The sequence below is a fragment of the Peromyscus californicus genome, unplaced genomic scaffold, assembly GCF_007827085.1.
Source record: "Peromyscus californicus insignis strain IS unplaced genomic scaffold, ASM782708v3 Scaffold_5__1_contigs__length_169319896, whole genome shotgun sequence".
Taxonomy (NCBI): domain Eukaryota; kingdom Metazoa; phylum Chordata; class Mammalia; order Rodentia; family Cricetidae; genus Peromyscus; species Peromyscus californicus.
Window position 1 is genome coordinate 19,045,091 of NW_026294573.1, and position 58,479 is coordinate 19,103,569.

Here is a 58,479-nt window from a genome sequence, read left to right on the forward strand (position 1 = left end):
AGACGCGGAAGGCTGACTGCAGAAGCTTTCAGTGTGTGATGACTGAACACACACCTAACCTGGACACACACCTCCCACTGTTCAGGGTTTCTAGAAAGGTCACCTGCTTAGGTCCCTGCCCTTGTCTTGAGCCAAACGCCATCTGCTTCTTCTATCTGGGCATCTGAAAGCTGGTGGGGGGTGGGGGTGAGGAGTTGACGAAAACAGGCAAGGCCAACTCAAGCATGGCGCACAACCCCAACACTCAGGACGCAGAAGTGGGAGGATGGTAAGATCTAGGTCAGCCTGGACAACATGAGACCCTTAAAAAAAAAGGCAAACTCTCATGCACGCTGCATCCTACCCCCACCCCTGCCCGGCTTCAGAGTCTCCACAAAGAGGTCTACCGCCAAGCTTGCTCCTGTCTGGGAACTCACAGGTGTAGGCTGACAGTCGCACCTCACAGAGCATCACCCAGTCAGGGTGGCCAAGGACTCCTGTGTGGCTCTGCCCTGGGACAGCCTTGCCCCTCTCTTGCCTCTTGGTCCACTCCCTCAAGGCGATTACCAGGTAGTAGCTCACACATCCAAGAACTTGGGCCCACCTGCCCAAATACACACCAGGGTTAGTTACTTTTCCCGTGGCTGTGGCAGAGGCAACTTAAGAGACGAGAGGCTCATCTGGGCTCGCAGTTCAAAGGACTACAGTCCAACACGGTGGGGCTCCACGGGAGAAACCAAGGCTTCCCTTTGTGGGTGTTGAGTCTAGCTATTAAAAGAATTGAATTACACAGAGAAACCCTGTCTTGAAAATCCAAATAAATAAATTTAAAAATGAACTTGGAAGGAAGCTGGAGGTCAACTTTATTAGCGTTTGAGAAACCAATGGCAGAGCAGACAAACTCTTGACTCTCAGCAGCTACCACACGAAGCAAGGGGAGAGGGAGTCTTCAGAGAAAAAGTGAGGGAGCCCAGAGTGGTGGGGACAGAAAAAGAGAAATAAAAATGGGAAAGGAAAAGTTCCAACCAGGCTCTGCAAGTGTCTGTACAGAGGGAGGGGAGTTAATAATCCGTCTTACTAAGGCACAATTAGTCCTCCCATCTCCTTAGTCCATCTTCAGCTTTCCTGGGGGAGGGACTCCTAGTCAGATGATTGACAGGTCTGGCTAGATTAACTCTTTTTTTTTTAAGATTTATTATTCATTTTCTTTTATGTGCATTGGTGTTTTGCCTGCACATTTGTCCATGTGAGGGTGCCAGGTCCTTTGGAACTGGAGTTACAGACAGTTGTGAGCTGCCATGTGGGTGCTAGGAATTGAACCCCGGTCTTCTGGAAGAGCAGCCAGTGCCCTTCACCCTTGAGCCATCTCTCCAGCCCCTGGATTAACTCTTTTTTTTTTAAAGATTTATTATGTATACAGTGTTCTGCCTGCATGTATGCCTGCAGGCCAGAAGAGGGCGCCAGATCTCATTACAGATGGTTGTGAGCCACCATGTGGTTGCTGGGAATTGAACTCAGGACCTCTGGAAGAGCAGCCAGTGCTCTTAACCGCTGAGGCATCTCTCCAGCCCTGGATTAATTCTTAAATTAGATTTTTCCCCCCAGAGCTAAGGACCGAACCCAGGGCCTTGTGCTTGCTAAGTGGATTAACTCTTAAAAGAAGGCAATAGTGTGTAATGTTTCTTGGGTAGTTAGAATGTCAGAACCAGAGGTCAAATTTAGATTCTATTTCTTCATCCAGGAAGAATTAGCTTTTCTTCACCGGCTTCAATGAAGCCCCACCTTTGCCTGTGGTAACAAATCTTAAGGGGGGAATGGAAGGTAGGGAAGCTACTCAACAGCGGGGACAGTGTTGTGGCTCCACCTGTGGTGGCAGAGGCTTGAGGGGTGGGTCACTCAGGACCAGTTCAAGGGCCACCCTAGAGACTCACTGTCACCAGCTGGAACCCACACACACTCAAAGGTTCCACAACCTGCCAAAACAGTCCCAGAGCTGGGCACCAAGTGTTCAAACACATGAGCTTGTTGGGGACTGTTGGCTTGAATGAGAACGGCCCCCATAGACTTGAATGCTTGGTCCCCAGTTGGTAGAACTGTTTGGGAAGGATTAGGAGGTGTGGTCTTGTTGGAGTAGGTGTGTCATTGGGGGTGGGCTTTGGGGTTTCAAAATCCCATGCCAGGTACTCTCTCCCTCTCCCCTCTCCCCTCTCCCCTCTCCCTCTCTCTCTCTGTCCCTGCTGCCTCCATCAGGATGTAAGTTCCTGCTCCAGCACTGTGCTGCCCTGCATGCCACCATGTTCTCTACCATGATGGTCATGACTCAACCTCTGAAACTGTAAGCAAGCCCCCAATTAAATACATTAGTCTATAAGTTGCCTTGGTCATGGTGTCTGCTTATGTGATAGAACAGTAACTAAAGTGGGGACATTTTGGACCCAGATCATAACAGCAGCTGAGAAGTATGACTTCTGTGGAGGAAAGACAGACAATCGAGCCACACACAAGGCACAGTCACTGAAGGAGATGGACAGCATGTCCTCACACAGGGGAGTGGAGGTGCTGGGCATCGTGGTGCACATCTGTCATCCTGGTACTTGGGAGGTGGAGGCAGGATAATCAGAAGTCCAAGGTCAAGGTCACCTTCAGGTACATAGAGGTCAAGGCCAGCCTGGGCTAGGTTAGAACCTGTCCAAAAAAGAAGGGAAAAAAGAAAAGAAAGAAACCCAAAGAAAAAGTTAACAAGGAAATCACTGAGAAAATAATGGAGGTTTAATATTCCCAATGACAGGAGAGTACATGAGCGCAGACTGAAAGGTCTCAGAATGACAGACACAGACATCATGGTGAAGCTGAGATTGAAAACGGGACAGGCAGGCTGGAGAGACGGCTCAGCGGCTAAGAGCACGGGCTGCTCTTCCAGACGACCCACATGGCAGCTCACAACTGTCTGTAACTCCGGTTCCAGGGGATCCAATGTCCTCTTCTGGCCTCCATGGGCACCAGACGTGTAGGTGCTGCACAGACATGTGTGCAAACAAACACACATACACATAGCGTAGAAGTTTTATTTTTAAAAAGTGAAAGGCTAAGAACAAAACAGAGAGCAGCAGATCACTCGCCTGATAAGGGAAGTGGAGGTGGCGGTGTCCTCGGAATGGAAAGAAAAGAATCGTTCTATCCAGAGCCTTACAGCCAGACAAACAGCCCTCTAAACATGAACTCACCATAAAAACATCCCTAGGCAAATAAATAAAGCCTCAGAAGGTGGAACACACAAAGACCCATAGAGACTGTTCGGGAGGAAATAGCTAACTATGGAAAGAAACAAACCCCATGATCACACTGCAAAGTGTGGGGAGCCAGCGCAGAGGCAGCGTCCTGCACTTTAGGGTCGAGGGTGTTTAGTTGTGTTTGAGACAGTCTCTTCCTGCTTCTGCCTCCAGGGTGCTGGGGTTACAGGTGCGTGCCGCCATGCCTGACCTGAGCGGGGCTAGGCAGGCACTCTGCCAACTGGGCTACACACAGACCTTTGTTTAGTTTTGTTAGAGACCGGGTCTCGCAACACAGCCCACGGTGACCTTGAACTTGTGTTCCTCTGGCGTTCAGGAGTTCTTCTAAATATTGGAATGTCAAGATGCTCCATAATCGTTGAGAACGGGCCAACCTGGGAACCTGGCAGCCTAACCCATCAAGCGGGAATGACAGACAGGCTGCAGAACTGTTAAGCCGAGGGCATGCTATGGCTGCGTTCCATCGAGGGAAGCCTAAGCTGTTCTGTGCCAGTTCTGAGCCTGGTTGCTACCTCACCAACATCACCAAAGCACTTGTCTTTTTCTTTCCTTTTTTTTTTAAGACAAAATTTCATGTTGCCCAGGCTGGCCATGTAGCCAAGGATGACCTTGAACTTGTAATCCTCCTGTCTCTGCCTCCTGAGTGTAGCAGGCTTTCTTTTGGGCCACCAGCCAGCTCCCAAATCAAGACACAGAGACCTATTATTAGTCATGAATGCTTGGCCTTAGCTTATGCTTGTCCCACTAGCTGTTATAATTTAACCTGTTTGTTCGGGCGGTGGTAGCACACACCTTTGATCCCAGCACTCGGGAGGCAGAGGCAGGCGGGTCTCTGTGAGTTTGAGGCCAGCCTGGTCTACAGAGTGAGATCCAGGACAGGCACCAAAACTACATGGAGAAACCCTATCTCGAAAAAAACCAAAAAAAAAAAAATTATAATAATAATAATTTAACCTGTTTCTTTTCATCTATGTTCTGCGTTGGGGCTTCTTACGTTTCTTTCACTCTGTGTCTGTCTGCCTGTCTGGCCCTGGGCATCTTCCTCTTTTTCTCCCTCATTCTCCCCTCATTACTTTTCTAGCCTAGATTTCTCCTCCTACTTATTCTCTCTGCCCACCAACCCCGCCTGTCCCTCTACTGCCTAGCTACTGGCTGTTCAGATTTTTATTAGACCAATCAGGTGCCTTAGGCAGGCAAAGCAACACATCTTTACATCATTAAACAAATGCAGCATAAATAAATGTAACATGCTGGGTGGTGATGGCGCACGCCTTTATCCCAGCACTCAGGAGGCAGAGGCTGGTGGATCTTTGTGAGTTCGAGGCCAGTCTGGTCTACAGAGTGAGATCCAGGAAAGACACAAAACTACACAGAGAAACCCTGTCTTGGAAAAAAAAAAAGTAACACACCTTTACATAGTTAAATCAATATTCTGCAACATAAACAAGGTAACACATCTTTGCCTAGTTAAATATTCTACAACACCTGAGTGCTGAGATAACAGGTACACACCACCATGCATCCTTCATTGCCCTGGAACTCACCAATTAGGCTAGGCTAGGCTAGGCTAGGCTGGCCAAGTGAGGTCCAGGGATTCCCCTATCTCTTCCCCAGGGCTGGGACTAAGGCCAGCACCATGCATGGCTTGTTTTGTTTGTTTGTTGAGACAGTTTCTCTGTGTAGCTCTAGCTGTCCTGGAACTTGTTCTGTAGACCTGGCTGGCCTCAAACTCACAGAGATCCCCCTGCCTCTGCCTCCTGAGTGCTGGCATTAAAAGTGTATGCACCACCATTGCCCGTGCATGGCTTTTACATGGGTTCCAGGGTCTGAACTCAGGCAAGCCCTTCACTGACTGGGCTGGCTTCCCAGTGCAGAATGCTGGTTTCCTTTGCTGGACAATTTCATACTAATATATAATACATCCTGGCTGCTCTTCCTGGCGCGCCCCCCCCCATCTCTTTCCCATCCCTTCTTCTCTTTCTCTGTCTTCTCTCTCTCCCACCCCTTTCAACCTGCCCTCCTCCCTGCCTGTCCCTGCCCCAGATTCCTGACTTTGGGCTTTGTTGTGTGATCCTCTTAACTGGTGCCATCTGTGTGACTGGTGAGTTGGGACAATGCTTGGTCCCCCCTTTTGGTGTGGTTTTGTTCATATGTTTTATTACATTTATTTATTTTGGAGGGGTCTGTATGGCATGGCACACATGTGGGGAGTTGGTTCTCTCCTTCCGTCTTGTGGGTTCTGGGGGTTGGACTCAGGTCGTCAGGCAAGTGTCCTTACCCACTGGGCCATCTTTCCAGTTCCTGGAGCCTGACTTTTTGAGACAAGACCTCAAACTCACTATGTGGCTGAGGCTAGCTTTGAACTTCTGATCCTCCTGCCTCCAATCCGCAAGTGCTGGGATTAAGATCATGAACCACCACACCCAGGTCCAGTGTCCTGTTTTGTTTTTTTGTTTCTGAGACAGGGTCTCACTATGTAGCTCTGGCTGTACTGGAACTTGATATGTAGACCAGGCTGGCCTGGCACTCACAGAGATCCACATGCCTCTGCCTCCGGAGTGCTGGGATTAAAGACATGTGCGGCCATGGCCAGCATCGGGGTCTGAAGCTGTAAGGTTCCTCTTCTACACCGAGTGACAGAGGCACTGGTGGGTGTCGCCTGACCTCAGGGACTCACCTGAGTCAGAGCAAGTCCCTCAGTGTGCATCCACAAGGCTCAGCTCTCTAGACAGTTGGCCCACCTGCAGCCTTCCCCCCCTTTACGCCTTCCAGGGCCTCCAAAAGGCAGCTCCGGGCTGGGTGCTGCAAGGTGGTGATGACTGAGGCAGGTTTGTTCTCTGAGAACACTGAGGACACAGGGGAGCCAGACCTGGCATGCCCACATGCCAACTGCTGCAAGGGGGGACTTGGGAGAGGTGCAGACAAGTCCCTGGGGAGACTGGCTCCTACCCAGAGTGAGAGTCCAGGACTTCTTCAGTCCCTGGGCTGGGCCACTAGGGGTCAGTGCACCTGGCTAAGTGACTTAGGAGGTGAGACTCCTCCTGGGCCTGGGGTCCACGCTAAGGCTAAGCCATTGCCACTTGTCATTAAGAGTTATCTCTGATGACAAGGCACAAGCCAACTGGTGGGAATGGAGGGGTTTAGGGAGGTCGTAGCCCAGGGCACATAGCTAGACCAGAATTCAAACCCAGGACCAATTCCGAAGCTGTCCTTCTCACCACACACCAGGATATGGAGGACAGAAGACAGGACACTCAGGAGACACCCTGCTGGGAAAACCAAAGGTTCTGAAAGAGTCCACTTGTGGTGTGTGTGGGTGATGGGTGGCGGGGAGCAGGAGGGGGGGAGCAGGAGAGGGGGAGCGGAAGAGGGGGAGCAGGAGAGGGGGAGCAGGAGAGGGGGAGCAGGAGAGGGGGAGCAGGAGAGGGGGAGCGGAAGAGGGGGAGCAGGAGAGGGGGAGCAGGAGAGGGGGAGCAGGAGAGGGGGAGCAGGAGAGGGGGAGCAGGAGAGGGGGAGCGGAAGAGGGGGAGCAGGAGAGGGGGAGCGGAAGAGGGGGAGCAGGAGAGGGGAGCAGGAGAGGGAGAGCAGGAGAGGGGAGCAGGAGAGGGGAGCAGGAGAGGGAAGCAGGAGAGGGGAGCAGGAGAGGGAGAGCAGGAGAGGGGAGCAGGAGAGGGGAGCAGGAGAGGGGAGCAGGAGAGGGAGAGCAGGAGAGGGGAGCAGGAGAGGGAGAGCAGGAGAGGGGAGCAGGAGAGGGGGAGCAGGAGAGGTGTTGGGCCTCATGTGTCCTCGGGGCTGTGACTCACAGCCCAGCTGCAATCTCCTCCTGTTCATGCTGCTGTGGAACCTGTCAGCTACCTAAGCCCTACTAGGGACAGCTCTGTGTCCTTCCAAGCAGGTTGAACCACCCAGAGTTCGGTCCTCACCTGCTGCCTCCATGTCTGTCCTAGCTCTGGCTGCCGTGTTTGCTCAGAACCTGGGCCTCGGGGCAGGGAAAGGGGACCTGGAGGAGTTCAATTACGTAACTCCCAGTTGACAGCAGGAAGGAAGGGGGAAATTAAATTATTCTCTTTATGTATTTGGAACCTGGAGAGCTTGACATTCCTCCCCCTTCTTCTTCCCTTAGAGCCCAAGCTGGTTTATTTTCTTACTTTTGTGTGTATGTATGTGTATGTGTGTGTTGGGGGTGGCGGTGTGCACACGGTGCACACATATGGAGGTCAAAGGACAACCAACCATGGGAGTTGGTCCGCAGGCAGGCACCTTCTACCTTTTACTTGAGGCGAAATCTCTAATTGGCCTGAAACTTCACCACATAGGCAAACACCAAAGCCTAGCTGGCCTAGGTGTTTCCAGGGATCCACCTATCTCCACTACCCCGTCTCTGAAATGACATGCATGCCCCGCCTTTTTCCTGGGTCCTCAAGCTTTTGAGGCAAGCGCTTGACTGACTGAGCAACACCCCCAGTTATGATTTTGTCTTGATTGGAATGCAAGCTGGGAGTGTGTGGAGACATTCCAACAGATTGGGGTCGGGGGAGTCTATTCACTGAAGTTTCTGCCAGCTGGGGACTTTTTGTGTGTATTTCATTCTGTTCAGACAACAAGCCTACATTGTCTCAGCTACTGCCCTGTTGCTGTGATAAAAACACCCTGATAAAAAAGCAGCTTTATTTACGCTGGGTGGTGGTGGCACATGCCTTTAATCCCAGCTCTTGGGCAGCAGGGCAGGTGGATCTCTGTGAGTTCGAGGCCAGCCTGGTCTACAGAGCGAGTTCCAGGACAGCCAAGGATACACAGAGAAACCCTGTCTTGGGGGAAAGGGCTTATTTTGGCTCCCAGTTCAAGAGTGCAGTCCCTCACTGTGTGGAGGTCATGGTGACAGGACTCTGAGGAGGCTGGTCACATTACATCCACAGCCAGGAAGCACAAAGTGACAAATACTGGTGCTCAGTTACCTTTCCTAGTGCACTGTCCAGAATTAGCCCAGGCTACCTCCTTCCCCTTCCTGAGTGTCTAGCCCTCCCCAATCCAGTCTGCATTCCCACAGTTGAGCCCCGCCAGGCAGCTCTTCCTCTCTCTGCCTTACAAAATGATGTCTACTGGGTCAGTAGAAGAGCTGGGTGTGATCTAGAGGAGGAGGTAAGCCCCTCAGGTAAACTTTGGACCCAGGACCTCCTGCTTCCTGCCCCTTCATCCTCTGTGACTGAGCTTCTCCCTTGTCCACTCAAAGGTCCCCAATGGACAGAGCCCATCCCCCAGCTCTGCAGCTCTACGGTGTGCGGTAAACAGATGTGGCTCTGGGCCTCATGGTAAGGAATGAAGTCCCCATTAGCCTGTTTAGCAACAGCACCTCCTGGCCAAGGTTCCCCCACACTTGGGGCCAGCCAGGGACACACAGTTCCCAGAGACATGCTGTGACAGGGCACTTCTCCCGCTCAGCACCCTGGCACAGCCAGGGCATCTTCCCAGCCTCTCCTGTGCCCAATACACTTGCCCAGTGCTCTGCACACCTCAGACTACTTTCCACACTCCCTCGGCATGCTGAGGGAGACAGTGGGGTTGTTGGGAAGTACGGGGTGGGGACTGGATCCTGCTCTGATACCTGTGAACAGGACGAGTCACTAAGCCTTGTTGAACCTAAGTTTTCTTGGTGAAAAGTGGAAAGGGGTATGATGGGGCTTCAGACCGATGTGAGTGTGAGACCTCCAGACCGATGTGAGTGTGAGACCTCCAGACCGATGTGAGTGTGAGACCTCCAGACCGATGTGAGTGTGAGACCTCCAGACCGATGTGAGTGTGAGACCTCCAGACCGATGTGAGTGTGAGACCTCCAGACCGATGTGAGTGTGAGACCTCCAGACCGATGTGAGTGTGACGACACCTCCAGACCGATGTGAGTGTGACACCTCCAGGACGGGCATCAAGGAGCTGAGAGGAGCAGTTAAAGTTGTGAGTGCTCACCCCCGCCACCTGGGATGTCTCCTCCATGCCTGAGATTCCTGGGACCCCATCAGCCTCTAAAAACAGAATGTATGCAGCCTCGGGAACAAACAAAATGGGTACCACACAGAAGGGAGGACATTTGTCACCAACCAGGGCCCTGAGCTCAGCTCTGCAGAGAGCAAGGCCTCAAGTCCCAGGACCCTGAGCTCTGTGGAGGAGCCTCAGAGGTGAAGACATGGGGTCCAGCAGACCTGGGAGAGGATGCCCAGGCAGACTGGCACCTAGAGAATCCTGAACCTGGCTGAAGGCCACCTGGCACAGTAGGAAGGCCCACAATATTCTGAAGGCCCTCCAATGAGATCATAGCTTATTTTAAAGTCAGGGGTGGGGAGTGGTAAGTGTGCTGGCTCAGACCTGGAACCCCAACACTTAGGAGGCTAGGGGAGGGGCATTGTGAATTTCAGGCCCACCAGGGCTACAAAGTGAGACTTTGTCTCAAAAAGGAAAAAAATAAAATAAAATTGGGGGGGGATACCTTTTTAAAGTGGAAGAAAATGTGCCCTCCCCCCATATTAGTAAATAAAAAGTCCTTGGAGGTGTGATGGGCACTACAGAGAGTCATCTTGACAGGATACCGAGTCACTCAAGAAACAAGTCTCTTGGCCTGTCTGTGAGGACATTCCCAGACTGGGATAATTAAAGTGAGACCCCCATCCTAACAATGGGAAATGCCATCTGAGTACCAGCAGCCACCGTCCAGCCTCCCCCACCATCCTCTTCCTTAAGTTGGCTTTGTCAAGAATTGTGTCACAGCAACATGACAAGGAACTAGCACTCTGTTTGTTGAGATGGAGTCTCATGCAGCCGGGCTGACCGCAAGCCTGCTCTGTAGCTGAGACGGTCTTTAACTCCCGCCTGCTGCTGCTGGGTTTTGTTTTTTGTTTGGTTGGTTTTTTGTTTGTTTGTTTACTCTAGCCCCACGTTTGAACACCAAAATGTAGTTAGTTGGTTGTTTTTTACTCCTTTGGCTGTCTGTGGGGCCGCCCCCCAGCTCCCAAATAAATCACATGGAGGCTTTCTTATGAATACCCGGCCTTAGCTTGGCTTGTTTCTAGCTAGCTTTCCTTAACTTAAATTATCCCATCTACCTTTTGCCTCTGGGCTTTTACCTTTTCTTACTTCTGTATATTTTACTTTCACTCTTACTCTGTGGCTGGCTGTGTGGCTGGATGGCTGGATGGCTGGATGGCTGGATCCTAGCATCCTCCTCTTCTTGTTCTCTTGCTCTTTCTCCTCTCTTCCCAGATTTCTCCTCCTGTTTATCCTCTCTTCCTGCCAGCCCTGCCTATCCTTTCTCCTGCCTCACTATTGGTCGTTCAGCTCTTTATTAGACCAATCAGGTGTTTTAGACAGGCAAAGTAACACAGCTTCACAGAGTTAAACAAATGCAACATAAAAGAATGCAACACTAGCCGGGCAGTGGTGGCGCACGCCTTTAATCCCAGCACTCGGGAGGCAGAGGCAGGTGGATCTCTGTGAGTTCGAGGCCAGCCTGGTCTCCAAAATGAGTTCCGGGAAAGGTGCAAAGCTACACAGAGAAACCCTGTCTTGAAAAACCAAAAAAAAAAAAAAAAAAAAAAAGAATGCAACACATCTTTATATCATTAAGCAAATACTCCAGAGCATAAACAAATGTAACACATCTTAAAATAATATTCCACAACACCTGCCCCTGATACTTCTACCTCCTGGTGTTGGGGTTACAGGTGTGCACCATCATGCCCAGTTTGTGCTGCACTGGGGATCACATCCATACCCTTGTACATGCTAGACAAACACTCTACCAATGGAGTTGCACCCCCTACAGGCAGCATTTATATCTAATTCTGTCTGGGTCCAGACTTGGTCATCTTTACTATACCCCCCTGGGTGTTCACAAATCACTTTATTTAATGGGGTCTTCTCAGGCCAAGCTTAAGACAATCACCCCATTTTACAGCCAAGGAAACTGAGTCTGGAAGAGAAGGGGATTCTGTGCCCTTAGTCTCTTATCTAGCCAGTGGGGAAGTCTAGAACCAGTCCTTCGCCTTCTTGACCAACCCTGGCCATGTCCAGGGCATTTCCTGTCTTCCACTGTTCCCCGCTTCTCCCCTGCGGTGACCCTCACTGCTGCACCCTACACAAATGATGCCCCTCCTTTCTTCCCACCCCTTTCTTGCCTGGCTCCCGGCTGTACAGAGGGTTCTGCCCAGCATTCCTATCCCACCTCACAGCCAAGCAGGAGCTGCTGCCGCAGCCCAAGAGGGTGTGGAGAAAAGGAGGTGGCTTGCCAGAGCCAGAGCGCAGGTTTACATGAGGCTGTGTGTCCCCGGACAAATGCCCCTCTGTATCTTGAGGCCTATTGCGACTGGCAGCCATCCAGCGCTCACCGCGGGCAGCTTCAGAGGCTGGGATTGGCCTCTCTCTGGTCCTCTCTGCAGCCCAGACCTGCCAGGTCCTGACTCGGGCAGGAAACAGGGGGTGTGCTCTTTCTGGAATGGAGGGTGTGGGAGGCCAGCCAGCTTGAGGAGGGTGAGGGGCCACGTCCTGAACCACTCAGGAAGCCTGAAGTCTTAAGGTAGAAGACTGAGAGGAAGAAGGTCACTGGGTCCCGGCTGGCCGTTCCCCTGGAGAGAAAACTGCACTCTAGACAGAACAAGTGACTTTGGCACAGTCCCACAGCAAGTGAGCAACAAAGGTAAGGTTTTAATACAGGACTTCTCCCTCCCAGGCCAACCATCCAACTACCGGGGTCTCCACCATGGCCCCATGAACAGGCACAGCCATGAGACCACAGATCGGGACATGTGGGCTCCCAGAAAGAGTGGCCTACCTAGATAATAGAGCACTGGGTCCCTGGCTCTCCCTCCTTCCACACAGATGCTCCAAAGCAGTGGTTCTCAACCTTCCTAACGTTGCGACCCTTTAATACAGTTCCTTGTGCTGTGGTGACCCCCAACCATCAAATTATTTTAATTGCTACTTCATAACTGTAATTTTGCTGTTATGAATCATCAGGTAAATATCTGATAGACAGGATATCTGATATGTGACCCCTGTAAAAGTCACTCAACCACAAAGGAGTCACGACCCATAGGCTGAGAACCACTGGTCCAGAGATCTTTTCTCGACATAAGCCACCCACAGCAAGCACTTAGAACCTGCCATGTCCTCAGGAAAGACAGGGGAGGCAGAACCCCAAATCCAGATCATACCGTACACAGTGCACAGGTCCGAAACCCCTGCGCTGGAGAAGCCGACGTAGCGGGTGGAATTTAGAGCCACCCTGGGTTACACATTAAGACCAGGGTGGACCCAAACTTGTAGCAACCCTGCTTCAGCCTCTAGAGTAACTGGGGGTATTATAGTACTCTACCCCTCCCAGCAAGCCATGCTTCTTAAACCAAACAAAAACAGGCTGGAGAGATGGCTCAGTGGTTAAGAGCACTGGCTGCTCTTTCAGAGGACCCGGGTTTGGTTACAGCATCCACGTGGTGGCTCACAACCATCCACAACTCCAATTCCAGGAGATCTGATGCCCGCTTCTGACCTCTGTGGGCACCAGGTAGCATGTGGTGCATCAGCATACAGCCAAAAGTCTCACACACATAAAATAAAATAAATAAACCTAAAAACAATCAAGGGGGGCTAGAGAGACGGCTCAGTCAGTACAGTGCTCGCCACACGAGCATGAGGACCTGAGTTTGACCCCGCACCCACGTAAAAAGCGGGGAGCATGATAGGGCATGATTATAACCCCATAGCCATGCAGGCAGAGACAAGAGGGCCCCTAGGGCTCATTGGCCAGCCACTCTAGCCTACATGTGAACTTCAGGCCAACAAGTGACCCTGTCTCGTAAAATAGGTGGATGTCACTTGAGGAATGAGACCCAAGGTTAAGCTGTCTTCCATGCACACCAACACATAAGTGCCTGTGGGCGGGGCATTATTATTATGTGTATGTATAATGTATGTGTGTGCACATGTGGGCACATGTGTGCCACCATATGTGCATGTGTGTGTGCATGTGAGAGAGAAGAGTGAGACAGAGAGAGAGAGAGACCAACCAACTGACTGGCAGACAGAGAGGAAGGCTTCTGGGAGTCAGTTCTCTTTCCGCTATGAGTCCCTGGGATTCGAACTTGGGCTCTCAGGCTCTTGCCTGCGGAGCCATCCCGCCTGCATCTTGCTTTCAGTGAGTGACTGGAAGTGACTCCGAACCCTGGGTGCTTTATGAACAGGGAACAGTACCATCGTGGCAGCGGGGCACTAAAGAGAAACTGAGGTGGTGGGGGGGCATGCAGGCTGGGGTGTCACCTGTGGGTCCCCAGCTGCCTACTTTGTGCCATGTTGTTCTCTGCCCTGCACTATCAGAAAGACACAGCCATGAGCTTCTCCTCAGAGAGCGCCCTGAGGCTCTCTCGGTCCTCAGTTTCCCTGTTTGTAAAGGAGCCGGCAGTGGGCTCCACAGTATTCAGACTAGCAGCTGCCTCCTGGAGTTCTCACAGAGGGTGTGGGGATGAGGAGGCATTGGGGGGGCTGTTGATGTAGGAGGGGATTCTGCTCCGTTGGCTTTTGAGGGGAGCTTGGTTTCCAGTGTAGCACACCCACCAAAGTCCAGCAGGTCAGTCAACTTCCAGTCCAGAGAGAGTGGAATCCTCTTCCTTCCTCTCAGGCAGACATCTCACCCTGGGCATGTGACCTGTCTCCTGATGATTCCCCTGCCTCTACTTCTGCCTCCCAGAGCGCTGGGGTTACAGGTGTGCCTGTAACCAGCTTTGCAGTGTGGGGTGTCCGACCCAGGGCTTTGGGCATGCCAGGGAAGCACTCTGCCAATTGAGCTACACCCCAGCCCCCACTTCTGCACGCTAGGCTGGCCTCAAACTCCTGGTCCTCCCGAGTGCTGGGTTTCTGGGGTGTGTGTGCCACCACACCCCGCTACATTTTCCCATCTACAACGAGGCTACAGAAAAGCTCTATTGTAACAGTCCAAAAAGCAACAGGTGAAAGACACTGGGTGAGGAGGTCCAGGGAATAAAGACAGAATTCAGGTACCCATCTGAGACTAAAAAATGCTGTTCTGAGTGAGTGTGAGGGAACATACCTTCAGTACCAGCATATTATGAACATTGCCCACTCCCTCTATCCCACCTTAAGGATTGTTGAAATGGAAGATATTTAACCCAGAGAAGAAAATTGTCGAAGACCACAGAATTGCTATTTTCCAGGGCAGAAAATCCTTAGACAGATAATCCTTAGTTCTACAGTCTAACCTACAGCTCACTGCTATTGCCACCTGCTGGACAGAGGTAGAATTACCACGCTGATATCCGCTGACCTCGTAGTTCAATCTTTCACACAAAGCAGAGCCCTCGTAGTTCAATCTTTCACACAAAGCAGAGCTCTTAAACCTACCAGGGTTGTCACGTGGGAAAGACAGAAGGAAACAGTGCCCGTGGGTGAAAACCACACTGTGCTGACATGAGGGCCAGTTGTCTGCGGCTTGCATCAGCCCCAATGTTTCGGAACGTCGGGGCTTTCTTTAATCTTATTTAATTTTTTAATGACTCATTTACTTTGTGTGTGTGCGTGATGGTGTATGTGTAGAGGTTAGGGGACAACTTCTAGAAGCTGCCTCTCTCCACCTATCATGGGGGTCCCAGGGATTGAACTCAGATCATCAGGCTTGGCAGCAAGTGCCTTTACCTGCTGAGCCATCTTGCCAACCCCTATTTCATTTTTTAATTTTTAAAATTTTTTTCTTTTGAGAGGGTTCTCATGCAGTCAAGGCCGTACTCAAACCTGATGTGTAGCCAACGGTGATCTTTAATTTCGGATCCTCTTGCTCCATCTTCCAGGTGTGCACACAGTTTATGCAGTGTTGGGGATTGAACCCGACGCTGCTCCATACATGTTAGGCAAGAACATTCCCTGCGGGGCTCCGTCCCAACCCCATGATAGATGAATGGCTTTCATGGGTTACGGTAACTCTGGGCTGCAGTTGCTTATTTGTGGCTTTTTCTGCTGGGAATTTGTTTTTCTTGTCTTATCCAGGGAGGGGCTTGGAAGCACAGAGAAAGAGGGGAGATGTTGTCTTGAGGAGTTGGTGGGGGGCAGCATTCTTCCTGATAACAGCTCTTCCACCCCAGGGAGAGGGATGAGTAAACAGTCCTGACCCTCCACACTTCCCAGCACAGCTCCCACACAGGACTGTTTGTTAACGAAGGGAGGGGGCAATAGTCCCTTGTGGAGTCTGTGAGTGTGCCTAAAGCTGGGCTGAGGTAGAGGTCCCCAGTGTGGCCCGGGCAGTGTCGCACAGTGGGAGGCGGGGTCAAAGCTCAGGGCAAGTTCTCTGCTCTGTGGGCGGAACCTTCCTTAGCCCAACACTGCTGCAGGCCATCTCTTCTGTGTGCTCTCTGGGAAGCAGTGTCAGGCGAGTTCATGGAGATGGGGCTGTGTAGTCCCAGACCCCCACCCACAGCCTAGTGTAGCTTTGGTTAGCACCTACATTAGGTGGGGCTCCTGTCTGCTCTGGGCTTCTGGTGCCTTATCGGTTCAGCGGGCACAGTGGCCACATATTCCTTTCCAAAAGGAAGATGAGGATGGAATGGGATCTTGCCTGTGAAGCACGAGGGCCATGCTCACACTGCAGTTGTGAATTGGTCTCACTCTCTGAGAAACAGCCTTGCCTTCCCTAGAGTGTCCCGACATCCCACGGCCACAGGCACGCACAGGGCTCAGTCCCCCGTCTTGGGCCTGACTTGGTTAACTGCAGTTGCTGGGGCCCCCACACATGAAAACATCCACATCCTTGGCCATCAGTGTTCACCGCCCCCCTCCCACCTTCTGTAATGTGGCAGGAACAGAGATGTCATTGAGAGCCCTCGCTGCCGGGATGAGGCGAGATCGGCTCTGGGATTGCACACTGTTCTTGAAAGAGAAGTAACTGGCCCGCTGGCACCTGGAACCCAGCACCCAGGAGGTGAACCCAGACGGACCTGAGGAGGAGCCTGTGTCCTGTGTCCTTGGGAGGCTGCTCACTGGTCAGTGTGTGTGTGTGTGTGTGTGTGTGTGTGTGTGTGTGTGTGTGTGTACATGTGTGTGTGCATGTGCACATGTGTATGTGTGTGTATATATGTGTTTATGTGTGTATGTATGTTTGAATTTGTGACTGGCTGTGAATGGGCATGAGGGTATGTGTATATGTGTGTGTATGTGTTTATGTGTGCATAGTGCATATGTATGAGTGTGTATATGGGAATACGCGGGAGTGGGTGTGAGCCGGTATAAGGGTGTGCGTGGGTTTGTGTGTGTATGTATGTGTGTGTGTGTGCATCTGTGTATTATTGCGGTGACTGGTTGCAGCCCCTACCAGGTGCATCTGAGGGCAGGTGGGAAGGTGGGAAGAATCCAGGCTTTGCAGTTGGCAAGGTCAGGTTCATGCGCTGCTGCTCTACAACTTTGGGGCTAAATGAACAGGAGAGTGGACTCCACAGCCCTGAGCCTCAGGGTCCTGGTTGGAAGCCGTGGAAAGGGAAACCCTGTTTCCTGTGGCATCCTGAGTTGGAAGCGGTGGGGCTAGAAACAGGCTTAGGCAAATGCATCTGAGTACCTCTGCCTTGCTGTGATGGGAAAGGCGAGGGTCTTTCCTCAAGAACAAAGAGGGAGACAGGGAGTCCTCCATCCCAAGTTCTCATCCTTGGCTTTTTTTGTTTTTTAATAACATAGTATCTCACTTATCCTGGGCTAGCTTCAACTCCCTTTGTAGCCGAGGCTGCCCTCGAAATCGTGGTCCTCCTGCAGGCATCTCTCTGGCACTATGATTACAGTCACTGAACTCTGAATAGCCCTTTCTAGACTTGAAATGTCACTCAGTCGGCAGAGTGCTTCCCTAGCAAGCATGAAGCCCTGTGTTCAGTCCTCAGCACCACATAAACCAGGTGTGAGGGAACACACCTATAATCCAGCACTGGAGACATGCGGGCAGGAGAGTTAGATCATGCTCATCCTTAGCTACATTGTGAGTTGGAGGTCAACCTGGAATACATGAGACACCATCTCAAAAAACAAAAAGTACTATTCACACCCCCAGCCCTCAGCTCCCTTAGGACGAGGGAAAGCTGAGAGGAATTCTGTCCCTTACCACAGCCCTCCCGCTGGCAAGGGGGAGATAATGGTTTGTCTGGGGGAGGTGGACAGATCTGAAAGAGAACCAGACATGGCTGTATCTTCAAGGGCTGCCAGGGAGCGTGCAAAGCCAAGCCACAGACACTAGCTGTGCTTTCTGGCTAATGGTGGCAGTGAGGAGGAAGAAAACAACCTCCTTAACTCTGTCTGGATGGGAGTCATCTGGCAAGGGTGTCTGGCTTGAGGCTGGGGAGCATGTGGCTCACCTCAGCCTGTCTAAGGGAATCAGGTGACCAGAAGCCCAGAGCAGAAGACTGATTATACAAGCGAGGTCAGGCAGAGCCCTGTAGGTTTCACGGAGTGGGCACCGAGCCATGGGAGGCCCTGAAGATCACAAGAACCAGGGCGACAGGCAGGACCCTGAACCTGGAGTGGGGCAGAGGATGTGAAGGCAGAGCCTGTCCTGTAGATGAACATGGCCTTCTTATGGCTGTAGCTGACAGAGCCTCCAGCTGAGGACAGATGGCCTCCCTCTTGTCTCAGGCAGACACCCACCCATGTTTCCATTAGAGCTGGGAGAGTGGAGCCGGGAGTTCTTGGGGAGGCTTACAGTAGAGAGTGGGAGGCTGACGCCTGAGACAGCCAGCACGAGACAGCCAGCACAGGGCTGGCTATGTGAGAAGATGTCGGGCTCATGTCTCAGCAGCCCAGCAGAGTTTGCACTGGTATCAGTACAGAACTGCTTCGGGAAAACAAGATCTGGGTCTGGAGAGATGGCCCAGTGGTTAAGAGCACCGGCTGTTCTTCAAGAAAACCTGGTTCTGTTCCCAGCACCCACATGGTGGCTCACAGCCATCTGTAATGCCAGTTCCAGGAGGTCTGTCACCCTCTTCTGACGGCCATCTGCACCAGGCATGCGTGTGATGTACATACATGAGGCAAAGGTACTCATATCCATAAAAGAAAATAAATCTAAATAAATAAAAATAATTTAGCTGGACCGTGGTGGTGCACGCCTTTGATCCCAGCACTTGGGAGGCAGAGCTAGGTGGATCTCTGTGAGTTCGGGGCCAGCCTGGTCTACAGAGCAAGATCCAGGACAGGCACCAAAACTACACAGAGAAACCCTGTCTTGAAAAACTAAATAAATAAATAAATAAATAAATAAAAAATAATTTAAGGAGAAAAACCACATTCTAAGTTCTTTGCTGAGCATGGTAGAGCATACCTATGATCCTGGCACTAGGGAGATGGAGTTCAAGGTCATCCTCAGCTATATATGGAGTTAGGGGTCTGCCTGGGCTATATGAGACCCTGTCAGAAGGAAGGGAAGAAGGGAGGGAGGGAGGGAGGGAGGGAGGGAGGAAGAGGGAAGTAAGTTAATTCCTTACAATTCTGGGGTACTATTTTTACATACACACAGTTTCTAGGAATGAGCCTTATTTTTACTTGCTGCCAAAAGAAACTGCATGCTTGAGGATTCTAGAATCATCCAGGCAAAGAGCAAAAGAGGCATCATATAGACGTGGTGAGACTAACCCTGGTTTTAAGCAAAATTTCTTCTTTGTTCTCAGCAGGATCAAGATGACCACAGCCACCACTTTGGGGGACGCTGTCTTCTCGCTGAACATGACCAGAGGAGAAGACTTCCTGTATAAGAGTAAGGTGGACTTGGGGGAAGGTTGCCAGGGCCAGCCTCAGGGTCAGCTTCCTGGTCCCATCACTTGCCAACCTCAGGCATGATTTCTTTGCCCTGGGCCTCAGTTTCCTCGCCTGTAAGATGGGGACTATCAATGGGGATCCCACAGGAGGCTGTTGTGAAGACTCAAACGAGTCCTGGAAGTCCTGGCTCCAGTAGATGTGCGTTGTGTACCCGACAAACACTGTGACAAGCATTGTGACCTCGGACCTCTGCTCCTTCTCCCGACTCCTCTCCAGCAAATCCTGGAGTCTAGGGCGTGATGGAAGTGTGAATCTCTTTCAAGATATTGAAATAGGTCCCTTTGAAAAGTAACTACTTACTCCGTGTGGTAGAGCACACCTTTAATTCCAGCACCAGGGAGAAGCAGGAGAATCTCTGTGAACTCAAAGGCCAGCCAGAACTACAGAGTGAGACCCTGCTTTGGCTACCATAACAAAAGCATTAAAGAGCATCTATCACATACTACTTTTTGTTTGTTTGTTTGTTTTCTGAGACAGGGTTTCTCTATATAACAGTCCTGGCTGTTTTGGAACTCACTCTGTAGACCAGTCTGGCCTCAAACTCACAGAATCAATGAATGAAGGTGGGAACAGGTCAGTCCTGGGAAGTGTTTACCAAGAACCAGGGGTTCTCAGGGTAAGAAAAGTGGATGACAGCTCTTCAGAAAATCAGGCCCAGTATGTAGCTCAGTTGGTAGAGGGCTTACCTAGCAGGCATGAAGCCCTGGGTTTGATTCCCAGCACTGGATAAACTGGGTGTGGTGTCGCACAGACATGATCCCATCACCGGGGCTGTGGAAGCAGGAAGATCGGGAGTTCGAGGTTATCCTCAGCGAATAACAATGTTTGAGGCCAGCTTGGGCTGTCTGAGACTGTACACTAGATTGCTTTTCCACGGCTGTATGTCCGTGACTAAAGCAACTTGGTGAGGAAAGGGTTTGTTTTAGCTTACAGCTTACAGCCCATCATCAGGGAAACCCAAGGCGGGAACCTGGAGGCAGGAACTGAAGCAGAAACTGTGGAGGAGTACTGCGTACTGACTTTCTCCCATGGCTTTCTCAGCCTGGTTTCTGATACAACCCAGGACCTCCCGCATCAGTCATGAACTGAGAAAATGCCCTGCAGATCCAGGTCCACAGGCCAATCTGTTTGTGTCAGGTTGACACAAACTAACCAGCATATCCTGTAAAATATGAAAAGCAAGCCGGGCGGTGGTGGCCCATGCCTTTAATCCCAGCACTCGGGAGGCAGAGGCAGGCGGATCTCTGTGAGTTCGAGGCCAGTCTGGTTTCCAAAGCGAGTTCCAGGAAAGGCGCAAAGCTACACAGAGAAACCCTGTCTCGAAAAACCAAAATATATATATATATATATATATATATATATATATATATATATATATATATGAAAAGCAGACACAATAGTTGTGTAATGAGTGTGGGTCCCTTACAGTGGTTTCAGCCGATGTCTTGTCCACTCTGCATATGGTTCAGGTGTCCCCAGGAGTAGGTACAGTTTCTACACTGGTACGGGGGGCAACTCCAGGCTTTGGAGTCTGCAGATGACTAGATGGAAGGTAGGATGTATCCCTTCCATAGAGACCCAGAGGCGGTGGTTTCAGGACAGGGTCACCAGTTCCCCTTGCCCACACACGCCCCTTTGTTCTGATCCTTGCTAGGATAGGTGTTCATTTAGAAACAGCTCAATATGTCTCAAATGGTCCTGAAGGGAGCCACAGGAGGGGAATGACCTAAAGCCAGATGGGAATGATTCTGTGTTTGAGACAAGGTCTCCATAGGTAGCCCGGGCTAGGCTGGAACTTGCAATCCTCCTGATGCATCCTCCCGAGTAGCTGGGGATACAGGCCTGTGCCATTTATTCTTTATATTATCAAATCTTTGTAAAGGCATTAAAAAGTGCACAAATCGTAAGTGTAACATTGGGTAACTTTTCACAAAATGTACACGTGTGTCACCAGCACTCAGGAAACAGAGAATATCAATGACTCCATGGTCCTGTACCCTAAGAGCCCACCCAATACTGACATACTGATTAGTTCTATATAGTTTTGAATTTTGTGTGAATGGAAAGAGAGCCAGCCAAATGTATTCTTTTTTGTCTGGCTTTTTTATCTGATTTTTTTTTTTTTACATGTATCAGTGTTTGCCTGCATGTGGGTAAGTGCACTGTGTGTGTAGTTCCCGTGGAGGCCAGAAGAGGGTGTTAGAAACCCAAGGACTGGAATTACAGATGCTATGAATTCTGGGAATGGAACCTGGGTCCTCTGCCAGAGCAGCCCGTGCTTTTAACGACTGAGCCATCTCCCTGGTCCCCGTCTGGCTTCTTTAGCTGAACCTTGGGTTTCCACGCACGTAAGCTAGTGTTGCACAGTGTCTTATTCTAGTCTCCAGACCTGAGATGGTCTTAAGTCTTCCTATGTCGTCCACAGTTTCAAAAAGCATCACTGAAAGCATTTCATAGTATTTTATAGACTAGTCTACCTTACCTTATTAAATCACTGAGTGTGTCAATAATCCTGTAAACAGACATTCTCATTCAAACAGCCTTCCAACATTGGGAATTGATTATTCCCTAAATATGAAATTCCCTCTGAAGTGATAAATTGGCATCAAGCACGGACATATTTATGGTTCGTGAGGTTTTCAAAACTCTGACAGGATCTTGTTCTCAGTCCTGAAGTTAGAATTTGCCATTGACAGTGTACTGAAATTAGACTCTGACATAGTGAGCTGCAGGACTTGTGTACTAGCTTTGTTTATAAGAGCAAAAGATTGAGCCGGGCGGTGGTGGCGCACGCCTTTAATCCCAGCACTCGGGAGGCAGAGCCAGGCAGATCTCTGTGAGTTCAAGGCCAGCCTGGACTACCAAGTGAGTCCCAGGAAAGGCGCAAAGCTACACAGAGAAACCCTGTCTCGAAAAACCAAAAAAAAAAAGAGCAAAAGATTGAAAGCATAAACAATCTCACCAGGGACTTGGTGAACAAATCATGGTGTAGCCAAACACGAGTAGTGTTCAACCATCAAAACCATGAGAATAGGTAAAAGCATGGAGAGATAATCTTGATAATACCGTAAGATAACGTATGCAATCTGGCTGGTTTTTTTTTTTTAAAGATTGGTGTGTGTAGAGGGTATGCATGTTTGTGTACCAGAGCCTCTGGAACTGGAGTTGCAGGTGGTTGTGGGCCATGTGATGTGGGCACTGAGAACCAAAAACCAAAACTGGGTCCTTTGCAGGAAGAGTGTGCACTCTTAGCTGGCTGAGCCATCTCTCCAGCACTCTTGTTTTGTTCAATCCGTTTTTGAGACAGGGGAGATGTAGTTTAGACTGGCCTTCAACTTTCTATGTAGTTGAAGATGACCTTGAACTCCTGATCCTTCTGCCTCTACCTTGAGTGATGCAATTCTATGTAGGTGTCTTTTTAACAATTGCCTGTATTTCCATATGTAGGAATATTTCCTTAGGATATCTGTTTCAGACATAGAACTGATGTTTTTAAAGATTTATTTGTTCTTATTTTATGTGTATGAGTATTTTGCCTGCACGCACGTGTGTGTGTGTGTGTGTGTGTGTGTGTGTGTGTGTGTGTGTGTATGTGTGTGTGTCTGTGCACCATGAGTGTGCAGTGCCCAAGAATGCCAGAAGAGGGCATCAGGTCCTCCAGGTACTGGAGTTTGTAAGCCATTGTGTGGGGAACTGACCTTGGGTTATGTGCAAGAGCAGCCAGTGCTGTTAACTGTTGGGCCTTCTCTCTCTCCAGCCCCTATTCCTAAAATCTGAACAGGCTTTTTTTTTTTTTTTTTTTTTTTTTTTTTTGGTTTTTTGAGACGGAGTTTAGCTTTTGGAGCCTTTCCTGGAACTTGCTCTGTAGACCAGGATGGCCTCGAACTCACAGAGATTCTCCTGCCTCTGCCTCCCGAGTGCTGGGATTAAAGGCATGCGCCACCACTTCCTGGCCTGAACAGGCTTTAATATGCACATCTGTGGCTGCACAGATGAATGCATAGGTGCAGATGACCAGTGACTCGTCCTTTCTCACGTTTTGCTTATTTTTATATTTTAAAAATTATCCCAAAATCACATCAATTGCATGTTATCAAAAGCAGGGAAGGAGTCTTGCTGATCTCTTGCACAGAAGTTGAGAGCTGTGCCTGGACTGATAAGAGGACTCAGGCAGGCGTCGTGTGCCATACCCCTGCAGTTCCAACCCTTGAGAGACAGAGGAGGAGACTCGGGAGTTCAAGGCCATCCTGGGCTACGTGGGACTCGGTTCCTTGTTGCTGTTCCAGAGCATCTGAAAACAAAGCAGCTTAAAGGGGGAAAAGGTTTGCGTGGGCTCAGGTCTCAGTCCTGGCAGTTTGGCCCCACCGCAGTGGGCCCGAGCCGAGAGAGTGTCAGGCAGAGAGGACAGGGTGAGCTGCCCACTCTTGACGGCTGGGAGGCAGAGAAAGAGAACGGGAGCATGGCAAGATGACCGTCAAAGACCCGTAGTGACCTACTTCCTTCCGCCAGGCCCCTCCCTCATATAGTTTCTGTCTCAATAATGCCATCAAAGTACAAATCCAGTGGTTTAATCTACTGATTAGTTTGAGGTCCTCGTGTTACAGTCAATGATCAGTAATTCAGCCCATCAGCTGGGGACCAAACCATTAGTATGTGAGATTTGGGGGGACACTTTATATCCAAATCGTTAATGACAAGTGCCCACTGGGGGCCCTCCCAGTCTGCATGTCCGCTCAAGGCTTCACCATCTCTGCTGGCTCTTACTTTGTATTTAAATTCATTCACTTTAGTGTGTGTGTGTGTGTGTGTGTGTGTGTGTGTGTGTGTGTGTGTGTGTGTTTGTGTTTGTTTGCTCTTGTGTGTTCATGTTGGCATGAGAGTGCCATGACACATACATGGGGGTCAGAAGAAACCCTCAGCATCCGTCCTGCCTTTCTACCTGGCCTGCAACAGAGTCTCTTTGTTGTTTTCTCCCATCATGCATCAGTACACACCAGGCTAGGGGCCTGCAAGCTTCTGGGGATCCTCCTGTCTCTGCCCCTGAGGCCGTAGAAGCCCTGGGATCATCATGCACACAGACTCATGTGGTTTCTGGGAACTCATCTTTGTTTGCCAAGTGCTGCTACCCACTCTCAGCTCCCGCTTCTCTGCAGGTTCTGGAGCCATCGTGGCTGCCATCGTGGTGGTGGTCATCATCATCGTCACCTTGGTTCTGATCCTGTTGAAGATGTACAACAGGTACAGGATGCCCCAAACTGCCTGCTTCCTTCCTGCACGCTCCTCGCCCATTCCTGGTGCAGAGTGTTAGCTAACCTGTCCAGGGTGGCTCTGCCCTCTTTGTCAGAGCTGAGGTTCAAACCCAACCCATCTGGTTTCAAAGGAAAAATTTCCCACCATAACATGTAATAATAACAGGGGATGTGGTCCAGTGGGTAGAGCACTTGCCTAGCGTACATGAAGGCCTGGGTTTGATCCCCAGCACTGCATAAATAAGTATGGTGGCACTCAAGAGGTAACGGCAGAAGGATCAGAAGTACAAAGTTACCCTCAGCTACATGATGAGTTCAAGGCCAGCCTGGACTATATAAAACCCCGTTTCAAAGCAACAGCAACAATAGTAGCATCCAGTGCTATTTTTAAAGTCTCTGGAGTATTACCATGTGAGCCTCTTGGAAACAAGGAGGTGGCATTGAATTCCAGGTCTCCTGTCATTCCGTCCATCATTGCTGAAGCTTTGATTGACATGTGGGTGGGTACCCCTTCACCTCACACTGCTTACACTGATGCCTGAGCTGGAAATGAGGAAAAATTAAGGAACTAGGATCTATCGATGGATGAGATATCACAGACATCGGAAGTCATTATTGTGAGCTCTTGAATCTAATGGTATATAAAATGAAGATAGGATGTACATTTTACTAGATTGTTTGAGACAGGGTCTTCCTATGTAGCCCAGGCTAGCCTTAAACTCTTGGTGTTCCTGCTTCAGTCTCAAAAGTTCTGGGGTTGTAGACACCTTAAGTCTGTTCTCTTCTCAATTACATAAGATGTTCTTAAATATTCTTAGCAAAATTCTTAGCATGCATAATCATGCTACAACCCTTGAGGCTCCACTCAGTCTTGAACTCGGCCACTGCTCTGACTCTGTTCATTGTCAGGGGCAGAATGAACTTTAGCAGTTCAAAGTTAAACAGAACATTCTGAAGTGAGCCAGGCTGGTATCAAAGGTCCTTCCCTATTGGAACAGTGGTAACAATGTGCCTTTCTGATGGGCCATCATCATGGAGCCCATTCCTCACTGTCTCTTACAGGAGAATGAGGACCAGGCGGGAGCTGGAGCCCAAGAGCCCGAAGCCACCTGTCCCTCCTGCCCTGGACCCAAACAGCAATGGTGGCCAGCAGCCTGTGACTGTGACCTTCAACCCTGCAGACAACCAAGTGGAGACTCGGTGACCCTGCTCCGCGCCATCCCTGCCTCTGCAAAGAGCTTTTATGACCCAGAAACACACTCTTCTGGCAGCTTCACTGAGTTCTTTCTGGTTGGGTAAACTGAGGCACCTTTCATATAGCCCCTGCAGCTTGAAGCCATCCTTAACTATGTTCTGCTCTGGCCTCCCCAGCTGTGTCCGTATCCCTGCTGCCACTACACCAAAGAGCTAAGGACATTCTTTTGTCACCTGATGAGAAGCATTCTGCCGGGGATACTGGTGTGAGTGTGGTTCTTGCTCCATGAATGCTACAGCTAGACAGACAGACAGACAGACAGACAGACAGACATCCGAGTGTTCTGGTCAGGGGTCAGGGAGTGCTAATGATAACGTCACCCAGGGTCTACCTTAAGCGTCATGTCCACAACTTTGCAGAACAGATCCTCAATCCCATATCAGATGCAAGGAAACTAACTTGGACTAACTAAGCACAAAACCAACTTGGTAATGACTAACCTATTCCAGGACTAGATGACCACTAGCCAGCTCATGATGGCTGGTTAGATCGCTTTTCCCCCTTAAGGGACAAAGGGTACAAGAGTCTGGACTTGGTGGCACATGCCTGTCATCTCAGCACTCAGTAGAGGCAGGAACATTGTGATTACAAGGCCAGCTTTGGTTGCACATGGAGATATTTAACTAAAAAAAAAATACAGAATAAACAGTGTTCTCCAAAAAATTCTACTTCATTAGTAGTCAGGAGAAGATGTCCCAAGGAGCAGAGGCTATCTCTAGGGTGAGGAGCAGAGGCTAGCTCTAGGGTGAGGAGCAGAGGCTATCTCTAGGGTGAGGAGCAGAGGCTAGCTCTAGGGTGAGGAGCAGAGGCTAGCTCTAGGGTGAAGAGCAGAGGCTAGCTCTAGGGTGAGGAGCAGAGGCTATCTCTAGGGTGAGGAGCAGAGGCTAGCTCGAGGGTGAGGAGCAGAGGCTATCTCTAGGGCGAGGAGCAGAGGCTAGCTCTAGGGTGAGGAGCAGAGGCTAGCTCTAGGGTGAGACATTGTTATGGTGCCCATGCTTGGGTTGTGTGGTAGCTGCTCAAGAGACCCTTCCTTCTGCCCCAGGTGGACTACCCCCACTCCTCATTTTCTGACTCCCTTTTATTTGGATGCTAAGCTCCCTTGAGAGTCCCCTTGCCTCTGGGACAAGTCTTTTGAGGCCCATTAAACTCTGCATTTCCTGTGTCCTTCCTGGTCACCTTGCAGAGACAGTGAACGCACCCAGAGACAACCGATCCTCTGTGCCAGCTGACCTCTGAGCCCTGGGCCGGAAGACGGTCCACTAGCAGGGACAGACATTTGGAATTAAGATTTACATCCAAGCTGTACTATCTTACTGACCTTGAAAAGGTGATTCCGGGGCTCATGCAATGACTCAGTGGGTACATGTAACCAAGTCTGACAACCTAAGTTCGATCCTCAGGACCCACACGGCGGAGAAGAGAGCAGGTTCCTGTAACCTACCCTCTCGTGTCTACATGTGTGTTGTGGTGCACCACAAACACAATAAACAAATTAAATATAAGTCAAACAAATTTGAAAAGAAAAGGTTCCTGGGGGATCTAGGAAGACGGCTGAGTGGCTAAGAGGGCTTGCTGTACAACCTGAGTTCAAAGCCCCAGAACTCACCTAAAAAGCTACCTGTGGTGAGACACACCTCTAACCCCAGCCCTGGGAAGAGGTAGAGATGGAGGAATCATTGTGGCTTGCTCACTGCCAGCCTGGCTTCAGGATCAGTGAAAAAGTCTGTGGCAAAGGAGTAAGACAGAGGACAATAGAGCGGGCCACTCGATGTCCTTCTCTGGTCCAGGTATGCTCACAGGGGAGCGTATGTCACACACGTAACACACACAAAAGTTTTTTTGAGACAGGGTCTCTCTACATAGCTCTGACTGGCCTGGAACTCATTATGTAGAGCAGGCTGGACTTGAATCCACAGAGATCCTCCTGTCTCTGCCTCCTAAGTGCTGGGATTAAAGGTATGCACCAACCATACCTGGTTAAAAATATTTAAGTGATTCAGGCCTGGCATGGTGACTCCCAATTATAATCCCAGCATTTGAAGTGAGATAGAGACATAGGAGCTCCGATCAAGAGTTTAAGGTCAGCCGGGCGGTGGTGGCGCACGCCTTTAATCCCAGCACTCGGGAGGCAGAGGCAGGCGGATCTCCATGAGTTCGAGGCCAGCCTGGGCTACAGAGTGAGCTCCAGGAAAGGCGCAAAGCTTACACAGAGAAACCTTGTCTCGAAAAACCAAAAAAAAAAAAAAAAAAAAGAGTTTAAGGTCATCCTTGGCTACACAGAAAAATGTGGCTCGCCCAGGGCTGCAAGAAATCATCTCTCAAACAAACAAACAAACAAACAAACAAGCTTCCTTGGAGTATAGCTGTAGAAAAATACTAAGAAATTCCCATCACTCCTCAGCCAGCCATCTTTCTATCCTTCTGCATCTAAATACCCATCAAGCCCCAGGCACTGTGAGGGCATCCACTGAGTTATCTCACAGAATTCCATTCCCTCCATGAGCATAGGAGATCATCGTTTTTTCCACTCTCAGATGAGAATTTCCAATTCACAAAGCATAAGAACCTGCCAGAGTCACATGGCTGGTGCGGTAGAGACGGGGCTCAAGGTAAGCTAGGTTTAACCTTGACAGGAGCCTTCTCCCCATTCTGTCTTCTTCCCACCCGCCCCCAAAGATGTCAGCTCCTCCGGGAACGGATGGAGAGAGCAGAGCAGTCTTGTCCATGTCCTGTGTGGAGGACAGGGATCTGGCTTCCAAGCTGAAAGTGTGGACAAAGCCACTCTGGTGGGCTCTTGTGGGCTCTCATGAACCCTCTCTAACTTACCCGGGCTCTGAGGGTCCCGCTTCACCTGCTTCCTGCTTAGGCCTGGTGCAAGCACTAGCATATAATGCTTCTCTGTCCATTTTCTGCTTTAAAAAACAAAACAAAACCTTTATGCTGTTGGAGACACAGCTCCTCCAGGCCCTTCCCTCCATCCCCGGTACTTGGGGGGGAAAAAATCAACCTGAATGTCCAGCCTGAAAACTAACCACTCCCGCCCACAGGAAGCTCTTTGCTAAGTTATGCTTGGGAAGGAAGGAGGAAAGAGGTGGACAGAATGTGGAGGGTGGGAGCAAGTGAGGCAATTTATGGTTTTGCTTTTTAATAATGAAGATAACCCAGTAAGGCTCCCATAGTGGCTCCTCAGCTCAGGAAGACAGGGCCCCTGATTTCAGCTGGGGATGGTACCGTCCCATTTGTTTCCTGTTCTGAGAGGTACCTCTCTCACCTAGGTGGGTTCTCCTTCAAGTGGCCATGGAATCGATGAAAGATAGTAAATTGTGGTGGTATTTTACTTGTACTGAAATGTGCTGTGGGATGTTCTGTATGGCAAATGTGTTGCTGATTAGTCAATAAATAAAACACTGATTGGCCATTGGCTAGGCAGGAAGTGTAGGTGGGACAAGGAGGAGAATAAAGCTGGGAAGTGGAAGGCTGAGTTGGAGAGACACTGCCAGCTACCACGATGAGAAACAGCATGTGAAGATGCCGGTAAGCCACGAGCCATGTGGCAAGGTATAGATTAATGGAAATGGATTAATTTAAACTGTAAGAACAGTTAGCAAGAAGCCTGCCACGGCCATACAGTTTGTAACCAATATAAGTCTCTGTGTTTACTTGGTCGGGTTTGAGCGGCTGTGGGACTGGCAGGTGAGAGAGATTTGTCCTGGCTGTGGGCCAGGCAGGAAAACTCTAGCTACAGTAAATGCCTAAGTTTTCAAATAAAGAGGTTTAAACCAAGCATGTGTTGTTCATTTCTATTATGTGCAGTGTTAACAAACGCCTTTTCTAAAAACTCCCTTTCAAACTAGGTGTGGTGTCTCATGCGTATAGTTCCAGAACTAGGAGTCTGATACAGTAGGTTCATCACAAGTTTGAGGCTAGCCTGGGCTACATAGTGAGCTCTGGGAAAGAATAAGTGGCCACCACCAGACCTTTCAAGAGTTAGGAAACTTGCTGAGTTGTTCAAGTGTGAGAATATGAATTTTTGTCACCTGAAGCTAAACACCAAAGGCTCTGAGTAGTCAAGGACCTGGAACCACTGGGGTTGTAGGACATATCAGTATGAACTTCTAGTCACCAGCGGTGATGTTTACTGTAAACTATGTCCGCATCATGTACCAGACACACCACTGACCATGTGGACACAACAGTGCCTTTGACCTTCTCCGGTTCCCATGTGAACTTGACATGTAGTACATACCTGTAATTCCAGCACTTGGGAAGCCGAGGCAGGAGGATCTCAAGTTGTTGGCTGGGGATGTAGCTTACTAGGCAGAGTGCTTGCCAAGTATATGTGAAGTCTAGGGTTTTATCCCCCAGCATGGTACGAAACCTGGTGTAGTGGTGCAACCTGTAATCCCAGCATTTTGGAGGTAGTGGCAGGTGCTTGAGAAGTTCATCTTCAATAGCAAGTTTGGGGCCAGCCTAAGATACACAAGATTCTGTGTCAACAATACTAAATAATAACAAAATTAAGTTAAATAATTCTGGTTCCTCTGAAGCCTTCCCAGCAGGCTGTTTTGAGACTCTGGAGTTTTCAGTCATCTGCTGTGTGTGCAGTGAGCTCTCACTGGGGCTTTAATTTGTATCCCTGATAACTAATGGGGCATTCCCTGATTTGTTTAAGGCTACTTTGCTGTGGGATGTTCTGTATGGCAAATGTGTTGCTGATTAGTCAATAAATAAAACACTGATTGGCCATTGGCTAGGCAGGAAGTGTAGGCGGGACAAGGAGGAGAATAAAGCTGGGAAGTGGAAGGCTGAGTCAGAGAGACGCTGCCAGCCGCCACAATGACAAACAGCATGTGAAGATGCCGGTAAGCCACGAGCCATGTGGCAAGGTATAGATTAATGGAAATGGATTAATTTAAACTGTAAGAACAGTTAGCAAGAAGCCTGCCACGGCCATACAGTTTGTAACCAATATAAGTCTCTGTGTTTACTTGGTCGAGTCTGAGCGGCTGTGGGACTGGCAGGTGAGAGAGATTTGCCCTGACCCTGGGCCAGGCAGGAAAACTTTAGCTACACCACTTGACTATGATTGTAAATTCAAACCTTCTTTTATTCAGTTCTTCCTCTTCAATGTTGATTTGAAAGAGTTTTACAGAAAAAAAAAAAGTCATCTGCCATCCTGTGGTTTGCCTTTAAAAACAAAGTGTCTTGGGCTGGAGAGATGGCTCAGAGGTTAAGAGCACCGACTGCTCTTCCAGAGGTCCTGGGTTCAATTCCCAGCATCCACATGGTGACTCACAACCATCTGTAATGAGATCTGGTGCCCTCTTCTGGCCTGCAGTCATACATGCTGTATACATAATAAATAAATCTTAAAAAAAAAAAAAAACGAGCGGGAGGGGGGAGAACAAGGGAATCCGTGGCTGATATGTAGAACTGAATTGTATTGTAAAATAAAATTAAATTAAATTAAAAAAACTCTAAATGCAATCAAGTTAAATGCAATCAAGTTGACATTAAGACTTAGTGGTGAGCCTGTTGAGGGCAAAGGACAACTTGCAGAGGAAAACCTTCTGAGGCATTTCGCTGATGACCGACTTCATATGCTAAACCAACCTTACATTAGATAAACGAAATCTACCTGGGCATGATGGGAAGCACCTGTCATCCCAGCATTCAGGAGTCAATGGGAGAAGGACTGCCACAAGCTGAGGCCAAGCTGGGGTGCAGAGGAAGACCGTGCTTCAGATAAAATCATCATTGTCGTCATCCCACTTAGTTACGGCCAAAATTTTCTTTTATATGTTGATTCTGGAAACAAAAGTCTGACGTCTTCGTGGATTATTATAAAAGTTGAGACTGACCCCCGATACAGTGAAGACTTCTTTCTCATTTCTCTCTGTTTCCGTGTACATACACACCTGTGCACAAGCTGCTCACTCACGAAGGTATCATGGAGGCCAGAGGCTGGTGATGCTCTCTGTCCTCTTCCTTTGAGGCAGGAGCTCACTGAGTCTAGAGCTCATCATTCTTTTGGCTGTGCTGGTGGCCCATAAGCCCAGGAGACCCTGTTGTCTCCGTCTTCCTCCAGTGCTGACATTACAAGGGTGAGCAGCCATGCCCAGCTTTTTATACTGGCACTTCGGATCTGAACTCAGGACCACATGCTTGCATCACAAATACATTTTATCCACTGAGCCATCTTCCCGGTATGGTGATATTTTAATTGTACTGAAATGTGATTTTATTTATATGTTAATAAATAAAGTTGCCTGGGGGTCAGAGCTAATAGCAAGCCATAGCAGAAACTGGGTGGTGGTGGTGGTGGTGGTGGTGGTGGTGGTGGTGGTGGTGGTGGTAGTGGCAGCCGCCTTTAATCCCAGCACTTGGTAGGCAGAGCTAGGTAGATCTCTGTGTGTTCAAGGATACAGCCAGCATGGAGACATACGCCTTTAATCTCAATACCAACCATAGAAGACCTGGAGGTCTGTACAGACAGGCAGTGATGAGGAGGTCATGTGGTTGGGTTTACAACCAATGAGAAGGCAGAATAGAAAGTCTATAAAAAAGACAAACTGACAGGAAGTAGGTCTCTTGCTGAAGAGGACAACAGCAACAGTGAAGGGTAAGGTGTTTAGCTCTGACCTCTTGGGCTTTCATCTCTGTACTGGCTCTGTGTTTCTTATTTAACAAGACCATTTATCTACACCCCAGACCTTTTTTTTTTTTAAGTTTAAAACAATGTAGCTGAGGATAACTGAATTTCAGATCCTCCTGTCTCTACCTCCAAGTGCTTGGATTACAGGCGCACACACCTGCAGCACCACACTGAGTTTCTATGCAGTGAACCCAGGGCCCTACCCTCCTGAGCCACATCCCCAGCCTGTCCTGTATTTTATTCCAAAGGTCGTATTATCGACTCTGGGGTGCGTTCGTGCATGTGTGGGTGTGGGGGTGTGTTCTCGTTCTCCATACAGGAAATATCTAGTTAGCCCAGCACCACGTGCTCTTCCCTGCTTTACTGTGGCATCACCCTCTCAGGAATAGACAGACGGCGTTTGTAACTTAGAGAGACGTTGAGTTGATCACAATTATAGTAAAGACAGCACAAAGGAAAGCTGAGCCAGGCCTGGGAGCTGAAGGACGCCGGGTCACGTGCTGCTTCTCACTTTCTTGTCCAGTTTCCTGCATGCAAATCAACATCAGGTAAAACAGACATGGCCTGGAGCCTGCCAGAACTCACCTCTCACGGTGGAGCCAGACAACTTACCACTGCACAGAAGAAATCTTTGTACAGTGGAAGGTCCTTTGAGGTACTGTCTGAAGATCTTGCTGGAGCATCCAGCACAGCCTGGAAGCACGTGGACAAGTCGGGGATCTTAGGAAAGGCACCCCGGGGGAAATAACAACAAAATGAAGATTGAAAGACAGTCAAAGAGTGGGGCCTGGGAAGAACGGAAGAGAGAAAGAAGGAAGCCACGCAGGTTAGAGACACTTCCATTGAGCAAAAATCCAGAGGAGATAGAGGAGGGAGGCTCCCGTGGGGAGGACCATCGGTGGTTCGTTATTTTAAAGGCAACAGAAAATCCTTGAGCACAGGGCTGGTGGGGTTGCTCGGGGGGTAAAGACACTTGCTATCAGACCTAAGGACCTGGGTTCAATCCCCAGGACCCATATGTGGAAGACAAGAACTGACCCCTGAAGATATCCACTGATCTTGACCCGCAGGCCATGGCATACATGCACACTCAAAAGGTAACGAAAAAGTTTTAAGGAAAGACAATGCTGGGCCGCAGAGAGGCCTCAGTGGTTCAGAGCTCTTCCTGAAGACCTGAACTGGAGTCCCAGCGCCCATGTCAGGTGGCTCGAAACTGCCAGTAACCACAGTTTCAGGGGACCTGGTGTCTCTGGCATTGAGGACATGGGGACACACACGGGGAGGTTAATTAGCAGTAAAGTAAAATCTTAAATAAACAAAAGTGCTTGACCAGGGACAACAGACACAGCTGTCTAGATCAGAGCTGTAAGTCCTGCCGCAATGTACAGAATGGGCGAGCGTGGGCGAGCCTGGGGCGAGGCGAACAAGAGAGAGTCTATTGCAAGGCATGGCAGGCGCGTCTGTGTATGTTTTCGTTTTTAAAAGCCTGTTCTAAGTAGCCCTCAAATTGTCCTGGCTTTCTTTTCTTTCTTTCTTTTTTAAGTAGTTATTTGTGGGTGTATAGCAACCCAACAAAAATGTCTCCAGGAGTCGTCTGAAGCCCACTGGGTAGGAGCACACAGCAGGGGCATTGTCTGGCTCTATGGCCCTTTGTCCTGGAACGCCCGTTCCCTCCACAGCAGTGTTGTGGTAAAGAAGCAAACTGCTGCCGCTTGCAGATGCTGCCATCCCAGAGGCCAGTGGTCCAGCACATCTGTGAGACACAGGTGGAGACAGGCTGACCTTCAGGTGTCTGCTAGGACACCCTCTTTGTATCAGCCCAGGTATCAGCGTCAATCTTCTGATGAATAAAAAAAATTCACCTGGACCCCTTGGTCCTTTGTGTCACTTGGCATGGGGGTCTCTCTCTATAACCCAAGGGGGCTTGCACTCACTGTGTTGCCTGGATTGGCCTCAAACTGTCCATCATCTTGCCTCAAATCAGTGGGATGACAGGTATGTTTCACTAGAATTAGATTCATCCTGATGCTCTTCCACAATGCTGCCCTCCACCTTAAGTGACCTCAGAGAAGCAGACTAGCATTTAACCAGCTTCTCTGTAGCTGCCCAGTTCTTCCCTTGGAAGCACATTGTGAGTAAAGGGGATTTTTAAAAATTCCACAGAGGTAGGAGTATCTACAACCTAGAGATGAAGGATGTGGAATCAGTGTTGTGGTTTGAGTGTGAAATGTCTTCCATGGGTCTCTGGGTTTGAACACTTGGTTATGGAACCTTCCCAAGGTAAAGAACCTCGCTGGTAGGCCGGGCGGTGGTGGCGCACGCCTTTAATCCCAGCACTCGGGAGGCAGAGCCAGGCGGATCTCTGTGAGTTCGAGGCCAGCCTGGGCTACCAAGTGAGTTCCAGGACAGGCGCAAAGCTACACAGAGAAACCCTGTCTCGAAAAACCAAAAAAAAAAAAAAAAAAAAAAAGAACCTCACTGGAGGAAATAAATCGCTGGGCCTGGTCTCACTTCCTATTCTCTGCTTCCTGCTTCCACCACCATGTTTTCTGAATCATGATGGATTGCATCCATCCAATTCCCCAGAACTGTGAGCCAAAATAAGTCCTTTTTCCCTCAAGTTGTCTTTCTGGACAACTTTGTTCTCAATACCAAACGTCAAAAAGGTCATGCCTGTTTCGTGTGCTGTACCTTTATGCCTGTCCCTAGCCCAGAGGGCGCCAGCGTGCTCTTCAGCTCACAACACACCGTCCTCTTGGACCCAGAGAGCACCACTCACCACTCTTGCCTCGTAATCTTTCCACTTCATCCTGAACCATCAGTCCTATTCTCCTTCCCTGCTTTAGAGTGCTCCTCTAACTTATTTAACGTGACTCTTGGCCAACACGCTCACAGCCACGTGTGACAGTGCACCCGTCAGCTTTGAACTTGGAACACAGTGGCACCAGAGGACACGGAGCTTAAGGTCAGCCTAGGCTGCATATGGAGCTTGAGGCCAGCTTGGGCCACATGAGACCTGGTCTTAAAAACCAAAAAAGAAGCCACTCTCCTTTCAGAAGCCCATGCCCACAGTCTCAGGGGTGTCACTTCCTTCCTAGGTGTCTGTCTTTCTTTTTGTTTTTTTCTTTCATTTTTCAAGACAGGGTTTCTGTGAAACTGTCCTGGATGTCCTGGAACTCACTCTGTAGACCAGGCTGACCTCAAACTCACAGAGATCCACCTGCCTCTGCCTCCCAAGAACTGGGATTAAAGGCATTCATCATTTCCTGGCTCCAACTCTGCTTTTTAAATCAGCAAGCAAACAAGCTAGGCACAGTAATGCACAGCCATAGTCCCAGCAGCAAATCCTTCTTACCAGGTCCACACCATCCTCCATCCCTATCTCACTGGTCATAGCCCACCACAACCTCCTACTGAAACACCCCACTTGTCCTACAAGGTGGTGCCTTGTCTTGGAAGGGATGTAGTTCTAGATGGGTGATGGTGGCTCAGGCCTTTAATCCCAGTACTTGGGAGGCACAGGCAGGCGGATCTTTGTGAGTTCCAGGACAGCCAGGACTGTTACACAGAGAAACCCTGTCTCTGAAGAGGCCTAACTTAACATTAGTGCTGCCATGACAGGCTGCAGACCAACAAAGTGGAACTAGGCCTCACCATTACAATAACCAGGAAAAGCCACAAACTGTACCCCATGGGGGACCAATCAGAATTGAGCAAATACTAGACACTCGAGAACATTAGCTTACATCACTTGTATATAGGTTGCCAATTTCCTTGCAGCAACGCCAGTACCAATCCCTGTTTGACAAGACTTCTGCTGCCCCACTCCTGCCCAATGAGGAGTTCAACCCCCATCTGAATCCGGTGCCCTCCTCCCCCCAATCCTTACTCCTTAAAAACCCTGCTTCAACTGAGCTTGATGCTCTCCCTGATCCAACTGCTGTGTCGGAGCAGACGGAGAGCCCAAACTCGAGCTTGCAATAAAAGCTCTTTGCTTTTGCATATGAACTTCGACTTCTGGTGGTCTCTGGGGGGCTCATGATTCAGGCATAACAGTCTCAAAAAAACAACAAAAAACAAAAAACAAAGATGTAGTTCTTTTGCTTTCCAGCTTCCAATCAGATGTCATTCTTATCATTAGTCCTTGTTGAAGTGCACCTATTTTTTATGGCTGCTTTTCACATTTTATCTTTAAAAAAAACAATTTTATGTGTGTATGTGTTTGCTTGCATGTATGTTTGTGCACCATGTGCATTCCTGGTGCACATAGAAGCCAGAAGATCCCCTGGAAATGGAGTTACAGATGGTTGTGAGCAGCCATGTGGATGTTGAGAACTGAACTTGGGTTCTCTGTAAGAGTAGTAAGTGTTCTTCACTACTGAGCCGTCTCACCAGCCCCTCATACATTCTTTTTATCTCTGGTTTTCCACAGTGTGTCAAAGATATACCTCAGGGTGGTTTTCTTTTTATTTACCTTCCCAAAAGTTTGTTACATGGCATAGATTTTTTAAAATATTTGTTTATTTTATTTGTATGAGTGTTTGTCTTATATGAAAGTGCTCCAGGGCTGGAGAGATGGCTCAGTGAGTAGGAGCACTGGCTGGTCTTGCAGAGGACCCGGGTTCAGTTCTCAGCACCCATACAGGGGCTCACAGCTGCCTGTAACTCCTGTTCCAAGAGATCTGATGGCCTCTTCTGACCACCGTGACCAGGCACACATATGGCAAACAGACTTACATGCAGGCGAAACATTCATAAGACAAAAATAAACATATATGTAAATTTCCAAATAAATAAATAAAACAAAAACCTTCCAAAAAGAAAGAAAGTGTACCACGTGTGTGCAGTGTCCAAGGAAGCCAGAAAAGGGTGACATATTCCCTGACACTGGAGTTGCAGATGGTTGTGAACCACAATGTGGGTGCTGGGAACCGAACACAGGTCCTCGGCAAGAGCAATCAATAAGAGCTTTTACCTTCTGAACCATCTCTCCAGACTCCTTCATAGATCATAAAAATTTAGAAATATTCTGGATAGTGCTTCTTTAAAAACATTTTTCTTTTTATCTCTAGGGCTCTAAATCAACACTAACACCACCCAAGACCAAGCCTTCATGAAAGTAAGATGATCTGACAGTAATTTAACTGTCGTCTAAAATAAAAATCAAAATTTTTCCAAGGAAAATAGGACGCTTTAGCCTTTACTACCTGCCTTTTCTACTATGTTCAGTACAGAATACAGATGAAAGATGTTCAGCAAAACAGTAAACTTTGCTGGCAGTGATAGTTCTAGGACAGCCAGAGCTATACAGAGAAACCCTATCTCGAAAAAACAAAAAATAAAAATAAAAAAATAACAAGAACAGTTAATTATAACCTGTAATGAAGAGAAAGACCAGCCAGCAGAAAGAGATCCACAGATGCTGCAGGCATTGGAGTCAGCAGACAAAGAATCTAAATAGCAATAATAATGATATTGAAGAGTCTACAGGAAGACTGGGCTTGCAGCAACATGCCTGAAATTCTAGCACTTGTAGGTAGGAGACAGGACGATAGGGAATATGAGGTCAGCCTGAACCACAGACTGAGACCCTCTCAAGGGGAAAAAATGAGGAGGGCCTGGAGAGATGGTTCAGTGGTTAAGAGTGCTTGCTGCTCTTTTAGAGGCATGGAGTTTAATTCCCAGTACCGATGTAAGGCAGCTCACAACCACCTTTGACAACAGCTCCTGAGAACTGATTCCCTTTCCTGGCCTCTGCAGGCCAGCTATATGTTCATTCACTATGTAAGGCTGACTAAAAATGAATATTTTTTTAAGAAGGGGGGCTGGAGAGATAGTTCAACAGTTAAGAACATTGACTGCTCTTCCAGACAACCCGGGTTTGATTCCCAGTATCCACATGGCAGTTCACACCCATTTGTAGCTCCAGTTCCAGAGAATCTAACACTCTCTTGCCAGGCATAGTGGTGTACACCTTTAGTCCCATTTAATCCCAGCACTGGAGACAGAGGCAGGCAGATCTCTGACTTTGAGGGTAGCCTGGTCTACCAAGTGAATTTCAGGACAGCCAGGGCTACACAGAATCCTGTCTTGAAAAACCAAAACTATATATAATGTGTATGTCTGTTTTGTCTACACGTGTACCTGGTACCTGTAGAGTCCAGAGGAGGGCATAGGATCTTCTGGAATTGGGGTTACAGACAGCTTTGATCCATTCTATGGGTGGGAATCAAACCTGGGTCCTCTGGAAGAGCAGCCACTGCTCCTTTTTTTGGGGGGAGGGACGTTATTCGAGATAGGGTTTCACTGTGTAACAGCATTGACTGTCCTGGAACTCTCTTTGTAGACCAGGCTGGCCTCGAACTCACAGAGATCTGCCTGCCTCTGCCTCCTGAGTACTGGGATTAAAGGCGTGCGCCACCACTGCCCGGCTGCAGCCGATGCTTTTAACTGCTGAACCAGCTCTCCAGCTCCCCTTTTGTGACTCCTAACCAAACCTGCATTTGTAAGGCAGTGTGAGAGAGTCAGTTCTCACCACCCACCATGTGGGTTCTGGGATTCAAACTCGGGTCATGAGGCTTGGTGGCGAGCTCCTTGACCTGTTGAGTCATCTCGCTAGTCACATAAAATAGTGTGGACAAGTGTTATTCATTTGCTGGTGTTACTTACAGGGCACAAGGTACAAGGGAACCCACTATAAGAGTTCTTATTAGGGAAGGGAAAGGGTGGAGGTGGGTAGGCCTACTGAAAAGAAAGGTGGGGAGAGGAGGGAGTGGAGGAGGGAGTGGAGGAAGGAGAGAGAGAGAGAGATGCATGCTACCTCTGGTGAGAGGGAGAGAGAGCAGGGGCGGGTGGAGCCTGCTTTTACAGGTCACCTCACGCATGCGTGCACGGGCTTACGTAGTGATGCCATGCATGCGCATAGATTACGTGATTATACTGCGGTCAGGTTATGTGACCACACTGCGCACAGGTTATAGGACAGAAGGCCCTGGAGTGACTAAGCATTTTGCCTGACCGCTGACAGCCATGCACAGTCATGTGACTCCAGAAGTGGCTAGGAATAATAACAACCAGGATCTTAACGAACCAAAGCTCTGGGTGTGAGAGAGAAAAAGAGAGAGCAGAGTGCCAAGCACAGCAGCTCATTTTGAAATGAGCGCAGAGAGGATGTGAGTCGCTGCCAGTTTACAGCCCTCACTGCAGGCAACATGAGAGCCACAGCTGGAGAAAACTTCCTCAGGCCTTCTTTTCTTCTTGTCAGTGGTGAGGGGACAAAGACAAGGCTCCAAACAGTCACTCCCAGCAGCTTGAGGAGGTTCCCTAATCTTTTAGGGTCTACCGCAGCCAAACCAGGATTTGTGGCTTGGAGGCATAAAAGGATTTTAGGCCTAGCCAGTTTGGAGCAGAGTTGGAGAATGTGTTAAAGACATTTTAATACAGACTCTAAAAGTAGAGGCTTAGGAGAGAGAAAGGAGCTTAGAAAACATGACATACCCAAGTGTGGGTGTGGGCTCTTCCAGGGAGAGTCGCAATTAAGCATATTTTGCATTGGCCATTATATCTATCCTGGTTAGTTATTTTGTCAACTTGACACAAGCTAGAGTCATCTATGAAGAAGAACCTCAACTGAGAGAATGTCTCCATCACATCGGCCAGTAGGCAAGTCCATGGGGCAGTTTCTTTATTAACGATGGATGTGGGAGGGTCCAGCCCATCCTGGGTGCACCTGGGGCTGGTCGTCCTGTGTTGAATAAGAAAGTAGTCAGGAGGAGCAAACAAGTAGGCAGTATTCCTTCCGCACAGCCTTGCTGCAGTTCCTGCCTCCAGGTTCCTGCCTTCAGTTCCTGCTCTGACGTCCCTTCTTGATGGATTGCAACTGTAAGCTGAAATAAACTCTTTCCCTCCCAAGCAGCTTTTGGTCATGGTGTTTTATCTCAGCAGCAGAAAGCTAAGATGATACCATCTTTTGTGGGTCTCGATGCTATGTATCAAAAGGTTACAAAGAAACTTTTTCTCCTTTTCACTTTCTTTTGGTAAGTGAGATTAAAGTAGCTCTGAAGATGCCTTGGATGAAACTAAAGTCTGAGAAGGTGAAACGAGGGCCACCATGTTCACACACAAGGTTTGTCCGTGTCCTTCCCTGTGAAGGGTGTGTGTCTGGTGAGATTCCCAGGACACAGCAGGGTCATCACTGGGAGGGAAGAGCCTGGAACCCTCTCAGTCAGTTGGGCTGTGCTTCTTGCTGGCAGCCAGTGAGTGGCTTCAACCAGTATCCCTTCCTGTGTCCCGTCACTTCCTCTGCCTTCCTGTTCTGCCTACTCTCACAGAGGTTTGTCCCAGCTAGAAGGCTGGTATGCTCCCTAGGGTAAGGGTAAGTCTGTCTGTCCTAAGTAGAAGGCTGGTGTGCTCCATAGGGTAAAATCTGTCTGTCATTCCTCCTCCAATTGTTTGTCTAAAACTTAGATGAATGTTAGGTCTTGTATAATATTAGAGGGACCAGCCTTAATATTATACATCCCAGGCCTCAGGAGAGAGAACTACTAACGGCGAGGACTATTTTCAGGAAATAGAATCTCAGCACTCCGAGCTCTATCGTCCACTTGCTTTAATTCCTCTGGCATAACATCCTTTATACACAGCTTCAATTCTGTTCTCATGTCTAGCTCCTTTCTTGCCTGATTTCTCTCTATATTTATCTACTACTCCCTCTAAGTTCTATCTTAATTCTCTCATCTCAATTCTGCCTGATCTAGGTCTTTTTCAGCTTGTTCTTACCCAGCTAGTACTTCCCCATCTGGCTCTTCCTCATTTTCCATCTCGTTCCTCTGGTATTCTCTTCTAGCCCTTCAATCTAGTTCTTCCCCATCTCAATTTGTTCCTCTCAAGTTCTTACCCATCTAGTTCTTCCGTTCTCTTTTCTCTTCTCTGTCCCATGCCCTGAAAGTCCCGGTATACAAAGGGAGGGTCCGAGCTAAATTATGTTATTACTTAACGTCCACCTCTCCTAGGCGGTGTCTCCTTATGGAATTTACCTTAGATCAGGAGACTTGCCTGTGGGCTACTATCATTGTTAGTCCTCGGAAGTTGGACGCCCCCCTGGGTGGTGTCTCCTTGTGGAATTTAAGTCAGGAGACTTGTATGTGGGCTGTTATCATTGCTATCCTCGGAAGTTGGGCGCCCACCTGGGTGGTGTTTCCTGTAGTCCTTGAAAGTGGCTAAGGGAGATATCTGATTCCAGAGAAAGCCTTTCCTGAGGCAGTTCTCCAAATACCTGGAATGTGTATGTCCAGAGAGTGATCAGTCCACACTGTCAGCCCTTCTTAGGGAAAAGTCAATTGGGAAAATTATGAAGGCACACATGATTTTCATAACAGAAGACAGCTGATATATAACAAGCCAAGTAACACCAAAAACTCCTTGGGATTTGGCTTCCTCTGGAGGAATTCCCTGATCCCTCCAGGTAGTGACTTTGCCATAACCAGCTGAGTTCTTATGATATATATTCCTGTGGCCCGCAGCAGTTAGGCCTTTGGAAGCCCATGGACCAGATCCTGAAATTGACTTCTGCTTCTATGCTGGCTGCGGGACAGCTCACTTCTGCTGGGTCCCCACCTCATTCATCTGTGAAGTGGGTATAGAGCCCAAAGCCTGCTAGGGCTGCCGCAACAGTACCAGAGCCCACGAGGCTCAAACAACAGACCAGCAGTCATCCCAGAGTAGGGCCACCTAACGACCTCACTGTAACTTAATTACCTCTTGAAAGCCCCGTCTCCAAATAGGGCAAGGTCCTGCTAGTTAGGAGGTTTTACACATGAAGGGGAGGGGCATCAATTCAGCATAACCCTGTTATTACTGTGACAAAATTAGTTACTTATTCATGTATTTGCCTACTTTTTTTTTTTTTGTTTTGGTTTTTCAAGACAAGGTTTCTCTGTGTAGCTTTGTACCTTTCCTGGAACTCACTTGGTAGCCCAGGTTGGCCTCGAACTCACAGAGATCCACCTGGCTCTGCCTCCCAAGTGCTGGGATTAAAGGTGTGCTCCGCCGCCGCCGCCGCCGCCGCCCGGTATTGCCTACTTATTTTTGGGTATGTCTGTGTATGGGTATGTACACATGAGTGTCCACAGAGGCCAGAGGCATGGGATACCCCTGAGTTGGAGTTACAAGCAGTTGTGAACTGCCCAAAATGGGTTCTAAGAACCAAGCTTGGTTGGATCCTCTGGAAGAGCACTTCATGCTCTTAATCACTGAGGCATCGCTCTAGGCCCTCTATTTATTTTTGACCTAGAGTCTCAAGTGCAGGCTGGCCTCAAACTTGATATGTATTGAGTACGATCTTGGACTCCTGATCCTCTCGTCTCAACCTCCCAAGTGCTGGGCTTATCATGTCTGGCTCTAACTAGTGTATAAAAGACCAGTATAAAGCTGTAGATCTCACGCTAGCTAAACTGTAGTTGCTGTTGTTGAGAGACACTACAGAAAAGATGCTTCTGGCTGGGTGAAGTGGCACTGAGGAGACAGAGTCAGGTAGATCTCTGTGATCTCCTGGTTAGCCAGGGCTACACAGTGAGAGCCTATCTCAAAAAGTGGGGGGTAGGAAGGGGGTCAGAGGGAGGGGAGGGGGAGAAGAGTGGAAGGAGAGAGGGAAAGAGAAAGGAAGAAGGGGAAGGATATGGGAGTAGAGAGGAGAAAATGCACAGACTGGAGGAGAGAATTCTTGACACATCTCCAGATTGCCTCATCCACTGACATTCCTCTTACTTTTCCAGCCCTTATTTAATTGATTTATTATTGGAAAAAGGTCTCACTATATAGTCCTAGCTGGCCTGGGACTTGATATGTCGACCAGGCGGACCTCAAACTCATAGAGATCCGCCTCCCTCTGCCTCCCGAGTGCTGGGATTAAAGGTGTGTGTCCTATGCCCAGCTCAGCCCTTATTTTAAAACATACATGACACAGCTCGGTACATGCCTGTAATCTTAACATTACAGTGAGGTGTAATCTCACCAATGTGAGGTGGAGAACAGAAGAATCAGGGGTTAAGGTCATTCTAAGTTTCACAGAGAATTAGAGGCTAGCCTGGGCTACATGTGACCTTGTCTCATGTAAATAAAATAAAAACCGATCAACAAAGAAAAAAAAAGTGCAAATAATGTCTAATTGTAATATCTGCGGAGATCTTTAAAGGGAGGGATAAGCAAGTTCATGCTCTTAACCACTGAGGCATCTCTCACCTAAGGGAAGTGGTTGTACTTCCCTTGGGTGCCTGTTGCTCCGTCCTCCCACCGCCCTGTAAACTCCCAGGCCTTACACTTCCTTTAGGTCCCTTTAAGAACACAAAGCAAGGACCCAGCATAAAACAACAATCAAGTCACTCATATCTAACAAGCCCCGCCTGCACAGAGGCCCACTAGCCTGAGAGGGGAGAGCGCCATCTAGTGGCTCTTGGTGTTTACTTGCAGGTTGCATTTCACACGTATTTTTAAATATTTCGTTATATTTACTTACTGTTATTTGTACGCCGTGTGTGTGTGTGTGTGTGTGTGTGTGTGTGTGTGTGTGTGTGTGTGTGTGTGTGTGTGTGAGAGAGAGAGAGAGAGAGAGAGGATTTCATCCTCTCTTTCCACCACATGGGGTCCTGAGCCATTTTGCCTGCAAGTTAGGTTGTGTGGTTTTTTTGTTTTGTTTTGTTTTGAATTTTTTTTCCCATTTTGCTGTACTGAGGATTGAAACAATGGCCTCAGATATGCTAGGCAAGCACTCTGCCACTGATCTGCATCTCTAGCCTTTTGTTGCTGTTTTTGTTTTCTTGAGAGAGGGTTTCCCTGTGTACCCCTGGTTGTCCCGGAACTTAGTCTGTAGACCAGGCTAGCTTCAAACTCAGGGATCCACCAATCTCTGCCTCCCAAGTGCTAGGATTAAAGGTGTGTGCCACCATGCCTGGCTAAAATATTTATTCTTTTTTTTTTTTTTTTTTTTTTTTTTTTTTTGGTTTTTCAAGACAGGGTTTCTCTGTGTAGCTTTGCGCCTTTCCTGGAACTCACTTGGTAGCCCAGGCTGGCCTCGAACTCACAGAGATCCGCCTGGCTCTGCCTCCCAAGTGCTGGGATTAAAGGCGTGCGCCACCACCGCCCGGCAAAATATTTATTCTTATTTATATGTATGTATGTGTGCCTGCATGAGTTTATGAGCACCGTGTGCATGTAGGTGCCCACAGAGGCCAGAGGGGACCAGATCCCTTGGAGCTAAAGTTACAGGTGGTTGTGTGACGTGAGTGTTGGGTCCTCTGGAAGAACAGCGCATGCTCCTAAGTGCTAGCCACGCCCCGGCCCATCTTTTACTTTCAGATAGTGACGTCTCACCACATAGCCCTAGCTAGCCTGAAACTTGCCATGTAGTCCAGGTACCTTCCTTTGCCTCTGGAGTGCCAGGGTTAAAGGTGAGCCCCACCACATCCAGTTGCAGTTTTACTTGAAATTGAGGGAAACCCTAGACAAGCTCTCCAGTTACCTTTCCGCACACTGTCATAAAGCCTGCCTCACTGTCTCACAAATGTCCCTGAATCCTACCCAGGGGAGAATGACTTGTAACAGCTTTCTCTCTCCATGTGCCTGGCTGCCTCGTGAATAGGACTTTTACAAAAGCTTTGTTTAGTAACATGATATCTGCTGTTAAGATTTCAGACTTTAAGCCACTTAGGAGGCAGAGGCAGGTGGATCTCTGTGAGTTTAAGGCCAGCCTGGTCTACAGAGTGAGTCCCAGGACAGGCTCCAAAGCTACACAGGAAAACCCTGTCTCGAAAAAATAAAACAAACAAACAAACAAACAAATTCAGACTTTAGCCAGGCGGTGGTGGTGCACACCTTTAATCCCAGTACTTGGGAGGCAGAGGCAGGTGGATCTCTGTGAGTTCCAGGCCAGCCTGGTCTACAGCACTAGTTCCAGGATAGCCACATAGCCACAGCTATACAGAGAAACACTATCTGGGGGCAGGGAGGTTAAATACAAAAAGATAAGGTGGGACTGGATATAGTTCAGTGATGGAGAATGTGCTTAGCATGTGTAAGGCCATACACTCAATCTGTGGTGATATTGTGTTCCCCAAAATATTGTGCACCCTAATAAACTTATCTGGGGTCAGAGACAGAACAGCCACTAGATACAAAGGCTAGAAAATGGTGGCACTCACACCTTTAATCCTAGCATTTCAAAGGTAGAAATCCCTCCGGATCTCTGTGAGTTCAAGGCCACATTGGAAACAGCCAGGCATGGTGACACACGCCTTTAATCCCAGGGAGTGATGGCAGAAAGGAAAGATATATAAGGCGTGAAGCATTTGGCTGGGTTAAGCTTTTAGCTGGTTAAACATTCAGGTTTTTGAGCAGCAGGACTCAGAGGCCTCCAGTCTGAGGAAACAAGACCAGCTGAGGATCCGGCGAGGTGAGGTTAGCTGTGGCTTGTTCTGGTTCTCTGATCTTCCAGTATTCACCCCAATACCCGGCTTCAGGTTTGTTTTTATTAATAAGACTCTTTAGATTCATGCTACACTCAATCCACAATCAATCAGCTAATCAGTCAGGACCGTCTGCCAGGCACAGTGATGCAGGCCTGTAATCCCAAAGCTGGCAGGTAGAGACAGGATAGTCAGGAGTTCAAAGTTATCACCAACTGTGGCCAGTCTGGGTTACCCGAGACCCTGTTATAATAAATAAGACAAAACCAAGAACACAGTAAACAAGAAATAACAACAACAAAAAGAAACAAGATGGCTGTGAGAGAACAGTGGATTCAAACTAAGGGAACAGAGTGTGGTTAAAAGTCCTGAGGGGAGAGTCGGTCTCAGAACCGAAGACACAAACTGTTCTCAAGACAATGGAATCGTGTCCTTTTTTTTTTAAATGACAATCTCTCTCTAGGTTGTCCAGGCCAGCCTGTAACTTGTAATCTTCTTACCTATGTCTCCCAAGGGGCTGTGATTACAGGCATGTGCCCCATGCCTGGCTCTTCTCTGCCAGGGTTCAGAACCTTGTGTAAACCTCTCCCTGCCAAAGGATTAATCCTTGTAATTAACAGGCCATTGTAAAAGCTCTGTTATGTGTCTTTTAAGGTCCTTAAAGAACACTCGTGTTCTCGCTTGGAGCACCTGCTCTGGAAGAAAGCCATGTTGCCACGTCATGAAATAACCTAGGGACAGCACACTGTGGCAAAGAACTGAGGCTGCTTGCCTACAGCCATGTGGATCATAGCCAACATCCTGAGAGACTAAGCCAGAGCCATTCACCTAAGCAACTCCAGAGTCCTGACCTACGGAAACTTCGAGGTGACAATTTATTGTTCAAAGTTTGGGGATAATCGGTTATGTGTGATCCTCGCTGATGTTCATGGAGCTTTGTCACCTGTATTTTACTTGTGGCACTATGGATGGGACCTGGGGCAAGCACTCTACCATTGAGCTATATCCCAAGACCCACAGACAGGAAGGAAGGAATGTAGATAAATCGGTGGGTCAGTCCAGGTGTGGGGTACCAGCCTAGAACCACATTTACTCAAGACGCTGAGGTGTCGCCCTGTTTGTTCAACGGGCTAAAAAGCAAGTTTGGTCGGTTGGGAAAACTCTCTGACGCCGCATCTCAAAAGCCAACTTCGATAATTAATGTTCGACAGGCTCTCTCTACAGTCGCCTGCGCTCCCGGAGATCTGCCTGCCTCCGCCTGCCTCTGCCTCCAAGTGCTGTGATCGAAGGTGTGCACCACCACACTGGCTCAAAAGCAAGCATCTTTTAAAAGTAGCTGGAGATGTAGTTTGGATAGCAGAGTGCTGGCCTGACTACACAAAGGCCTGAGTTCAAGCCTCAATATGGAAGAGCAGAGCAAAGAAAATTAAAAGAAAAATGGACAAGGCAGTAAACATATAAACAAAATAAGTAACACTGTCAAGTAAATGCAACATTCATAGAAGAGGCCATCTACCATTTTAGGAAGGCTGGCCAGAAAAGGGTTATCTGAAGAAATGACATTTGGGGGCTGGAGAGATGGTTCAGTGGTTAAGATCAATGGCTGCTCTTCCAGAGGTTCTGAGTTCAATTCCTAGCACCCACATGGTGGCTCACAACCATCTGTAATGAGAACTGGTGCCCTCTTCTGGAGAGTAGGCATACATGCAGACAGAACACTGTACACATAATAAATACATTTTTTTTAAAAAAGAAAAGAAACGACATTTGAGTCGCTTTTTCTTTGGTTGAGACAGGGTTTCACTGAGTAGCCTGGCTGGCCTGGCGCTCCCTATGTTCAGTTACTTCTTAGTCACTGTAGGCTTACAGATTCACAGGCTGAAAAACCGCCATTTCAAGCCTAACCTGTTCACAACCAGACACATGTCTGTATTTAAAACAGCTTCAACTTAAAAGTCAGGGACCGAGTGGGTGGGGGTGGGGTGGGGCTATGGCTCAAGTGTTCACAGCCTAAGGATATGATTAGGAAGAACCTGCCCATGGAGTGAAGGTGGAGAAGGGAGCATACTCCAAATCATAAAGGGCTTTGTCTCCTAGGAAGCAGCGTGGGCTTTATCTGGAGGACAATAGAAAGCCACCGCAGGGTTTTTAATTGAACGTGACAGATAATCATCTTAGAAAATCACTTTGGCTATAGATGGGGTGAGACATCAACCCTGGAGACGAGAAAAATTGCTAATGTGTTCCTACACAGATCCAGACAGTAATTCAAAGGGCCAGTATTAAAAACACAAGGGGTTGGGGGTAGTGGTGTATGCCTTAATATCAGCATTCTGGAGGCAGAGGCAGGTGGACCTCTGTTGAGTTGGAGGACAGCCTGGTCTACATCATGAGTTCCAGGACAGCCAGGGCAGCACAATGAGATCCTGTCTCAAAGAAAGAAAGGTTGGAGAGATGGGTCAGTGGTTAAGAGCACTTTTTGCTCTTGCAGGACCCAGGTTCAGTTCCCAGCACCTACATGGTAGATCTGAAACTCCAGTTCCAAGCCATCCAATGCTCTCTTCTGGCCTCCATGGACACTGCATGCATGTGATGCACAGTCACACATGCAGACAACAGAGCTGTACACATGCAAATAAATAATCTTAAAGAATATATCTATATGTTTTTGTTGTTTTTGAAAGAAGGTACTACTGTGGTGATATTGTGTTCCCCAATATATTGTAAACACTAATAAACTTATCTGGGGTCAGAGAACAGAACAGCCACTAGATATAGAGGCCAGAAAATAGTGGCTCACACACCTTTAGTCCTAGCATTCTGGAGGCAGAGATCCATCCGGATCTCTGTGAGTTCAAAGCCACACTGGAAACAGCCAGGCATGGTGGCACACACCTTTAATCTCAGGAAGTGATGGCAAGAAGTAGAAAGGTATATAAGGCATGAGGACCAGGAACTAGAGCTGGTTAAGCTTTTAGGCTTTTGAACAGCAGTTCAGCTGAGATTCATTCGGATGAGGACTCAGAGGCTTCCAGTCTGAGGAATCAGGATCAGCTGAGGAACTGGCAAGGTGAGGTAGCTGTGGCTTGTTCTGTTTCTCTGATCTTCCAGCATTCACCCCAATACCTGGCTTCAGGTTTGTTTTTATTAATAAGACCATTTAAGATTCATGTTGCATACTACTATGTAGCTCTAGACTTCCTGGAACTCACAGATCTCCCCTGTTTCCTGAGTACCAGGATTAAAGGCCTGCATCATCATGCCCAGCATTTTAGACAGGGTTTTTCTTTATACCCAGGGTGGCCTCCTACTCAGAATCCTTGGACTCCCTCTGCCTTCACCTCCCTGGTGCTGGGATTTCAGACTTGTCCCACCACAGTCCACTATTAAGTATTAAGAGAAGCAGAAGTCAAAATTTGACAGCTGTGGAGGGTAAAGAGAATGACCAGTGGAAGACGGCATCATTATAAGAAACAAAAGGTCGAGGGCAGGTGAAAAAAAAAAAAAACAAAAAACAAGAACCTTAAACAAGTACCAGAAGGTGAGAAGGGCTGCGGATAGAGGGGTGACTAAAGGGTACTGGGATGTGGGCGGTGCGTGGGCCTTCTTCCTAAGGGGCAGTTGAGTGAAATTTGAAGATTGCCAAGTTCCTTTGTTGTTGCCTATTCTAGTTGGAGGTTCCATGTAGATCAGAGGCCTTGGACAGCAGGAGCAAACCTAGTTAGTTCAAGCAGTGAGTGGGGTTGGAGCACAAGAGATCAAAGAGAGGGCGGTTTTGGCTTTTGGAGGGAAAAAAATATGAGGAATCACTGGAGACTTTTCAGCAGAAGTGCTTTGTTTTTTAACAGTGCCACTCTTCAGAATGGATGCTGGGTAGAAAGGTCAGGAATAGGGATATATCTGTTACAGGGCTAATGCAAGGGTTGGAGTCAGATAAAGGGATCTTGGGCCTCCATCATAGTGGCACGTGGGTTTCCTGATGGCCTGGAAGCCCGATGTGCAGGAAAGAGGACTCTACCAAGGTCAGTCCTAAACAAAAGGGAAGTTACTGCCATCTACAGAGAGGGGAGGCTCGGTGGAGCACGCCTGACCTCCCCCTCTTTTTGATTGATTTGCTCCTTTTGATAGCCAGGATAAGCCCAGTCATGGCTGGTCTGCGATGTCTATGGACGTCCAGGTGGGAAGGTCAGTCATGTGAAGTTTGAAGCCCAGGAAAAAGTACCTAGGGACGTGCGGGTGTTTACACAGGAATGCCACCCGACGCTCCGAGGGCAGACATGCCCACTTCCAGACTTTTTTTTTCCCCAAAAAACAGGAGAAGAGATGAGCGTGTCTGAAAGAGGGAGTGATACAAGGTAGCCCGAGAAGAAGGCTTTACTGAGAGAGGGAAAGCGCTTGGTGGACATCCTGGAGGCCCTGCCCCTCTTCCACTTCCTGCCCTTTAGCGTGTTTTTGCAGCTGAAGCACAGAAACGTATCCAATGGACACCTCAAGCACACGCCAGAGGCGACGCACATCCGGCTAGCACGCGGATTTCATTCGCACTGACACTCCAGGGTCGATCCCGCCGGCAATCTAAAGCCTACACAAATCTCAACTTTCACAATGACAACACTGGAGGCAGCGGGCTCCTAACTGGCGTACCGGGCCGCCTCACCAGCATCAGCCCGGGGCCACCTTTCTCTTCCATGACGTCCCCATCCACCCCAGAACCGAGGCCTCCCTCCCGCTACGGGTCGAAGGAAGGATCAACTCCCGTCGCGCGAGCAAGGTTGATCACGCGCCACAAAAGGATTTGTGGGGTTGGGGGCGGGGGGGGGAGAACTCACGGACTCGCCCTCCTATTTCCATTGGTTGAGGCCGCCGGACTCTCCTCCCCTCTTTGCAAAAGACGGAGGCCGTGGTGAGCTTGCGCATGCGTGGCGCTCTCTTGGCCAACTGAGCAGGCGCAGGCGCAGGCGCAGGCCGGCGGGAGGGGGAGGGAGGGGGGTGGAGAGGCGCGCGCAGCATCCCGGCGCTGGGCTCCCTTCTGCCGGTCCCGCCCTCCGTCGCGCCGGCGCGGTGCACACTGGGATAGCGAGCGATCTCCGAGCGAGGCAGCAAGATGGACGCGGGATTCTTCCGCGTAAGTCGAAGCGCGGGGCTCTGGAGTGGGGGAGGCGAGAGGCTTGTTTGTAAGACCCGACAGGGGGCTCAAACTCGGGACGCGGCGGCCCGTGGAAGGGGGCTTTAGAGACCCCCAGGGCGCTTGGGGCCCGGCGTCCCCGGCCCTCGGCGCTGCGGCCGAGACCGGTGCGCCCCTGCGCAGTCTCCTCCTCCGGGATCGTCCCCCCTACGCGGCGGCGGCGGTGGCCGGAAAATGGCGGCGGGAATGGGCCGGAGCAGAAGCTCACCGGCCGCCTGGCGGGGCCTGCAGGCCGGGCGCCGCGCCGGCCGCCGGGGCTTGGGGCCTAGCGGAGCCCCGAGGAGGAAGTCCCTAGGGGGAGGCCGCTGGGAAGCCTGAAAAGCGGCTGCGGGGTACCGGTAGTACGGTTTGGGGGCACGTCCTGAGAGAGCTTCTGGAGGAGAGGGGCTTTTTTAGCGTCACCGTGTCCCCACGGATGGCGTCCACCCTCCGGGTTTTAAGCCTTTGCGGAGGCGCAGGGTCAGAGTTCGTGAGCGCTCCCGCCCAATTTGATAGCTCTTCGGGAGGGGGAACTCAGATAATTTTATAGTTGGAACATTTGAATCGGAGGCTTTTAGGGCGAAATACGTACGCGAGGGTGGAGGCAGACGACGGTGTGAACCCATTTCGCTTCCCGCTCTTCCCCCGCACCCTTTTCCCAGCGGCCAGAATTTGGGAGTCCGGTGGTTCTATCCTAGGTCCAAGCAAGAGATCTTGTTGGAGTTGGTCCACAGATCCCAGGCTAAGGCAGTTTATTAGGTGGGAGCCATCCACTCTTGAAGGAAATTAGCCACAGGTTGAGATCCAGATGGATGGGAACGGACACTTGTAGGATTAAAAGTTGAGTAGCAACGATTCCTTTAGGGTTGCTAATTCATTTAAATACAGAGTAGAACCATATAGAGATTGCTTGGTAAAAGTTTAAGTTTCAGCTAACTATAATACGGCTTCGTTTTTGCATTCCCTGCATCGAGCATATAATTTGCAGTTTGTGTACCTTTTTAAAGGAAAAATTAAAAGGAAGGGAAGTTAATAAGGATGCCTCTTGTGACTGGGTATGTAGTTCCTGAGAGCTTCCCTAACATGAACAAGACTCTGGGTTCCCTCTCCAGGACTCTTAAATCTCTTGGCACTACAAATCTAGGCATTCACAATATTATTCCCAACATTTAACCTAAAGCGGCTTAGCCAGTTGTTTCTTAGATCATACAAGCACTAAAAGAGTTACATACTTGGAGGATAATAATTTTCAAATGAGCTTGTATTTTATAGTGGATACTCGTTATTTCTTTTTTTTTTTTTTTTTTTTAAAGATTTATTTATTATGTATACAGCATGTATGACCAGAAGAGGGCACCAGACCTATTACAGATGGTTGTGAGCCACCATGTGGTTGCTGGGAATTGAACTCAGGACCTCTGGAAGAGCAGTCAGTGCTCTTAACCTCTGAGCCATCTCTCCAGCCCTCGTTATTTCTTATGGCACAGAAGTTACACTTAAAAGCAATTAAAGACTTATTTCACTTGTCTATTAGATCTCTCTCTCTCTCTCTCTCTCTCTCTCTCTCTCTCTCTCTCTCTCTCTCTCTCTCTCTCTCGGTTTTTGGTGTTTGGTTTTTCCGAGACTTGCGTTTCTCTGTGCCTCTCCTGGAACTCTGTAGGCCAGGCTAGCCTTGAACTCAGCTCTGCCAGTCCCTGTCTCCCGGCGTGCCCCACCACTGCACGGCCTTGTCAGTTATTTCTAGTGGAAAGAGATTGAATAAAGAATGCAAAGTGGGTCGGGCAGTGGTTGAGCATGCCTTTAATCCCAGCACTCAGGAGGCAGGCAGACAGATCTCTGTGAGTTCAAGGCCAGCCTGGTCTACAAAGTGAATTCCAGGACAGTCAGGACTGTTTCACAGAAAAACCCTGACTCGGGGGGGGGGGGGGGGGGGGGGGGGGGGGGGGGGAAGGAAAGAAAAGATGCAAAAGTGAAATGAAAAGCCAATTTTAGACCAAGTTTTCCTTTGAAATGTACAGAATCTGGAAAAGAATCCGGGTTTTTTTTTTTGTTCCGGAGCTAAGGACCGAACCCAGGGCCTTGCACCACTGAGCTAAATCCCCAACCCCAAGAATCTACTTTTTAAATGAATTAGTTTTGTTATCACTGGGTTGGGTTTTGGGGGCGGGCAGCATGAGGAGAGCTGTTTTGAAACCAGGTTCTTTTTTTGTTGTTGTTTTGTTTTGTTTTGTTTTGTTTGTTTGTTTTTCGAGACAGGGTTTCTCTGTGTAGCTTTGGAGCCTGTCCTGGAACTCACTCTGTAGCACAAGCTGGCCTGGAACTCACAGAGATCCGCCTGCCTCTGCCTCCCGAGTGCTGGGATTAAAGGCCAGTGCCACCACCTCCCGGCGAAACCAGGTTCTTAATCTAACCCACACTGGCCTTGAACCAGAGTCCTGCCCTGACATCCCAAGTGCTAGAATTTGAGTCATTTGTCTCACACTTGACTAAATGGAGGCGCTGACTGCATTTAAGCTCTGAGTTAAGATTTTAGATCAGTACACTGCCAACCAGAATCTGACTAGAACTTGATTTAAGGTAGAAATGGTATCTGGCGTTTACTGAACAACTGCTTTTGTGGAGGGTACTTGATGAAAATCATTTCCCATATATACAACAGCCATGCAAGGTAGATTTCTATTTTACTTTTGCAGAGGCAGGTGACAGGATCTTGATATGCAGACCAGGGTGGCTTTGAACTCTTAGAAATCACCTGCCTCCCCAGTCAATCTTGAGATTAAAGGTGTAGGCCACCGCTCCAGCCCAAAACAGGTTTTTTTTGTTTGTTTTTGTTTTTTCTTGAAAACCTTTTTGTTTTTTGCAGTACTAGGGCCCATGCCTAGGGCTTTATATGTGATAGCCAAGTGTTGTACTTATTCAGCTATAGCCTTTCTGGATCACTTTCCAGGTGACTTCAATACAATTTTGTTTGTTTGAGACAGGGTTTCTCTGTGTAGTCCTGGCTGCCCTGGAACTCTCTGTAGACCAGGCTGGCCTTGAACTCACGGGTCTGCCTGCTTCTGCCTCCCCAGTGCTGGGACCAAAGGCATGCACCACCACTACCCGGCTTAGGTTTGATCTTTTAACTGGCATCTAATAGTTTCACATAATTGGGGTGTGTAGTGTGGCATTTTAGCACGTTTACCTTGTAATGATTAGTTGAAGATAATCAGCATACCTTATCACCCCGATATTCAGCTTTTTTGGTATATTGCCCTTAATTTTGCACGTGAGGAAACATCCTCAGAGATTAGATTGTGTGTTCTCAGGACATGGTGGTGGAGTAGTAGCAGAGCTGACACACTGCTGTGGGTTTTTACCTCCCCAAACAAACCTTTTTGGTTCTGAACTCACTATGTTAACCAGGCTGGCCTGCAACTCAGAGACCTTCCTGCCTCTGCCTCCTGAGTGCTGGGATGGGACACTATACCCAACCAAAAACTTCTTGTGTTGTTACAGCACTAGGAACTGTAGCCAGTACTTTGTACATGCTAGCTAAATGCTCTTGCCAGTCTGCTATATTCTCAACTCAAACAAAAGTTTTCTTGATCACTTTCTAAGGGACTGTATCCAGTCGCAAGCCAGTTCATAGATTTCAAATCATAGAGCCAGTAACTTCCGTATTTAATTGAGCCTGGAGGAAGGGCGAAGTAAACAGTAACCTGTTGATGCCTTGCTGCTCTGTGAGTTCTTTGCTGGTTTAGTTTTTGTGGACTCAGAATTGGTGTTCATTCATTCGTTTGCTTTTCTCCAGACAGGGACTCATTGTAGTCTAGGCTGCCCTCAGATTTGCTGTGTAACAAGGTTGGCTTGAACCCCAAGCCTCCGCTTAGGTTTTAGGATTACAGAAGCATGCTACTTCACCTGGCTTCAAATTCATCATATTCTCTCTCATCCTCTCTCCTTCCACTCCCATTCTTTTTTTTTTTCCCTTTTTTTTTTTATGGTTTTTCGAGACAGGGTTTCTCCGTGTAGTTTTGGTGCCTGTCCTGGATCTCGCTCTGTAGACTAGGCTGGCCTCGAACTCACAGAGATCCGCTTGGCTCTGCCTCCCAAGTGCTGGGATTAAAGGCGTGCGCCAATACCGCCCGGCCCCATTCTTTCTCTTCTCTGATCTATGAGACAGAATTAGTGTCCTGAACTAAGTAGTTGAGAATAATTTCTGGTCTTCCTTAAACTCCCAAGTGCTCAGTTATAGGTATGCACCACTGTGCCCCACATTTTTGGTCTTGGCATGTACCCCCCTCAAACACACTGGGTTTCCTGTATCTCTTTCAAACTGTAGAGCTAAGGATAACTTTGAACTCCTGACCTTCCAAATCCCTAGTGCTGGGATACAGGCACCACCATACCTGGTTTTTGTAGTGTTAGGATTAAACCCAGGGCTCCCTGCACTGAACACTCCGCCACTGAGTGAAAAGACCATCCTTCAGTTTTGGTCTTTTGATAGTATTTTGCTATGTTGCTTGGAACTTGTGTATGCCAGGCTAGCCTCAAACTTGCCACAGTCTTCCTGCCTCCTGTCTCTTCACATTCCAAGTTGGGACAGGCTAAAACAGTGTCGTCTTGGGGTGTCCTTGTGCCACCATACTCTTGCAAGCAGTGCTGCTGTTTTTCAGGGCAGGATAAAACTTAATATTGCAGTGTTCTCATTTCAACAGGTCTGCAAAGAGCATAAGTGTCCGACTTAACATGGATGTGAACAGGAGTCTTACTCTGATATTGCTATGTTATACTTGACTTATTAAGGATGTACATTTATATTAAAATATAGGTGCTTTATGTGTCAACTAAATTTAGAAATGGATGTAATCTTATATCTGGATATTTTGACTGTATATTTGACTCCGTTGTTTTGACTGTAAAAGTCACAACCTTTATTTGCTTTTTTTTGGTTTTGGTTTTCGTTTTTTGGTTTTTCGAGACAGGGTTTCTCTTTGTAGTTTTGGAGCCTGTCCTGGAACTCACTCTGTAGACCAGATTGGCCTTGAACTCACAGAGAGCCGCCTGGCTCTGCCTCCCAAGTGCTGGGATTAAAGGCGTGTGCCACCACCGCCTGGCCTTTATTTGCTATTAAAGAATTTTACTTTTGGGTCTGGGTACATGGCTCAGATATAATATAGGCAACACATAGACAAACATTTAAAAAAAAATCCCAGAAAACTAGAAGAACATTGTAATGGGGTAAAATGAACAAAGAGCTGTGTCAGCACAGTGGGAAGGTAGGCATGTGCCCTAAAAGTGAAGGGATTAGGCCATGCTAGCTGACATATGCCTTCATTCCCACAGTCCTCCAAGCTGGAGGATCTCTGTGACTTACAGACCATCCTGGTCTATATAGGGAGTTTCAGGCCAGCCAGGACTGCATAGTCAGGTCCTTGTGTATGGGAGCTGGGAAGGGTGTGCAAACAGAACTAAATAAAATAAGTGGAAACTTTATTTAAAAGTTTTTTTTGTTTTGTTTTTAAACTTTGAAATCACCAGTATTGTGATTCAAGCCACTAGTTGAGAAACTGAGACAGGAAAATTACTGTTAGTTTGAGGGCTGGCCTGGGCTAATAAAAGAAACGTGAGATTTTGTTATTTTCTTTTGTGTGTGTGTGTGTGTGGAGTGGGGGGCCAGGGTTGAGACAGGGTTCTCTCTGTAACTACTCCTACTGTGCTGGAGCTCTCTGCAGACCAGGCTGGCCTCAAAACTATTTTGTTTTTCTTAAAGAAGGCTGTCAGGATGGCTCAGTAGGGGCCAGTGCCTGCCGCCAGGCCTGGGGACCTGATTCCACCCCTGGGGTCTGCGTGTTGGAAGGAAAAAACCCACTCTCCAGAGTTGTCCTCTGACCTCCACAGACATGCGCCACTTTTTAATTGGAAAAGAAAAGGACAATTTAATCTTGTATTCATAGGACATGCGTTTGCTTCCTTCAGGGAACAAGTGCGGAACAGGATAATCGGTTCAGCAACAAACAGAAGAAGCTCCTCAAGCAGCTGAAATTCGCAGAATGTCTAGAAAAAAAGGTATTCTGGGTGGGGCGGTTACCTTTTTACAACAGTTGTTGCATTTTTAGGTTTGGGAGATAAACTGAACTTTTGTGAAATAAATAAATAAACAAACAAATAAATCAATGTTAATGGTTGCACATTTGCCACCTTTTAGCCACCACATACACTATGCAACCAAAGAATGAGCATGAGAGATAACTTTAAACATGCATGAGCTAAAATAAATATTTAGATAAAGTATAACTCAAGTTCTTACTGCAGTAAACTTTGACTTAACGGTTTGCATGTTTCTTCAGGTGGACATGAGCAAAGTAAATTTGGAGGTTATAAAGCCTTGGATAACAAAAAGAGTAACTGAAATCCTTGGATTTGAAGATGATGTTGTGATTGAGTTTATATTCAACCAGCTGGAAGTGAAGGTACTAATATACAGATCGCTCTTATTTCTGAATATGTGACAATTTGTGAATCTATGGAAACTGAGTTTTTCTATGGAATACAAATATAGAAGGGTTATTTTACAATGTTTGTTGTGAAAAGAATTCACTTTGTAAACAACTGTTAAGGCTGGAAGTTTAGTGAAGGTGCATAGTTTTGAAAGCTACACAGGTGAAAAATCAAACTTACTGTTTGTAATTTTGCTGTTACATGTTAAGTTACTTTGACAGCAATTTTCTAATGATAATGTGATTTATGATTTAAAAGGCCTGAACCAAAATGGAAGTTATTCCTTGCGTCTGAAGTATAGCACCATCACCTTATTAGGTCACAGCAGAGTGAGTGTCCCAATGTCGCTCTGACCCAACTCCCTTGATGACGCAGTGTGTGTTTGGAGGTGAGTTGTGTAAAGTGGCCGAACATCAACAACAACAACAAAAACACAAACAAGAGCAATTGGTAAAGCTGTATACTGCTCTTTAAAGTAGCTTTTGAGATGGACATTTATTTGAAGCATGAGGGGCAATTCTGATTTGATTGGATGTTGTTTTTAAAAGAGCTAAAGTCTTTAGCTGTAGCTGCAAGTCAGCTGGTTACCAGTTAGAATTTAGGCACAGGATTTTGTTTACATTCTAGTTAAACTTCAGGCAGATGAATTGACAGTCCTAATAAAGCCAGTTAACATAATTGTTCCTGTCTTCCAATATGAACTGATACAAGATAATACAACTGATGTTTAAAAACATTTGTTACAACATAGTTTGCTATTTTGCCATGGCATCCCAAAGGACAGTAAAGATGTACCATATAACCTTTTGGTAAATCTACCAATGTGAATTTACTTTTACATTACTCCTTTTCCCAAAGAGTTCATGCTTGACTTTTGACAGAACAGTTACCATTCCAACTGATAAGGTATTTCTTTTTTTTTTTTAAACAATATAATTATTTTGCTTTGAATGTTTCTAAAGACTTAATTCTAAGAACGTACTTTATATTTATAAAGTATATTTATTTCACTTAGAGACCAGAAACATGGGAGAATGTTTTTTAAATGATGTTTAATGGTAGATTTTATTGGAGAAATGCTTTACTGATTTGAATTTTAGTGTACTTTTAAAACCT

At 48.2% G+C, this 58,479-nt stretch overlaps 2 protein-coding genes across 8 annotated transcripts in view; both read left to right on the top strand.

Moving 5' to 3' along the window:
* Nucleotides 1–16,120: 16,120 nt before the first annotated feature.
* Ncmap (non-compact myelin associated protein) lies at nucleotides 16,121–27,826 on the top strand. Its single transcript, XM_052716754.1, has 4 exons — nucleotides 16,121–16,294; nucleotides 18,956–19,038; nucleotides 24,254–24,338; nucleotides 25,412–27,826. Exons 2-4 carry the CDS (start codon nucleotides 18,963–18,965, stop codon nucleotides 25,551–25,553), a joined length of 303 nt encoding a protein of 100 aa, XP_052572714.1. The 5' UTR covers nucleotides 16,121–16,294; nucleotides 18,956–18,962; the 3' UTR covers nucleotides 25,554–27,826.
* A 22,893-nt stretch (nucleotides 27,827–50,719) lies between these two features.
* Nucleotides 50,720–58,479, top strand: part of Srrm1 (serine and arginine repetitive matrix 1) — a 32,240-nt gene continuing 24,480 nt past the window's right edge. For 5 of the 7 annotated variants that reach the window (XM_052715578.1, XM_052715580.1, XM_052715579.1 and 2 more), the window contains exons 1-3: nucleotides 50,720–50,841; nucleotides 56,842–56,931; nucleotides 57,213–57,335. In XM_052715578.1, coding sequence (XP_052571538.1) covers nucleotides 50,821–50,841; nucleotides 56,842–56,931; nucleotides 57,213–57,335 — 234 coding nt within the window. In that variant the 5' untranslated portion in view covers nucleotides 50,720–50,820. Of the gene's footprint in view, nucleotides 50,842–56,841; nucleotides 56,932–57,212; nucleotides 57,336–57,621 lie in introns of those variants that run through there. The other 2 variants (XM_052715583.1, XM_052715584.1) reach the window with 2 other exon arrangements.

Coding starts and splice junctions, on each gene's coding strand:
- Ncmap (XM_052716754.1), top strand. CDS start 18,963: ATGACCACAGCCACCACTTTGGGGGACGCTGTCTTCTCGCTGAACATG. Junction 19,039..24,253: donor AGAAGACTTCCTGTATAAGA/GTAAGGTGGACT, acceptor GCTTCTCTGCAG/GTTCTGGAGCCATCGTGGCT. Junction 24,339..25,411: donor CTGTTGAAGATGTACAACAG/GTACAGGATGCC, acceptor TGTCTCTTACAG/GAGAATGAGGACCAGGCGGG.